The sequence below is a fragment of the Euphorbia lathyris genome, chromosome 7 (assembly GCF_963576675.1).
Source record: "Euphorbia lathyris chromosome 7, ddEupLath1.1, whole genome shotgun sequence".
NCBI lineage: Eukaryota > Viridiplantae > Streptophyta > Magnoliopsida > Malpighiales > Euphorbiaceae > Euphorbia > Euphorbia lathyris.
In genome coordinates this window covers 28153237-28224630 of record NC_088916.1, presented here as the reverse complement: position 1 = coordinate 28224630, position 71394 = coordinate 28153237, and the positions used below count along the sequence as shown (strand labels likewise).

Sequence of the window (71394 nt, the reverse complement as noted above, 5' to 3'; positions counted from 1 at the left end):
TCTTCACATAACGCCTTAAATTCTGATGGGCATTAATCTCATTCCTTTCGATGCCTTTTCAACATGATCTCGGTTTAACCTTTTGGCTAGTAGATGTGCAATATTATTATTTGATCTAACAAAATCAACAAAAATAACACTTGTTAATATCAATTGTCTAACAGAGTTATATCGATGACAAATATGTCGATGTTTACCGTTATATATTGCACTCTGTGCTCTTTTAATCGTTGCTTGATTATTACAATGTATACAATTTATGCGCACAAGCTTTGGCCATATTTCTAAGAAGTTCAGTAGCCACTCAGCTTCGTCTCCGGATTTATCCAAGGCTACAAACTCAAACTGTGGAGTAACAGCAATAAGTATTATGAGTATTAGAGCAACTGCAATTCTAATGAAAATTCAGGATTCTCCAATAAGTATTATGAGTATTAGAGCAACTTCAATGATGTAATAATGATTTTGACAATCCTAGAGGTGTGCTATCTATTAAAATAATAGCTGAGCGATTGAAAATTTCAACAATATTATCACTTTTTAACATCAATTTTGACCTTTTTTAATATAAAAATAATTTAAAAAGATAAAATTAAAATAAATTATATATAAAATGATGATTTGTGTAACTATTATGACAAGTTTTGGAGTTGCTTATCACGAGAGCATGTTTTTAACAAAAGTTAGAGGACTTTTCATCTTTTGTTTGCCTTTCATTTCAAAATAGAGTTTCAAGTGTTTGGTTAGGACTTCCTATTTACTTTTATACATGAAAAGTAACTTTTTAAAAAGTAGAGAATCCTTACTTTTTGAAAAAACAACATTTTCCAACCGTAAACAGCAAAATGTAGAGTAACAACAAACAACACGTAAACCAAACGAACCCTATATATATATTAAGAGACGGTATGAGCCAAACAGACTCTTAAGTCCTAGGCAACTTTTAGAACACTCTATTTGAGTTGCCCACAGCTCGATTCACATACTTCAAAAACAAATATTGAACTATGCGTCGTATCAATTAGAAATTACCAAATGGTACTATTATCCAGCATTTCTCTTACAAAATCTTACACGATGCCATTTACTATTTATTTACACATCCAAGAAGAAGCTAATAAATCCTTTACTTCAAGAACCTGTTGTAAGGGACTCAATAGCCTCAACAAGTTTCCTCTTGAGATTTTCTGATGACATGATCATCTCATAAACCTCTGTCTCTTCCATTTCGAGCAGCATTGCACTCACTTTTCCGTCATTATCACGCTCCAGACGATTCACAGTATCACTTTTTCCTACCATCTTTGAAACAATTAAGTAAACCAATTCAATAACAGCAACACCAGTTTTCAAGTAGTACACACAAATTTCTGAGAGAAAGACAGAAGAAAGCAGCAGAGAGTAAATGTAACATTACACCATAGTGAAAATCCTGTATACCTTGGTCAATGTGGAAGTGGTTATAACAGTCTGCAGTCTTTGGTTATTTGCTGTTGTAAAATTCTTTAATGGGGTTATGATTTTGTTGATTTCAACAGCAAATCCATGTTCAAGCATCACATCCGCATCATCCAATACCTATCATTATGTATTTTCCAGTTACTTTCAAAGAATAAATACTCCATACAGGAAACTCGGCAACTTCACTTTCAAACACTAACACACATACAGCAAAACAACCTTTATCTCATCAAGAGAAGAGGTCAAGATTTTAAAAGTGACTGACAAAATAATCCAAATTTATGATGAGATTTAAGGAGCTATAGTAAAACAACAGACTAAAGGACAAATTGTCCCTGAACTTGTAAGAAAAAATCCCATTTACCTCAAAAAATTAATCTTAGGGTCAATTGAGCTTCATGGAAAAGTTCAAGGAGCCAAATTTATCTTTAATCTATAAAACAAATTACATTCTTACCAAGTATTTGACATTATCGAGTACGATACTGCCTTCCTCCATCTGCTGGACAACTTCATCAGGCGTTCCTATTAGCATACCAATTGGGGAATTTAAGATATCCTCTGGAGACAAATGGTTAGAACCACTTTCTGTTGCACATTTCAATCGTGCAAAGTCACTGATCAACTTAGCTACACGATATCCCTTCACAGATCAATTCGAAATCAATGGTTAAATTATAATGCTCAAAATAACATTACAAAACAAAATACAGCAAAAGATGTATAATGACAGTAACCTCATCAGAGCTTTCCGTTGTAGAGCACAAGACAATAGCCTTGGGGTGCTTAGGCTTCATTCTGGACAGTGCTTCATCTTGTCGCAATAGCTGTAAAAAACAATCACCAAATGAGAAATCTTTACTCCTGTTCAACCACATTGTGGGCATATTAGTAGAACAGGTATTGCATTTTATGCCTGACACATCTAAGGAAACTTGGAACTATTCATTTAAGTTAATTTGTTTTGAAACTGTCGACACTAAACACAAACATGGCATATGAAATTTCAGCAATTGAATTTCATTTGCTGCTTGAGAGGAAAGATCAGAACAAAACGGGTCTAAAAAAGAATAGCAAGTCAATTTTAGAAGAAAATTCTCGCTGTGGAAACATCAGTCAGAACATGAGAAAACAAAAATAAGTGATGTAATATTCAGATAGACATATTATCAAACATTTGATATGCAAAACTTATTGCAAGCACAAGAGAGACAATTTCCACATCCAGAGGCACTTTTCTACATTATTTAGCTGCGAAAAATGAGAATGCAAGCAATTGAACCGAAAAAAATAAGGCATTTGAAAAAACAAAACCTGGAGAAGAGGCAGTAAGTAAGCCAGAGTTCTACCGGACCCATAATCAGAACTCAGAAGAACACATTTCCTTTCTAAAATTACAGGAATCGCAACAGACTGAATTTCAGTTGGAACCCATACATCCATATCTCCGGCAGCCATTACCATCTCCTCTTTCAACCCCAACTCTTCGAAACAAGACACCACCTTTTCCCCATCCTCGACACTACCATGGTTTTTGCTTACTACTTGAGCAGCAGCGGTAGAGTTTTTCGTTTCCTGGTGTTGGGTATTTGTTTTTAAAGAGCCCTGAAGCTTCCTTTGCCTAAATTTTTCAAGAATAAGCGAGTCTTTGTCGGATTTCGTTTCCAACTGGTCGATTGCGTTGGTTTTTGTGGCTGTGGATAGAGACCTTGATAATGAAAGATGTGTGATGGATGATGATGGATTGGTAGGTGTACGGAATCTGTGAGAAAGATAGCGACTCAGATAATATGATTTCATTATTCCTTTCATGCTTTCTCTCTGTTCTGGCTGTTCAACTGAGTCGTGTCTCAACTTAGAAGAAAATAACCTCTCTCAATATACAGAGGGTAATTAATTTATTAGTCCCTATATTTTGACAAAACATACTGTTTAGTTCTTATATTTTCAAAAACACACGATAAGATCCCTAATTTTTTTCTCGACGAACTGTTTAGTCCCTAACTTTTTTCTCGGTGAACTGTTTAGTCTCTGTCGTTAGACTCCCATGAAGATTCTGTTAGTCAATTTGGATTTGAGTCAAATTAAACTCACCATTGAGAGTAAGCATGAGTGATTCGATTATGGGTTAGAGATTCAAACCTAACAGGAAGAGTAAGCGAGAGATATTTGAGTCAATTTCTACCTTGATTCGATTATGGGTTAGGGATTCAATCATTTCTCTATTTTTTTGTGAGTGCAAGTTGTGAGAGAAAGACATAATTGCCAGTTCACTAAGAAAAAGATTAGAGATCTTATCGTGTGTTTTAGAAAATACAGAGACTAAACAATATATTTTATCAAAATATAGGGACTAATAAATTAATTATCCATATATATATATATATATATATAGCTTTTTCTTATTACTCAGAATTTTCAAAAATTATACTCCCTCCATTCTTTTTTATATGTCGTTTAAGGTTTTTCATCAAGACCAATGCAATATTAATGAGACTATTAAAATGACTAATGTACCCTTAATACTTTTCTCCTGGATCTCTACTTTCTATGCAAAATTTCTCTCTCTTATTAATTTTTATAACTTAATTAAGATAATTTGCATTAATAACTATATCTCTCTCCTACAATAAATAGGGGCAAATTAGAGAAAGTATTGTAAAAAGTGCATTGGTAATACAAAACGACATATAAAAATGAACAAATTCAAAAGTCCAAAACGTCATATAATAAAAAACGGAGGGAGTACATAGAAAAAGAAGGATTCCTCTCAAGATTTGTTTCTCTAATCTTAGTCCTTTGTTATAAGAGAGAATTATTAAACTATGGCACTGGTTAGTTTACATTTCTAATTTCTTTTAAATAAATGACCAATACTAGCACATTTCAACAAATTCTTCCACATTTGTCCTCATCATTTAAACTCCGCTCTAACACCTACGCTCTCTAACACTCCGCTCTCTAACACATTTCATTGCGCGAATCCAACGATTCATTCGACGATTTCCTCCAGCGAACGCAAAGCTCAGGAAACGCAAAGATCAAACATGGCGAGAACGTGAAGATCAGACAACGAATCAAATTCAGAAGGAAGGACGAAAAAGATGGTAAATAACTTGATTTTACTTATGAGTTATTGTATTGTATGTACATTTGCTGGGTTCTTGTATTGTATGTACATTTCATGGGTTTGAAAAGGAATCTTTCGTTATGCTTACTTCTTTTGGTGCTAGGGTTCATATGGGTTTGCAGTTGCCGATATCAATATGATATCGACAAACCCTCATTTCCTTGTTTGTTTATCTTCTATATTCGTACATATATTTATTGATATCAATCGATATCCTATCTGCAATTGGTAAGTGTTTGGTCGATATGTGTCGATATCTATGTGATATCGACAATTAGGTTGTCAATATCTATGTGATATCGACAATTAGGTTCTTGATATCTATGTGATATCGACAACCTAATTGTCGATATCTCTCTTATTTTAGCCTATGTTAGCTCATTTTAGCTTAACTTATTTATTAGCTTACTTGCAGGGGCGGAACCAGGGGGGTTGGCCGGGGCTCCAGCCCCGGCCGGCCGCCCGAGAATTGAGAAATTTTTTTTTTTAGTAATGGTGTCTCGTAATATTTTGGAGAGAATTATATTGACTCTATGTAGTATTATATCAATGTTTAAAGGTAGATTAGATGGTTAAGAATCTTTGCTTTTATTTGAGAGGTCCTGTGTTCGATTCCCTTCAACCTCATTTTATTTTTAAATGAACTCTTTCTTTTTATTTTCGTAACACTTTTGAATTCATTTTTAATATATCTTTACCATTAAAAAAATAAACATATTTAATATTCAATTAGTTCAATGCTAGTTTCTAAAAAAAATGATAACATTTTTACAGTTTTAATGCGTTGGAGGCTAAAAAATTTTTGCCCAGCTCTAACGGGCTGGACTTTGAAAATTTACCGTCAACCGCACAGTTAATTCCGATATTTTTTTAATGTTTTGATTTTTTTTTATTGATGTGTTTTGAGCCCCGGGTCATTCGAGCTCCTGGTTCCGCCACTGCTTACTTGTATGTTAGCTTATGATATATCTACAATAAATTTCAGCATGATCATGGACAAAAGAGGAAGAGAGATGAACATGTCTCTGTTGAAACACCTTTCCACATAATTTTGATTTGACAAAATTGTTTAAGTATAATATATATACATATTCTAAACACACTAAGTTTAAATGCTTTGATTTAATTCTACTAATGTGTTTGTTCAATGTTGAGTTAAAATACTATAAGACATAAGAATCGAAAGGCCCAAGCCCAATACGGAAGCCAAGGCCCAAGTCAAACAACTCAGTACACTCGGCCCGCGTATGTCAAGACGTTGCCGTTTTTGAATGAAAACACAACTCAGCAAACGGAAGGATCTAGAAGACCTTCGGGAACAACTTCACAATGAAGCTGCCGAGTCGTCTCGACAAAGCGTACAAGACAGCAGCTGGCAAAGAAAAACTTCTAGACAAAGTGTTTCCTCTTTTGGCAAAGTTCAGACGATACAGTATACTGTCCAGTTGACTTTACCATAAAAGGAGAGACCATCTGCTGAGCTGACCGAGGACAGAAGATACACGATTGTGATTGGCCGAGAGCTCTGTACAAGTTAGGATGACAACGACACATAGCCGTTTCCCTCCAACGGTTATTTCGAAATTCGAAATGACCGATGACCCAGACGTCTCTATAAATAGTGCCATCACAAGCTTCACAAGATACAGAACTTGATCAAGCCATTACGCTGACCAAATCTCTACAAGTTCTGCAAGCAAGAAGCAAAACAAAATTCTTACACTACATTTCTCATATCTGTGTAAAAGTCTAGAGTGATTGTAAATCGTCTAAAGTGTCTTAGCACATCTTTGTATTAGGACAAAACACTTATCATTTCTAGAGATAGAAAGGAGAGGCTGAGTACTCGGTTTTAAGTACTCAGCAGAGAGATTAGGATTGGGTAGAAGTATAAAGGAAGGTACTCTTATCATACTCAATTGCTGATATTGTAAAAGATTTGAGGCTCTACCTTTAAAGAGCTTAGTAGAGTATTTGAAATCTCGGAACGTGTTCCGGGGACAGGACGTAGGCTTAGAAGAAGCCGAACCTGGATAAATCTGCTGAGTGAAGTATTTCTTACCTTAACTCCTTATTTATATTGCTTGCTTTAAATAATCAAAACTGACCAAGTAAAGAGGTCAAGTTGAGTTGTGCGCGTTGAACGTCTGAGCTCAGGAATAGACTCTAAGTGCTATCTCCTGACTCAAGCTAAGAAACTGACCTAGTCACCTGTTGACTAAGCCAGTACCTTACTGTTTACTCAGCGCCGCTGTTCAAACTTTTTTGAAAAAGAAGTCTGCCTAAATTGCAAAAAGTTTAAATAGTTCCTAACCCCCCCCCTTGGAACTATACTTGCAACTAAACAAGGGACCAACAAGTGGTATTAGAGCTTAAAAGCTCACTTTAAAAGGTCTAACAACCTTGAGCTGATCCCTACCATGGGCGAAAACAGCACTCGGTTTCTCCCTGGAAACCAAACAACTCAAATACTGCCTGAGGGGCTGTCCATTACTAGGCCTCCCCTATTCTTCGGGTCAAACTATACCTTCTGGAAGAATAGGATGAAGAACTTCATTCAGGCTACAAACATGAGTGCCTGGCTATCTATAGTCCAAGGCCCATTTGTACCTGTCGAGGTTGTGGCTGGCCAAACAGTTATAAAAGCTGAGGCCAAATGGACAGAGGATGATCTTAAGAAGCTTCAAAACCATGCTTCGGCTATCAATATGCTTCACTGTGCGCTCGATGCTGCAGAATATAACAAAATCTCAGGTTGCGAGTCGGCACAAGAGATCTGGAAAAAGCTGGAAGTCACCTACGAGGGAACAAATAAAGTGAAAGAATCCAAGGTGAATCAGCAGATGAGACTGTACGAGCTGTTCGAGATGAACAACGATGAGGGCATTTCAGACATGTACGCAAGGTTCACCAACATCATAAATGAGCTCAAGAGACTTGGGAAAATCTTCACTGAGGAAGAACAAGTCAAAAAGATACTCAGGAGTCTTCCGAAGGACTGGCAAGCAAAGAAGACAGCAGTTGAGGAAGCTCAGGATTTAACCACCTACAAATATGACGAACTCATCGGTTCATTGCTGACCCATGAGATATCCATGAAAAACTTTGAGGTGAAGGAAAAATCTGAAGACAAGAAGCAGAAGTCACTTGTCATGAAAGCTGACTCCACTGACGGGCGTTCAACTGATGATGAGGAGATGGCTATGTTCATAAGGAAGATGAAAAGGCTATTCAAGAAGAGTGACAAATACTCTAAAAAGCCTTACAGAAAGTTTGATAAGTATAAGGCTGACTCAAGTGACAGCAAATACAGAAAGGACAGCTCAAAGCCCATTACATGCTTTGAGTGCCATCAAACTGGCCACATTAAGTCAAACTGCCCCACGCTGAGGAAAGACAAGAAAAGTGGGAAGAAAGCAATGGTGGCTACTTGGAGCGACAGCGATGAGTCTTCATCCATAGAAACTGAGGCCACCGAGTCAGCGAATATATGCTTCATGGCTGACGAACTTGTTGAGCCATGCGTCTCTGAGCATGTTGACCCATCCATCGCATCAGATGATGAGGAACAATCAAATGAGGTAATTTCTCTTCCCCAGCTCAGAAACGATATGGTTAATGCCCTGAGTGATCTCTATACACTTGTCAAGAAGTGTAATAAGAAAGTTAGAGCACTCAGCAGGCGCTGTGACGAAGTGGAAGAGGTCAAACTGAGTGACCTCAGATACCTTCTTCAGGACAATTCGACTCTGCATGATAACATGAAGATCATGAATGAGTATGTCTCTGAAGTCCAGATAGTTTCAAAGAAACTGAGGAAGGACGTCACAACCATCCAGAACCAACTAAAGGTTCGAAATAAAAATAACATTCCTCTGAGAACTCAGTACCAAGGTACTCGGCAGAGATGGAATCCCCAGCGAAAAGTCCAGTGTAACTTTTGTGGGAAGTTAGGACACACCACTAAGGTGTGCTGGCACGCTCAACACTGGGGTGCTGATAAGTCAGTAAAAAATCCTAAACAGAAGGTCAGTTGTGACTTCTGTGGAAAGAATGGCCATACTGTCCATGTATGCCGCCATAAAATAAAGTATGATGCTATACCTGTTGCACCTAACAAGTCAGGACCCAAAAAGAATTGGGTACCTAAAAGTAACTAGTTACATTGCAGGTAATCCTGAGATGTGCCGAGAAGTCAAAGATGTGGTATATTGACAGCGCATGCTCAAGGCATATGACGGGTGATGAAACTCAGTTCATCACGTTTGAACGTAAACGAGGAGGGAGCGTAAGTTTTGGAGACAACAAGAAGGGTAAGATAGTAGGCTCAGGAACCATCGGAGGTAATCCTACTATTGAATCTGTCTCCCTAGTCAGCGGACTCAAATATAACTTACTCAGCGTAGCTCAGCTATGTGACAATGGGAGAAAAGTTATATTTGATGCTACTGGATGTAAAATATACGAGGGTAAAACAAATGAGTTAATTTTAACTGCCCCTCGGATAGATAATGTCTTTATGCTAGACTTAGAGAAAAAGTTTTCAAAAACTGTGTGCTTAGTAACAAAGGAAGAAAATTCCTGGCTATGGCACAGGAGACTTGGTCATGTAAGCATGGATCTCCTGGCCAAACTAGCAAGAAAGCAATTGGTTGAGGGACTGCCCGAACTTAAATTTCAAAAAGATCAATTATGCCACGCTTGCCAAGCTGGAAAACAAACCAAACAATCCTTTCACAGTAAAAACATTGTCTCAACTAAACGTCCGTTAGAGTTGCTACACTTGGATCTCTTTGGTCCAGTCCAGCCGCTGAGTCTGGGTGGAAGAAGATTTTCCTTGGTCATTGTAGATGACTTCTCTCGGTATACGTGGGTCATCTTGCTGACCAGCAAGGATGAGACTTTTGAGACATTTTCAAATTTGGTTAGAAAAATTGAAAATGAAAAAGACCTAAAATTAGCTCATATCCGTAGTGATAACGGTGGAGAGTTCAAAAACCAAAAGTTTGTTGAATTCTGTGAAGCCAGCGGCATTGACCACAATTTTTCTGCTCCTAGAACACCTCAGCAAAATGGGGTTGTAGAAAGGAAGAACAGAACTCTGGTTGAAATAGCCAGGACAATGCTGGATGAGCATAGGCTTCCAAAGTATTTTTGGGGAGAGGCTGTTAACACAGCATGCTACATTCTTAATAGGGCTCTAGTTAGACCTATACTCAAGAAAACCCCCTATGAACTTTGGAAAGGACGAAAGCCCAATATTGGATACTTTCGTGCCTTTGGCTGTAGATGTTTTATTTTAAATACCAAAGATAGCTTAGCAAAGTTTGATTCAAAAGCTGATGAGGCTATCTTTTTGGGCTACTCAACAAACAGCAAAGCATACAGAGTTTTTAATAAGCGAACTCAAGTCTTAGAAGAGTCAATACATGTAGAGTTCGATGAAACTGACCCTGCAGGTAGATACCAGCCGCTGACCGAAGATGATCCAAACTCAGTAACCATCGCTGACCTAGAACCAGCTAGTGAGTCATTCACGAAAAGGCTGACCAAGAGTAAGAGTGAACCTAAGATTACTTTTACTGACCCATCTACTTCTGCAGAGATTGTTGAAACAGGAACAGCACAAGACATAAATCTACCCAAAGAAATAAGGATTCCAAGAGGGCACTCCGAAAGTGCAATCCTTGATTCTGCTGGGAATACCCTGATGACGAGGAATCAACTCAGGAAGTATCTCAGCAATGTTGCTTTCGTCTCAGTACAAGAACCGAAGAATTTCGCTGAAGCTGAGTACGATGAATTCTGGATGAACGCAATGCAAGAGGAGCTCGATCAATTTCGAAGAAATGATGTATGGGAGTTAGTGCCTCATCCAAAGAGTCAAAAGACCATCGAAACAAGATGGGTCTTCAGGAACAAGATGGACGAACAAGGAAACGTAGTCAGGAACAAAGCAAGGCTTGTAGCTCAGGGCTACAGTCAGCAAGAAGGTATAAACTACGGTGAGACCTTTGCCCCAGTGGCGAGGCTAGAGGCAATTAGAATATTATGTGCATATGCATCTTACATGAATTTTAAATTATTCCAAATGGATGTCAAAAGTGCATTTCTTAATGGAGTTATAAGCGAGGAGGTTTATGTAAATCAACCTCCAGGTTTTGAGGACCATAAGTTCCCAAACCATGTTTACAAACTCAAAAAGGCTCTGTACGGCCTCAAACAAGCACCACGTGCTTGGTATGAGAGGCTGACCAGTTTCCTGCTGACTAGAAATTACGTCAGGGGTAAAGCTGATACAACCTTATTCATTAAGAAAAAGGGTAAAGATACCCTGCTGGCCCAAATTTATGTTGATGATATAATATTTGGTGCAACTAACGAATCAATGTGCAAGGAGTTTAGCAAACAAATGCAGACTGAGTTTGAAATGTCTATGTTGGGAGAACTCAACTTCTTCCTTGGTCTTCAAATTAAACAAGGAAAGAATGGCATCTTCATCAGTCAAGCCAAATATGCCAAGGAGATCTTAAAGAAATATGACTTGGAAAATTGCAAGCCAATATCCACTCCTATGGGCACTGACACTGTCCTCTGTGCTGATGAGAATGGTAAGTCAGTAGACAGCAAGTTATATCGAGGTATGATAGGCTCTCTACTTTACTTAACAGCCAGCAGACCGGACATTCAGTTTTCAGTATGCTACTGTGCTAGATATCAATCTAACCCTAAGGAATCTCATTACATTGTTGTAAAAAGAATCCTTAGATATTTGCAAAGCTCAGTGAACGCAGGTTTGTGGTATCCAAATACTCATGATTTTACACTCATCGGATACACTGACGCTGACTATGGACGAGATAAGCTGGAACGAAAAAGCACCTCTGGAGGATGCCACTTCTTAGGAAGCTGTCTTGTATCCTGGTTCAGCAAAAAGCAGGCGTCAGTAGCCTTGTCCACCACTGAAGCTGAGTACATTGCTGCTGGTCATTGTGTTGCTCAAGTCCTATGGATCAAGCAACAACTTGAAGATTATGGTGTTAAAACGAAGACAATTGAAGTCAAATGTGACAACAAAAGTGCAATTGATCTTTCCAAGAACCCAATTCAACACAGCAGAATGAAGCATGTCAGCATCAGACATCACTTCATTAGAGACCATGTACTCAAGGGTGAGATCAAGCTAACCTTTGTCCCAACGGACGAACAGCTTGCGGATATCTTCACGAAGCCACTGGCCCGTGAGCAGTTCAGCATACTGAGAGAAGCAAGTGGCATGTTTAATCCTCTTCAGTAAATTCCTGTGCTAAATGAATATGAATGCTGAGTGAATTACATGCTGAATGATTTATTGTTTGCTGAGTACCTCATTGAAACTGACTGAATATACAATACTGAGTAAACTTGCACACTGAGTAAATTAGTTTAGAACTTGAACTTAAAATCATCCTTAAATACTGCACTGACCACTCAGAATATCAAACGCTTGACATTCTAAATACTGAGTGATTAATCCGTTAGCATAAATGCAAAGCACACGTATAGCCTAGAATGACGTATTCGCCGTAATGTGTCATAAATGCCAGGATCATTGTCGGTACATGATCCCAAGGCAAAACTGACACATGGATTCGATTAAGATCCACACCGTTCATTTCGTCTATAAATTATGGGTATTTCCCCATCTTTTACTCTTTACGCTTAATCAATTCTTAAGGCAAAGAAATTACTTAGAACTTCTTTTCTCTCAAATTCCTCTAATTCCTCCATCTTCGAAGAATGACTAAGTTATCTTTCAACGTCTCCGGTGCCGGCCACCAAAAGTCCAGCTCCGATGAACCTTCACAAAACCCCTCTACACCGAGCAAGGGTAAAACTGGCCAAACTTCTGGAAAAGGGAAAGCTGTTAAGATCATGACCTACTCCAAGGTCTTCGAAAATGTCCGCAAATGGAAGGTTGAGCCCTCCAGATGGGTCTCTGAGCATTTCGTACAACATGAACAACCATTTGCCGAATGGATCTCCAAGAACGAATGGACTGGGCTGTTCTCGGTCAGAGATGAGACATATCCTGACCTGGTAAGAGAGTTTTACCACAACCTCAAGGTTGCCAGTGACTCTGCCGACTACCTAAGCACTGAAGTAAGAGGAAAAACTATCTTCATCAACCCTCTGTACATAGGAAATCTCCTCCAGCTCAAAACTGAGGGAGTAAGGCTGAGGAAGTCAGGAGATCAGGACAAAACCAACTACGTCCATACCTTCTGCAAACCTGAGGGTCACTCAGGAGAGATCTCAGCATCTTTAATGGGACAGCACCAGAAGATGGCTCACTACCTGCTGAGCTATTTTATTTACCCAAAGATCAACTGCACTACATCAGCAACAAACTTTGAATAGTGCTTCATATGGCACATGCTGATGTACACCCCCATCAACATGCCAGTCTTCTTAGTTGCTGGGTTCCTACGCAGCACGGGTACGCTGAGGCTTGGGTCACTCATAACTCGAATTCTTCTTGACCACAAGATTGATCTCGAAGGCGAGGAATCCTTCAAAGGAACCGAGATCACAACAGCCTCGCTGAGGGTACTGAAATTTGGGCAGCCCTTGAAGAAAGGAAAAGCTGCTGCTGCTGCTGTTGGCCAAGCTGGCCAAACTGAGGAAACTGTTGCTAAGCCTAAGAAAGGGAGAAGAACTAAGGCTCCAGCTTCTCGCAAGAGAAAATCTACTGAGTCACCAAATGTTGAGTCTCCTGCAAAAAGGCAGAGGTCAGCTGGAAAGTCAGCTGAAAAGAGAACCAGGCAAGATGAGCCTGGAACTGAGGAAGCTGCTGAACTACCTCAGAAGAAGCAAAAGACTTCAACACTTGCACCTCTGGACGTTATACCGACCGACTTCATTGTACCGGGTGATTCTCATTTCACTCAATGCCAAGGTACTGATGCTACGAAAACTGAGGTCCAGTTAGATGACCACTTCATCTCCCAAGTTGAGGAAGAACTTGACGGAGACAGTTCTGAGGAGGAAGAGGAAGAAGAAGAAACCAGCGGTCAAGATGACGCTGAGGATTCAGAAGAAACTGCCAGCGAAATTGAAGCTGAGGATGCTAACACTGAGTTAGCTGCTGGAGTTGAGCAAGTTGAGCAAGTTGAGCAAGTTGATCAAGCTGACCAGACCCATACTGAGGAAAAGGAACCTACTCCTACTCACTCAGAAGAACCTGCTCATCATATCACTCCACCACGTAGAAGGCGAAAGCTGGTTAAGGCCAGTGAAGTGATGGTCAGTGAACTTCCTGTGCAATCACCATCTATTCCTGAACTTGTCCTCTCTAAGACAACAAAGGACCCTTCTACTGTTCAACTAAAGTTCTTCAAACGGCCATCAACTTCCTCTACTACAACGCCGTTGGAAAAACAAGCCTCTGTTTCTTCTCAACAGGAACATGCCGACCATACCACTTCAACCACTTCAACAAGTCACGTTGAACCAACCACTATCCATGCTGTCTCCTCAAGCATGGTGCTGACTCCCCATCTTTCTGCTGTCAGCACAGACAGTGTTCGGATTATGTCTTCCATCAACAACCTCTCTGCTAATCAATCAACAATTCCTTCAACTCAAGTGCAGATTGAGCCAACTCATCCAGTCACTGACCAGGGTACTCCTTTCACTCCACTTTCTTCTGGTCATACTGATGTACATCGGGATGCCACTGAGTCCGGAAAAAAGCTCATTGACTCAGTGCAAGCACTCATCCACGATCTTCAACATTCCGCTTCACCTGCTGCTGGATCTTCAATTCCTGAGACAACTCAGCTCTCCCAGGTCACTCTACTTCTGAACGAAGTCAAAGGACTCAAGGATCTGTTGAATGTCGTCTTGTCATTCCAAGCCCAGCAAGCTAAGCAGGATTCACTTGCCAAGTTGGCAGAGATACAGCTGTCAACAATTCAACATCTGAACTCTCTCCATCAGCAAGTTCAGAAGTTATCTGCTGTGAACACTGACTACGCCACTTCCTCAAAACTCAAGATTCTTTTTGCTCAGCTTCATACTGAGCAACTTAAGACAAATGAGCACATGGTGTCCTATAGTCAGTGCTCAGTCGAGCAAATCGGTGAGGCCATCAGACTACTTAACCTCAACAAACAAGAGATGGATACTGACGCGTTGAAATGATGCTGCTAAAGTGTATAGCGATAAACAGGAGAAGTGAATCCTATCTCAACAAGTAGTACAGTGCTTAAGCACGAGATCGAACCACAAGGACTAGTTGTCACAATTAATTATTCAGCTAACAAAGACTAGCAATTGTTCAGGATGTTGTGTAAATGTCTGAGAATTAATGAACAAACTGTTTTAAAACTTAACATAAAAGAAACTTACTGTGAGAGGAAATAGTATAATTGATGAAGCAATCCGGGATGAGGGTTCCCCTTGATTGGCTCCCTAGTATGGCTTACGGGATTCAGGTTTATATCCTAATGATAATTGACGGTAATCACAGAATTTACCACTTCAAGTCTGTCAATCTTAAGTGGTCCTTTCGCTTAACCTTGGTTATTGCAAATCCTAGGTCATGCAAAAGGTAAGGTTCAATAGTGATCAAGGCTAGAGCCGTAGCCCAGCCACAAATCCGCACTCCTAGTGGTCTCTAGCGAGGTCAGATCATTCCGGTTCCGGATAAGCGATTCCTTGGTCAGGGATCACCTATCCACCATCCTAAACTTGTCAACTTCGAAGAGCTTGTTGTTCTTAATTTAAGGTTAGTTGATTATCATCGATTCTTATTCTAACATCCACTCCTAAGTCTGACAAATTTGAGGCATTAAGCTCGAATAATCTGATCAATTGAGAATAACTCCCATAAACCCAAATCTCTACCATTCTAGGTCACACAATCAATTCCATCCCCATCCCAGATTGGATGGGGGTTAGTTCATGGTCAAACTAAACAACTTGCAGAAACATAAATCATCAATATGAAGCATATTGACTTAAGAAGCGAAAAGTAAAAGACAGAGTTATGAGTTTAGAAATCTAAAACCCGATTTGTCTGATTCTGATTACAAATATCGAGAGAACTCTCCTTCCCAATCTTCAAATTAACAACTACGATCTTTAAAACTCTCCATTCCTCTCAAAGCAAGAAAGAAGAAGAAGAAAAATTTAACAATGCCGCTAGAGAAAAATAAAAAGAAGAAGTAACCCTCACAAAGGAGGCATCATGTTCTATTTATAGCAGCAGGTGCTTCGGGGGTATTTTGGGCATTATTTTGGCCAAAATTCGCGCCCTAGAGGTGAGAAGGCGCTGGGAAAATGATCCTAGCGTCTCGTCTCGTCGAGACCTGACGTGTCTCGGCGAGACAAGTTGGTGTCTCGACGAGACACTGGTCATCTCGTCGAGACACCACGCGATGGCCTCTTCTGGAAACCGCCGGGCCGCCTCGTCTCGTCGAGACTAATAGTGTCTCGGCGAGTCGCGGGCCTGTCTCATCGAGACAGGCACTGTCTCGACGAGACAAGTGCTGGAAAGTCCACGAACCCCTCTTGGACGCATCTGTTTCGGTCCTTGCTTCCAGTAGTTGATCTGGTGGCCCTTGAAATGTCCTGAAATGCTCAAAACATCCTAAAAAGCACCTGAAAATACAGAGAATGTCGTAAGTAACGGAAATCATTACTTCTAGCTAAAAGATAACAGATTGGTATGTGGTTAAGCAGAAATAAGGCAAAAACGACCCCAAATGATCCTAAAATCGTCATATACATGGGAGCTATCAACCCCCCCACACTTGAGTCTTGCTTGGCCTCAAGCAAGAAGGAGTCAAAGGCAGCGAAATTTCAACGATCAGCTCCCATACATAAACAAGGTTCTATTGTGCATTAATAATCCATACGGTTTCAGACTACTCTAGTTGCAATGTAAGAACAGAGTGAACCTCATATAAATTCCCCGAAAATGATCAATTAGTTTTATCGACTAACACTTTGCGAAGGTGAAAGGCGAGGACTAAGGTTGCTAGCTCACAGGTGGCCGCTCTTACACTCAAGTGTTTGGGTGTCATAAGAATTTGGTGAGCTCTCTACAGTGGTATTGCACAAAATGGTCAAGTTGGAATTGCATCATCCATCTGGTTAAAATTACGCATCACAAGTAAATAAGATCCGAGGTCTTTACAGGGTTGTACAGTAGGTTAAGGTTTGGGGGTAGTAAGGAGGTAATTTAGGCAAAGAGTTAGTGACTCAACTCAAATATTGGCACTGTTTCCGCCATGTGCTGGTTAGAAGCTCAAGGTTGTTTTATGTTAGTTCTGGAAGCAATTGGAGTATGCCTTTTGTTCTTTCCTCTACATCTTCTTTGGTTCAATTTTTTTTTTTTTTCTTTGGAACCAGGAGTCAATATGAATAGGCTACTGCTTCACTTTTAGGATTACAACCTTTAGTGATAGCCGGGTGATGGCTAATGGAAATTGAAGGATATGTGCATAATGATTCAAGTTAAGTCACTTACTCGGGAAAAGAAAGGTATTTAGGAAGGCTAAGGGCTTGTAACGAGGTGATCAAAGGAAATGGGACACTGAAGCTCAAAGGGGCTTATCTAATGGAGTTTGGTAAGGGATTTTGGTCTGAGCAAAGACTGGGCTATATTCACAAATGGCTAATCCTAGGTGCCTCATCATTTCAAGTTCACTTATAACACAACATTCAATCAGTATTGGATGCAATTCCCATGAGCATAATGACAATAACTATAATCCCACACCTAAGAGGTCGATAGATCCTACAAATGAGTCTAACATGACGACCTTCGGCTCTAGCTCACAATTTCATGGTTATTGACAACAATCCTAGCCTCGCCTAACGCCACGTTCCATGTCAATCTTAGCTAAATACCCTCTTAGGGGACTCACATGTTGTTCACAAGTTTTATACATGCAACGATTTCACTGAACTTTTAGACTTTCAAGCACACTTTCACTTGTAATGTTAGGAATACTAGACGCCTCAAAAATCAACCGCCTGAGATTCCCCCCTTTTAGACAAACACAAAGCATAAATGTACAAAAACAAAGCAGAGCAAAAACAAACACAAAGCAGAGCAAAAACAAACACAAAGCATGCAAATGATAAATGTACAAAATACCTATCCTATTTTGTCTCCCCCCCACACTAAATTATGCATAAATGTTCCAAAATATGCATATGAGAAAGCAAGGTAAAAGCAAGGAGAGATATAGGATAGTAGAAACTCCCTTAGTGGGCGTCCGTGTAACGCAATGTCTCCACTGCGCCCAAGTCATCTTCGTAGATTTTAAGCCGCTGCCCATTGACCTTAAACGGGGGACTGTTCCCGTTTGTGATTTCCACTGCTCCTGAGGCGAATAACTGGGTGACCTCGAATGGCCCATACCACCTTGATTTCAACTTACCCGGAAATAATCGTTGTCTAGTGTTGTACAGCAACACCTTATCCCCTACCTCAAAGTGACGTTTGATTATTCTCTTGTCGTGCCATCTTTTTGTTTTCTCCTTGTAGATCCGGGAACTCTCATAGGCACCAAGCCTAAACTCTTCCAAAGCATCCAACTGTAGTAAATGGTTTTGTCCTGCAACTCTTGCATCAAAATTTAGAAAATGTGTAGCCCAGTAGGCTCTATTTTCGAGTTCGATAGGGAGATGACATGCTTTACCATACACTAGCCTAAATGGGGACATCCCAATTGGTGTTTTAAATTCGGTTCTGTATGCCCATAGTGCATCATCCAATTTGAGAGACCAATTATTTCTAGAGGAATTCACAGTTTTTTCAAGGATGGCTTTGATTTCTCTATTAGAAACTTCTACTTGCCCACTGGTCTGAGGGTGATACGGGGTTGCCACTTTATGAGTGACCCCGTATTTATGCAAGACATGTCTAAAAGCCTGGTTGCAAAAATGTGATCTGCCATCACTGATAATGGTGCGGGGGGTGCCGAACCGTGTCAAAATGTTCTTTTGCAAGAACCGGATGATAGCCCGCGCATCATTATTAGGTAAGGCTATAGCCTCCACCCATTTAGAGACGTAGTCTACGGCTACAAGGATGTACTCGTTATTGAATGACTTTGGGAAAGGACCCATAAAGTCTATTCCCCAAACATCAAAAATTTCACAAACTAAAATGGGTTTCATAGGCATGGCATGTCGTTGTGAAATGTTCCCAGTACGTTGGCATTTATCACAATTTTTTAACAAAATCAAAAGCGTCACGAAAAATGGTGGGCCAATATAGCCCACTCTGAAGTACCTTAGCTGCAGTCCTATCTGCCCCGTGGTGTCCACCTACCTCTTTGGAGTGGCAGAATGCAAGGACAGAGGCAGTCTCCGCTTCTGGTATGCATCGGCGAATAATATTGTCACCACAGACTTTGAACAAATAGGGGTCATCCCAAAAATATTGTTTCACATCATGTAGGAATTTTTTCCGCTGTTGGTAGGAAAACTCGGGTGGGACCACCTTTCCTACCAGGAAGTTAGCAAAATCAGCGAACTAAGGTACTTGTTGTATTGCCAGCAGGTGTTCATCGGGGAACTTTTCCTGGATGTCTGCAGTCGTTTCCTCATTCTCTTCCTCCTTTTCCACTCGGGAGAGATGATCAGCAACCACGTTCTCCACTCCCTTCTTATCTCGTATCTCCAAGTCAAACTCCTGCAGCAACAAGATCCACCTAAGGAGCCTCGGTTTCGCATCCTGCTTAGAAAACAAATACCTCAATCCGGCATGATCAGTGTAAACAATGACTTTGGACAGCACTAAATATGAACGAAATTTCTCGAAGGCAAAAATCACAGCTAATAATTCCCTCTCCGTGGTTGTATAATTTACTTGGGCATCATTAAGGGTTTTACTAGCATAAGAAATTGGTTGGAAAATTTTGTCCACTCTCTGCCCTAAGCATGCCCCTACGGCTGTGTCGCTGGCATCACACATTAATTCGAAGGGTAAGTCCCAATTGGGGCTAACCATAATGGGAGCTTTGGTTAATTTACTCTTCAATGTATTGAAAGACTCTAGGCATTCGGGTGTGAAAACGAAATTGGCATCCTTCATTAGTAATTGGGTCATAGGCTTGGAAATTTTCGAAAAATCTTTTATGAAACGTCTGTAAAAACCAGCGTGGCCTAAAAAACTCCTTACTGCTTTGACGTTAGAGGGAGGGGGCAGTTTTTCAATGACCTCAATTTTAGCAGGGTCTACCTCAATACCTTTTCGCGACACCTTATGGCCTAAAACAATACATTCGGTGACCATAAACTGTCATTTTTCCCAGTTTAGAACTAGATCAGTCTCTTCACATCTTTGCAGCATTAAATCTAGGTTATGCAAACAACTATCAAAGGTTGTTCCAAAAATAGAAAAATCATCCATAAAAACCTCCATGAAATTTTCTATCATGTCAGAAAATATAGCTGTCATGCACCTCTGAAACGTAGCAGGTGCATTGCATAGCCCAAAGGGCATCCGTCTATATGCAAAAGTCCCAAAAGGGCATGTGAAAGTGGTCTTTTCCTGATCATCAGGATCCACCGAGATTTGCATGTAGCCCGAATACCCATCCACACAACAGAAAAAGAAATTACCTACCATGCGTTCAAGCATTTGATCGATGAACGGAAGGGGGAAATGGTCCTTTCGGGTAGCATCGTTCAATTTCCTGAAATCAACGCACATTCGCCACCCTGTCGTTTTCCGCACCGGGATCAACTCATTTTTTTCGTTCAGCGTCACTGTTGTGCCTCCCTTCTTTGGCACCATATGCACGGGACTCACCCACTGGCTGTCGGAGATTGGAAAGATCATCCCTGCATCAAGCAGCTTAATCACCTCAGCCTTAACCACCTCCTTCATTTTTGGGTTAAGCCTCCTCTGCGGTTGAGCAGTCGGCTTCACTCTATCTTCCATATAGATCCGATGTTCGCAAAGTGACGGGCTGATCCCTTTTATGTCAGACATTTGCCACCCAAAGGCCTCCTTATGCTTCCTCAGCACCTCCACCAAACGATCTTCCTCATGACCTGTCAGTTTTGCAGAAATAATTACGGGTAAGTGTACAGGTGGTGCTAAGAATACATATTTCAAATGTGCAGGCAAAGGTTTTAGATCGAGTGTTGGTGGTTCTTCGATTGAAGTTTTAGGCCTTGTTTTGGTTTCCCTCTCTAAGAGTTCATCGTGTCGGGCCCAATTACATTCTTCTTTACTGCTGTCCCCAACCTCTTCATCTGACAGTTCTTCCTTCTCTAGTTCGATGCTCAGATTCTTTACCTCGTTCTCCTAAAAAGTGCTCTCAACCAAAGTGTCAGTAAGGCTCAAGAAATTACAACATTCGTCATCGATGGGAAATTTCATAGATTTCAGAATGTTGAATTCCACTTCTTCGTTCTGTAAACGAAGAATTAATTTTCCTCCTTCGACGTCAATCAGAGTCCGTCCTGTCGCGAGAAAAGGTCTCCCTAATAAGATCGGCACCTGATCGTCCTCCTCTATGTCCATTATCACGAAGTCAGCTGGAAAAATGAACTGGTCTACCTTCACCAAAAGGTCTTCTACCACTCCCACTGGTCGTCTTATCGATTTGTCCGCCAGCTGTATGGTGACTGATGTTGGTTTTGGATCTCCCATTCCCAAATTCCTGTAAACAGATAAAGGCATTAAGTTAATGCTTGCCCCTAGATCACACAAGGCACGTTTAAAATGCACTTTTCCTATTGTACAAGGTATGCTGAAACTACCAGGGTCCTTAGATTTTTTGGGGAGTGGGTTTGTGAGCATCGCAGAGCATTCCTGGCTCAGCATTATGGTTTCATGATCTCCTATTCTTTTCTTTTTAGAGATTAATTCTTTCAAAAACTTTCCATACACAGGCATATTCTCAATAAGTTCTAGGAACGGGAGATTAGTCTCTATTTTCTTAAACACATCAAGCATCTTTGAATAATCCTTATCTAATTTAGCTCTTCTAGCAGTAGGGTAAGGTAATGTTACCTGTGTCGGTTGTTCAGAAGTGTCAATTATCGGAACCTGATCAAAAATACTTACTTGGGACGGAGATGGGTCCGATGAGACATTACCAGTGACTGGGTCTAACCCTTCGTCATGTGGAGGCACGAACGTTGGTCCTTTGACCTGTGTTCCACTCCTGAGCGTGATTTCCCGTGCTTCCTCTTCTGCCATCTTACTCACTTGCTTCTGAAGTCTTTGATAGAATGCTTCATTGTTTGCCAATCTTCTCTCTACTGTGCTCACACTTTCTCTTAGGGCGTCCATGTCTCTCTCCAGGTTGAATGTAGAACTAGACCTCCTCTGCTCATCCTGCCTTGAATAGATGATCTGTTCGAGCATCTCTGGACATGCCACACTATTGTGCCCTCCGCTGCAAACCTCACACTTCGCTACTGCCCCTGGTGAGCTCAAAAGACTTCCCAGCAGAGCTACCTTTTCTGCGAGTGCTGTTATCTGAGGGTTGGATTTTTGCCACACCCCACTGCACTCCTCTGATGTAGTGGCCCTGCTCTGAGGCGGCTTTGCATCTTGCCAACATGCACTCCATTCGGCCAATTCTTTCACCAGATTATAAGCCTGTAGTGCGGTTTTATTGAACAGATTCCCTCCTACCGCTGTATCTAGAAAAGCGCGGTTGACAGGAGATATTCCCGAGTAGAACATATCAACAAGCTGGTACCACTGGTAATCATGGTGGGGGCACCTTCTCAACAATCTCTGGAATCTCTCCCAAGCTAGATTCAGGTTCTCACTCTCGGACTGCTTAAACGATGCAATTTCGCTTCTGAACTGGGCAGTCTTTGATGGGGGGAAATACTTTGCTAGGAAAGCTGATACTGTATTATCCCAGCCGGTGAGAGAGCCTGGCTCCACTGAATGTAACCATTCTGCAGCTTCTTCTTTTAAAGAAAATCTAAATAACTTCTGGTAGATTTGCTCAGATGTCACTCCCTCGCACTTGAAAGTGCTGCAATATTCTACGAATTTGTCAAGGTGTGAATTGGGATCTTCGTAGTAACCCCCCTTGAACTGCCCCGAGCTCTGGATCATCTAGATCATCGCTGGTCTGGTTTCGAATGATGCTGCTGTTATTGACGGCTCTAGGATACCGGAGGTGCTTGTTGACCGTCTCGCCTTAAGCAGCTCCATCACGAACATATCTTCGGCCATTGTTTTCTCAACTCAGCACCTGCAAGAACAGTTTTAGCTTATAAAATCAGATAAGAGTACGACTGATTATCAGTCCTCGGTTGGAAAAATCCCAAACAATTGTTTAAGCTTCGAGATGAATGAAGTAATTGTAAACAAAATTAGTCCCCGGCAACGGCGCCAAAAACTTGATGCTGCTAAAGTGTATAGCGATAAACAGGAGAAGTGAATCCTATCTCAACAAGTAGTACAATGCTTAAACACGAGATCGAACCACAAGGACTAGTTGTCACAATTAATTATTCAGCTAACAAAGACTAGCAATTGTTCAGGATGTTGTGTAAATGTCTGAGAATTAATGAACAAACTGTTTTAAAACTTAACATAAAAGAAACTTACTGTGAGAGGAAATAGTATAATTGATGAAGCAATCCGGGATGAGGGTTCCCCTTGATTGGCTCCCTAGTATGGCTTACGGGATTCAGGTTTATATCCTAATGATAATTGACGGTAATCACAGAATTTACCACTTCAAGTCTGTCAATCTTAAGTGGTCCTTTCGCTCAACCTTGGTTATTGCAAATCCTAGGTCATGCAAAAGGTAAGGTTCAATAGTGATCAAGGCTAGAGCCGTGGCCCAGCCACAAATCCGCACTCCTAGTGGTCTCTAGCGAGGTCAGATCATTCCGGTTCCGGATAAGCGATTCCTTGGTCAGGGATCACCTATCCACCATCCTAAACTTGTCAACTTCGAAGAGCTTGTTGTTCTTAATTTCAGGTTAGTTGATTATCATCGATTCTCATTCTAACATCCACTCCTAAGTCTGACAAATTTGAGGCATTAAGCTCGAATAATCTGATCAATCGGGAATAACTCCCATAAACCCAAATCTCTACCATTCTAGGTCACACAATCAATTCCATCCCCATCCCAGATTGGATGGGGGTTAGTTCATGGTCAAACTAAACAACTTGCAGAAACATAAATCATCAATATGAAGCATATTGACTTAAGAAGCAAAAAGTAAAAGACAGAGTTATGAGTTTAGAAATCTAAAACCCGATTTGTCTGATTCTGATTACAAATATCGAGAGAACTCTCCTTCCCAATCTTCAAATTAACAACTACGATCTTTAAAACTCTCCATTCCTCTCAAAGCAAGAAAGAAGAAGAAGAAAAATTTAACAATGCCGCTAGAGAAAAATAAAAAGAAGAAGTAACCCTCACAAAGGAGGCATCATGTTCTATTTATAGCAGCAGGTGCTTCGGGGGTATTTTGGGCATTATTTTGGCCAAAATTCACGCCCTAGAGGTGAGAAGGCACTGGGAAAATGATCCTAGAGTCTCGTCTCGTCGAGACCTGACGTGTCTCGGCGAGACAAGTTGGTGTCTCGACGAGACACTGGTCATCTCGTCGAGACACCACGCGATGGCCTCTTCTGGAAACCGTCGGGCCGCCTCGTCTCGTCGAGACTAACAGTGTCTCGGCGAGTCGCGGGCCTGTCTCGTCGAGACAGGCACTGTCTCGACGAGACAGGTGCTGGAAAGTCCACGAACCCCTCTTGGACGCATCTGTTTCGGTCCTTGCTTCCAGCAGTTGATCTGGTGGCCCTTGAAATGTCCTGAAATGCTCAAAACGTCCTAAAAAGCACCTGAAAATACAGAGAATGCCGTAAGTAACGGAAATCATTACTTCTAGCTAAAAGATAACAGATTGGTATGTGGTTAAGCAGAAATAAGGCAAAAACGACCCCAAATGATCCTAAAATCCTCATATACATGGGAGCTATCATGAAGCAGAATGAGTTGCTATCTCTCGCACAGCAATCCTTTAATCACATCCGTCATAATAATATCCAGCGTCATCATTATGACTCAGCTCTCTTGAAAACTTTCCACCAAGTCTTTGCTGGCCTCTCTGAAGCTCTCATCTGGCAAGCCAAAGCTCAAGCTTTCAATGTAAATATGCTCAGTGCTGCTGATCTTCATATACCAGTCGAAGTATCAGCTGATGGAGTTGCCATTTTTGATGGCGTAAATGAAAGTGCTGACAAACTAAAAGAGCTTTCACAAGAACTTTCTCGTGCTGTCTTAACCGATGCGTTCAAGCTCCCTGAAGTTGACAAAACGGGGGAGAAAGCGCAAGCTGCCAGAGCTCAGCATGAGCGACGTCAGTACGAGCGAAGTCAGTCACATGGTAAGAAAAAGAAATAGATAGGCTAGGTCTTAACATTTGTAATCTATGTGCTATGTTTATTTCTTTTGCTGTGTAACTGCTGACTTCTCTCAATATATATCATACTTACTTTTCTTATTCAAATACTGAGTTATGATATATGCTATTAAGTACTGAGTTATTATGTATCTTCATTCATATCAGCTATGTTTAACACTTATAATATTTATTGACTAAATGATATGCTGATAACATGTTTGACATTAACCTATGTACTTATGAAACATTCTGATAAGAACTCATTGAACAACAAATTACTCAGCGCGCTCTATATGTCTAAAACTTCCGCTTAACACTGAGTAAATAGAATATGTGATATAGCTGACCTATACCTAAAAACTGACCTTAGACTTACTCATTTAAATCCTTAAATGTTTTAAGTAAAACTAAGTCAGTAGCTCAACCCTTACGGGGGAGTTTGCTAAAGTATATTAGGTCAACTATCATGGGGAGCTCATATTGAGTTCCTTGCTGAATAGTTTTGCCAACATCAAAATGGGGGAGTTTGTTGAAACACCTTTCCACATAATTTTGATTTGACAAAATTGTTTAAGTATAATATATATACATATTCTAAACACACTAAGTTTAAATTCTTTGATTTAATTCTACTAATGTGTTTGTTCAATGTTGAGTTAAAATACTATAAGACATAAGAATCGAAAGGCCCAAGCCCAATACGGAAGCCAAGGCCCAAGTCAAACAACTCAGTACACTCGGCCCGCGTATGTCAAGACGTTGCCGTTTTTGAACGAAAACACAACTCAGCAAACGGAAGGATCTAGAAGACCTTCGGGAACAACTTCACAATGAAGCTGCTGAGTCGTCTCGACAAAGCGTATAAGACAGCAGCTGGCAAAGGAAAACTTCCAGACAAAGTGTTTCCTCTTTTGGCAAAGTTCAGACGACACAGTATACTGTCCAGTTGACTTTACCATAAAAGGAGAGACCATCTGCTGAGCTGACCGAGGACAGAAGATACACGATTGTGATTGGCCGAAAGCTCTGTACAAGTCAGGATGACAACGACACATAGCCGTTTCCCTCCAACGGTTATTTCGAAATTCGAAATGACCGATGACCCAAACGTCTCTATAAATAGTGCCATCACAAGCTTCACAAGATACAGAACTTGATCAAGCCATTACGCTGACCAAATCTCTACAAGTTCTGCAAGCAAGAAGCAAAGCAAAATTCTTACACTACATTTCTCATATCTGTGTAAAAGTCTAGAGTGATTGTAAATCGTCTAAAGTGTCTTAGCACATCTTTGTATTAGGACAAAACACTTATCATTTCTAGAGATAGAAAGGAGAGGCTGAGTACTCGGTTTTAAGTACTCAGCGGAGAGATTAGGATTGAGTAGAAGTATAGAGGAAGGTACTCTTGTCATACTCAATTGCTGATATTGTAAAAGGTTTGAGGCTCTACCTTTAAAGAGCTCAGTAGAGTATTTGAAATCTCGGAACGTGTTCCGGGGACAGGACGTAGGCTTAGAAGAAGCCGAACCTGGATAAATCTGCTGAGTGAAGTATTTCTTACCTTAACTCCTTATTTATATTGCTTGCTTTAAATAATCAAAACTGACCAAGTAAAGAGGTCAAGTTGAGTTATGCGCGTTGAATGTCTGAGCTCAGGAATAGACTCTAAGTGTTATCTCCTGACTCAAGCTAAGAAACTGACCTAGTCACCTGTTGACTAAGCCAGTACCTTACTGTTTACTCAGCGCCGCTGTTCAAACTTTTTTAAAAAAGAAGTCTGCCTAAATTGCAAAAAGTTTAAATAGTTCCTAACCCCCCCCCCTTGGAACTATACTTGCAACTAAACAAGGGACCAACAGTCTCTTCTTCCAAGAAAGTCAAGGAGGGTTCAGAATATAAATATAAAAAAACATTTGGAACGAAAAACGTCATCACAGTTAGGTGTAATGGAGATGCAACAAAAAATATAATGACCAATTTAACACCAACCCCAGAGAAAGTTATTTAAGTAGAGTTACTTCGGGCAGTATTGTGAGATGGAACTTACACAATTTGCAGGAGTCCTCTGCATACCCTTTTGACAATGGAGATCAAATGTGAAGACCTCAACCCTATGGAGCTTTGCTTCAAAGTTAGAGGTGTTGAGTTGAGATGTGGAGATTGGGAGTTTAGACTCCTAAGTGGGTTACGGTTTGGAGATCTGAAAGCATTTAGGACAAAGTTTAGTGCACTAAAGAAGCCGAAAAGATTTAGAAAGAAGTTTTTTGCCCACTACCCTACACCAACTATCAGAGACGTGGACACAATAATGAAGCAAACTGAATGGGCTAATGAAGATGATCAGGATGCAGTTTCATTTGCCATGTTGTACTTTGTACTTGGTAGTGTGTTGGATAACACTGCCACGAAACAAGCTCTTTCTTGGGTTTTGGAACTTGCAGAATTTCCAACACTGTTTAATGAGTTCCCGTGGGGTGTGGTGGCCTGGGATGCGACCTATAGGTCCCTTGTTAATAGTGTGGTTGGTGGCAAAGACCGACTTGATCAATTATGTGCTTATAGGGATGGAAAAAGGAAATCCCGTGTCTCATATAACCTATATAGTTTTGCACACGTATTTCAGGTATGATGTGTGTATATTCTATATACTAGAAATATTAGTAATAGGCATAAATAATGAATTGGAACTTTGTTGCAGGCTTGGTTGTTTGAAGTATGGGATGCCACTCACGAATGCTTTGTGAAGTCATCCAATTGCATCCCACGATGGCTTCGATGGAAAAAGACCAGTACCCCTATATTGGCCAGAGTTAAAGCCATGTTTGACATAAGTTGACTAAACATTATGCCGATATCGACAACTCAAAATGTCGATATCGACAATATTATGCTGATATCGACAATATTGTGCCGATATCGACAATATGATGCCGATATCGATAATATTATGCCAGACATCTGATCGACTTGTTTTAATTATACATGTATATTTTAGTCAGGTAAAGCCCCAAATGCTACTAAACTTGTAACTGAAGATAGGGAGAAAAAAAGCTTCTGGTACCAACATCTTATAGACCATGTCGAGGGTCGACCGTCTAATTATGACCTTTTATTTGATGACTTGGAAGAGGGGGGAGAGGAGGAAGGGGAGAAAGAGGAGGGAAATGAGGGAAAGGAAGCAGCGGTTAGAGATGAAGGAGGAAGGGAGGATGAAGATGATGACAGCGAATCTGAAACTAATAATGAAGAAAAAGAAGAAGATGACACTGATACTGAAAATGATGAAAATGCCTTCATTGTCTCTCCTAGAGTACCTCTCCAGAAGAAGAAACCATCTGATTTAGAACGACTGATGAGGAGGTTGTTTGTTGAGCAAGAGAGGAAAATAAATGAACAGTTTAGTGAGCAAGAGAGGAAAATAAATGAACAGTTTATTGAATAAAAAGAAGAAAATAAATGAACAGTTTAGTGAATAAAGAGAAAAAAATAAATGAACAGTTTGCTACCTTTGGAAAAAGATTGTCCGTAGTAGAGTGTGATGCGCAACAACTTATAAAGGCACAACAAGAAGTAGATGATGTGGAGACCACGGTAGGAGTAGTTGACGTGGTTCATGGGATAGATGATGAGGTGGTGGATAGGGAGAGGGAGGAGAAAGAGAAGGAGGAGAGGGAGAGGGAGGAGAGAGAACAAAGATAAGGAGGATATGAAGAGGGAGAGGGAGCAGAAAGAGAAGGCGGAGCGGGAGAAGAAAGATAAGGAGGAGAAGGAGAGGATCAATTTGCCCATTCTACCTGTCCAAAAAGCTTGATTGACCCCAGAACTTTCAAAGTGTCCTGATAGTTCCCTGAACTTGCATAAAATGTTCAACTAGCCCCCTAAACTTGCGCAGAATGTAATCAATTGATCACTCGGTTGCTAAAAAGTAAGTTAAATGCGAAATATATATTGCATGTGTCTTAAAAAAGACAAGTTTTATAGTTGAATAAATTTTTTAATTATGTAATAACATTCTAAGATGCGTGAAATATATCTTTCATATTTAACTTATTTTTTTTTTTTGCAACCGAGTGATCAATTGATTACATTTTATGCAAATTCAGAAAGCTAACTGAACATTTTATGCAAGTTGAAGGGGCTATCGTGACACTTTGAAAGTTCAAGGGGTCAATCAAGCTTTTTAGACAAATTCAAGGTGCAAATGATGTATTAAGCCTTTATTTTATGACCGAATTTTAAAATTCACTTCAATAAATTTTTTCTGGACTTTCATTGTAGCTTAGGGACGTTGCCAGTGGTATAAATGAGTCTAGAGCTTTTGAAGTGACAATATTCTTAGAACCGGATTCATCTTTAATTAACACATGTCAAAAAACAATTAAGAAAATAAATCCATAATTCAGAAGATTATAATCTGTGAAACAAAACAATAATTAACAAGAAAAAATATCGTTTATATTTTTTTACACTGTCCAATATTGCTAAAGTTAATTTTCCAATAAAAAAGTATGAAATTATATTTTGTTTGTCAGGACAATTCATCAAAATATTCCTATAAGCCTCTTGAAAAAAATAAATGGATCTGGGGTGGGAGAAGATTCGTACAGTATCTTTTGAGTTACAAAATATGGCCAAAATCTTCGTTCAAACTCTTCTCTATGGTTTCAGCACTTTCCATGAACTTCCTTTTACAAAGATCAGTATAAAAAAATGATATTAGATCAAAGTATCTCACCTTTTCTTTATTTCTTACATTCGTTATCATCGAAGCAGAAAAACAGAAACAATAAGAACGTATAAAAAGTAGAACAATTTCAAAGAGAATTTAGTGTTCATCATTCTGTATAAAAATACAACTCGAATGGACATGTTTGTTCACGAAAGAATACGACTGTTCACGAACAGATACAACTATTCATAAAGGGAGGTGTTTGTTGATATTTAAATTAATTTCAAAAATTTATTCATTTAGCCAACATTAACATATACATTGAATATGGTGTTCGCTATGGTTACTTTGTTTCAATTAATTTGATAAAGCTAAAAATAACAAATTGAATAAAAAAAAAAAGTTTCATTTCAAACAAAAAATGAAGTATGGTTAATTCGTAATTTGGCACCATGAAACAAATTGCAATGTTGTGGTAATTAATTTAAAAGATAAATAATTTGTATCTGGAATTATTACTTGTAGTAGCAGTAGTTGGGATGATTAAGCAAATCACTTGTAATACTGAGGCTTCAAGATTCCCACATACGGCAGATTCCTATATAGTTCTGCAAAGTCCATTCCATAACCCACAACAAACTCATCTGGACACTGCATAAATCATATAACAACATTATTAGAGACCAGTCAATTTCCAAACAAAAGCACGGTAAATGCAGATCGAGTAAAAAGAACGTTGAACAAACATCACTCCAAATTAAGTTCTGACCAATGCTGTCTGTAACAGAAAATAAAACTGTCATGTAAAACATTACAATGAGCATTATGTGAAGGACTAAAACATCCTGAGTCCTGAATTTTGTTGTTTTTACACATTAAACTCAAATCAAGACCTTGATTGTATGTAACCTGTTGACCATTTACTAATCTAAAACTCGAAATTGACACACGCATATAGGGAGACATACCTGATAGCCAGTGTAGTACTTGCCATCACCTAGAAGTTGAAAATGGAGTTTCCTCCTAGCTGGCTTATCAAGGAAACTGCAAACTGATACAGAGGATGCTCCCTTTCTTTCCAAGTGATCAATAACACTCGATAAGGTGCTTCCTGTGTCAACAATGTCCTCAACCTACAACTTCATACTTTCACAATTTGCACACAAAATATAAAACATTCATTCTACTACATAAAGTCCAATGAGTTCCCTAACCTTCTAACATCACCATTTGGGTCTTCAACCTATACTTTCAAACTTAATTAAGTCCTTAAGCTTTAGGTCCCCAATGTATGATAAAACCCTTAATTGGATCCCTCCTATGATTGGAATAAAATTTGATTCGACAATTTCATATTTTCAGTTCAGTTTTTGAAAAGTATTTTATAATATTTTAAGTTTCAATTATAGGTAGCTTTTAGTATAAAAAATCCGTTTAAACCGAACCAAAGTTAATATATTATACCAAAATATTTTTCTTTTTACAAGTCTTAAACTTTCATGATTTTAAAGATCGAATCCCTGATCATTTATATTTTCAAATGACATCCCTGAACTTTGATTTTTATACTAGTTGAGCCCCTAACTAACAGTTATGTTAGCTAAATCATTAGTGAAAAAACTTTTTATTTTTAATTTTAATTTCTTTAATTGTTTGACATATATATATTCAAAATTTAGAACAAATTGAAAATACATCAATCCAAAAAATAAATGATGAAAGTTCAAAGACTTAATCCCAAAAATAAATGATGAAAGTTCAATTCTTAAATACCCAATTCCTAAATCAAAACTTGGTTCCATGGCAAAACCCAATTGTTCTTAGGGCACTGTTACAGTTGAAAGGAGACCGCAATATAAATAAGATAGGAGAGAAGGGAAGAGTAGCTGTACCAGAATAACGTGTTTGCCTTGAACATCGAGCTTCATGTCCATGGAAATAGTAGGGGCACCGCTCGACTCGGTGCCGGAACCATAAGATTCGGCGCGAATAAAATCAACGGAAACAGGCAATTTTATTTGCCTAACCAAGTCAGCTAAGAACAAGAATGCGCCGGTAGCCACGCCCACAATGACAGGAGGAGGAGAAACTGAAGCAAAATCGTTATTGATTTCCAAAGCAAGTTCGGTTACTCGTTTTGAAATTTGGAACTTGGTCCATAGCACCTTCTCTATGTGAGAGTCCAGCGACATAGCTACGGGTCAATAGAAGAATCTAAATTTCAGAAACAATAATGACCAATTATACGGGTCTCTCTTTTAATGGCCGAACAGGCTACAAGCCCATTAGTACTGGGCTATGGCCTATTTTTATCAATTCAAACTTTGAAACTTTGGCGCCAAACAAAGAACCCCCAAAATTCAATCCTCAAAAACCAAATTTGAGAACTAACAAGCAGTGAAGTGCTGAAAAATGTCGTCTACCCTCTTCATCGCCGTTCAATGCTTCCAGTGCTCCACTATGCAGGTCTTTTTAACCTCTCATTTTGCGAATTCACGTTTAAATTCCATTAGAATGATCAAAACGATTTGATATTTTCATGTAACAATTCAGGTGAAGCAGAAGAAGAAAAGCAGCAACTGGACATGCGTGGTTTGCAATCAGAAGCAGTCTGTGAGGAAAGTCTTCGCCCAGGGTTACATGGCTAAAGACATCCGTAAGGTAGTCCAAACCTTCAACATGTCTCGCAAGTTGGCCGATGAGGAGAGCGAACAGAACGAATCCCTAATCGGAGTTACTTCACTGTCTGATTCTGTCGTTTTAGAGGATCAACAGAGGAAGAAACGCCCTGATTGGAATGAGTACCTTGATCCAACAGAGCACGGGAATAAGGAGAATGCGATAGAAGAAGGTATAAATTTATGAATTCTCATCGATTCTGCAAATGAGTTATTTTAATTTTGGTGTTATGATGAACATGTTTAGGATCTGTTTGTCAATGCAAAATTATTGTGCAGGAGATGAGTTTGGACCAAAGATTGTGACGGAGTTGCCCAAGGAGCTGTTTAAGAAACCCAAACTGAACAAGAATGTTTCTGGTTTTGATGGTGAAAAGATTGATGAAAGCTCCTACAAACCAGTTTTCTCAAAGAGGAATGCCATTCCCAATCATGTCTTTTCGCAAGGTAATCAATTTGCCTGTCTACTGTAAATGTCAATCAATTTTTAAATCATTACATTCCATTAATCTTGATTCTTATCAAATGAAATTGAATGCATATACTTGATGTATAAAGTATTGTCGATGAAATTATAGGTAAAGAGGGAAAGAAACATCAAGCTGGTAAGGTCATAAGCCCTCGTGTGTGGAGTGACTTGATGACAAGAGACTCTAAGGAGCCAAAAACAAGTCAAGGTCAGCTAAAAATGGGAATGAAGGGTTCCAAATGGGATACTTACATGAGCAATGATGAAAATAATTTCAAAGTGAGAAATTCTGCAGATGATATGGATCAATGTACCCAAGATATGTGGGAGAAAATGGTGGATGATCAAAAGGTAGAAGATGATGTTCATCCAGATTTCATGTGAACATCTCTCACAGTTTTAGTTTCCATCTTTATGTAAACGTCTAACAGAAGAAAAGAAAATTTTGGAACTTGATCTGCTTCTTATATTCACACCTTGATAGAAGATGATGTATTCAACATAGACATCTTTCTCTCGGAATCATTCTCCTATTGTGAAACAAATTTTCACATTATAGATTAAACTCATATGACTTATTACCATAATGTTATGGAAAACAAACCAAATTTCTATTACCATTGTCAAATAATAGCACAATATTCTAAAGCAACATGAAAGAGAAAAAAATTCTAAAAAAATCTTTAAACTGTCTAAATCCCAGATCAGAAGCCTAAAAGTTTCAGCAACAAAGACTACAAAATACCTTTTCCATAAAAATCTAAAAAACCATAAATACTTCCCCCAAAAAGAATATCTGCTCATCAAGCCCTGTAAAAGATGGACTCTTAGAAGTAAAGGCACAGCGCTTCATTCACTCAATCCCAAAGAACCAAGCTGATCACCAACATTTGAAGCAGTTGCTTCTCTAAGTACGTGCATTGCTTCAGCTACCTTCGTTTTCAGTGCATCTGGAGACTCAATGAGATGAAGCACCTCCGTTTGATCCATCTCCAGCAGCATCCCAGTTACCTTTGCCACATGATTGGGCTGAAGACGCTCCACTAGCGGATATAGATGGTCACCTAGCATCTGAATATAACAAACCAGAAAGTAAAATTTTATATATGCTTCACTAATCTGCATGATATTTATCACACCAGCAAAGAGATAGGAGAAATTGACATACCTCATTTCGTTTTTCTAGGGAAGCAGAAGCCAAGGCAGATGCAAGAATGGAGATGCTTACTGGTTGATGAGCATCAATTTGACTCCCTGCAACCTCAAAGGTCAGTGGCATCATTGGAGCCACTAGACCTTGCGGCACAATAGATGAGTCTAAGCCATTTCTGGCATTACCCATGTATCTCATGCCTTGATTGTTGTTATGGTGCATAAGCTGTAAGTGTCACACAAGAAAGAATTTCAGGATCACACAAATTAATAATAAAAAAAGGCTGAAACTACCAAATTATTATGACATCATAAAGAATAAGGGGATGTAAAAGAGAGAATTGTGTAACAGGAAAAGAAATAGTAAGCAAATTAATGCACCTGCTGCTGCATCTGCTGGGCATTTCCCCCGCGTCGCATTCCCATCCGCTGTCCAGGTTGCCCCTGTCTTTGAAGCTGATATGGCATGATATAATTTGGAGGAACACCAGGGCGCACTCCAGGCATGAGCTGCTGCTGGAAGCCATAACCAGCATGCTGAGGGGGCATCATACCAGGAGTCCCTTGACCAAAGTAAAGCTGCTGTGGTGCAAGCCTTGGTGCCCCAGGATATCCAGGAATCCCTGAAGCCAAAGGTGAAAGTGCAGTAGGGGCTCGAATTTGAGCAAACTGTGCCTGCACATGAACAGGATATCAAGGTAAATACCAGATTTTAGGGGGGCATGCTACCCAGAATAGAAAAGTAAAAAACAAGAACTGAAAATTTTAACATAATTTTGTGGAGTTGAATATGATAGCAACTTTAACTTTCATCAAGTAAGTCCATATTCCAGAAAGCAATGAACAAAAACTCTACATCAGTAAGCCATCTCAAACTAGTTTTACAAAACCTACAAGCATTAATTCAGTCCTCATTCCTCAGAGTTTTGCAGATGTGTTTTTACTCAGAAGCAAAAGGTACTTTTACCTCAAAGCAAGCCTCCAAGTATAAAAAAAAGGGCGGCCCGGTCGCATTACGCGTCCCCGCTGAGCGAGGGTCCGGGGAGGGGTCCCACCACAAGGGTGTATTGGGGGCAAGCCTTCCCTTGCCAATTTAATTGGCAAGAGGCCGCTCCTAAGACTCGAACCCGTGACCTCTGGTCACACGGCAACAACGTTTTACCGTTGCGCCAAGGCTCGCCCTCCAGCAAGCCTCCAAGTATATTACAAAAAAAATAAAATAAAGGCAGAAAGGTATTTGCTGAGCAGATAAATACCTAGTCTATATTATTGGGTATATAATAGATCCTTAAGTGGCAAACTCCAATTTTCCAAAATGATAGGAGTGGGAGAGAAGAGATAGATGGAGACATGATTTTCCACATAACCATAAAAATATGCAATGACAAAATACTACCTGTAATCGAGCCTTCCTTTCTTCTTTGCGCTGGGCAACAGCAACATAAAGGGGCTTCCTTCCTATCATCTTCCCGTTCATTTCATTCAACTGAAAACAAATTGGTAACACCTAATTATTTCAAAACAATGGGATTGTAATTCTTTTTACAAGATAAAAAGAAAATGGTGAGATGAGCATTGCTTTAGATTTTTGCCAAAACAATAAAGAAAAATAGTTAGAACTCACAGCCTTAGAAGCTTCCTCAGGTGTACCGAAGGCAACAAAACCAGAGCCTTTGCTTAGCCCTTGGCTGTCAACCATTACCTGGAACAATAATTTGGGCATATGAAACAGAAAAAACAAAATTTTTTCCACTGCATATTGAAAATAAATACCGCATCATGATTTCACATAGTACAAAACATACCTTGCATGATGTTACAGTACCAAACTCAGAAAATAAGTCTTTCAGTTTTTCATCATTAACGCTTTCATCAAGATTTTTCAAATATAAATTTGCAGCCTTCAATTTTTCATATTTACTAATTCTTTCCAACTCAAACTTGGCTCTCAACTCTGCCTCCCTCTCAGGTTTCCTTTGGGCCCTTCCAACATACCATGCTTTGTCATCAAAAGTGGCCCCATTCAATTTCTCAGTAGCAGTAGCAGCACATTCCGGGTTTTCATAGTTCACAAACCCAAAACATCTGGATTTTCCATTTTCATCCTTCATAATAATTGCACTGGTGATGGTACCATAACTGCTAAAGACTTTCTTGAGGTCCTCATCAGTTGTTGTCTCAGACAAATTTTTAACATAAATATTAGTGAACTTTGGTGATCCATTTGCCCGGATCCTTTCCTGGCGTCGAACAAACAGTCCAACATAGACTTGTTTATCATTAAGCAACATACCATTCAACCGTTTGATTGCATTTACTGCAGCTTCCTCATTATCAAACTGTACAAAACCATAGCCTCTTGATTGACCATTGCTATCAACAGCAACCTTGCAAGAAAGGACTATTCCAAAAGCAGCAAATGTGTCATGCAACGCCTTATTATCAATTGATGTATCCAGGTTCTTAATAAAAACATTAGCATATCCACTTTTTCTGATACTAGGATCTCGATAAGAAAACATTATCCTGATAGGTTTCCCATTCAAAGGTGTGAAATTCAGAGCCTCCATAGCATTTGCAGCTGCATTCACAAATCAAAACATCAATCAACACTGTTCTTCAACAAAAAAAGTTCTTCCACCCCCTTAGCAAGGGAAGGGGATCAGTTTTTCAGTCTACTATGCAAAAATGGTTCCATGAACAAGAATAAGTGTCTGCATAAAACAAGTGCGTGGGTACCAAAAACGAAAAATTACCAATCAAATAAAACAAGGTCATTTAGACATTCTAGTATCAGAGAGAGCAATCTTTCATCCTTCAGTTAAACTTAATAATGGAGTCAGTACTTATCTGAGATCAGACAGGGCTTAATATACCAATTCAATCATCCCGCAAAAGAGAGAGAAGAAAAAAAAAAATCTAACATATAGACGGATTCTTATCAGATGATAAAAACATGTAAACGAAAATAAATAAATATGCCCAATTTCCGATAGAACCAGATTCAATTTAAATAATTGATTTACTAAGGAGATGCAATAACTAAATAAAAATAATCGCATATCAGACAGCACTATAAACAGAAAAAGTAAAAAATTATCGGAAGTAACACACTGACACTCTGATCTTACGAGTAAAACACTGAATCAGGCACCGATCGATCGATCACAACTAAATCAGTTAAATTTCATGAATTGACGAAGCAACTCCTAAAAATTGGACTCAAACAACAAAAATCACTTTAATGGCTACACCATGCACACAAATTAAGAGGCTAATTCGGTGGTTAGATTAATCATGCAATGATCAAAGAAACACTTAAATAAAATGATTCAATAATTTAACACCTTAGAATGAAAATCAAATATCGAAAATCACAGCAATCATTACACATGCACAGAGATTAAAGGGCTAAAACTAAAAGGACAGATTGAAATAAATAAATAAATTATAAAGAATACCGTCTTGTGGATTGCTAAAATTAACATAAGCATAACCAAGAGAGGATCGCCTAGTCAGATCCCGGCAAACCCTAACAGAAACGACTTGAGCAATCTGGCTAAACAAATCATACAATTGCCCTTCATTAACATTTTGCTCCAGATCGCCGACGTAAAGGGAAGGACTGGTAAAAGGCCCTGCCGCACCAACGGGAAGAGTTGGAGTAGCAGTCACTGAAGTGACAATCGCCGGAGCCACTGCCGCCATCACTCACTCAGGAAAAAAAAAAATAGGACAAAAAGAAACAACTCCAAAAAATGTCGACGGAATTAAACAAGGATATCAAGCGAAAGATAAGAAGAATGAATGCAGAAAGACATATATTATATATAAATAAAAAAGAATTTAGGGTTTGAAATCCAATCTAGAAAAGGAAAGGATTTCAATTTTAATGGTTTTGCCAAGTTTTCTCTGTGGAAGTAGGAGAGAGATGGAAGAGAAATTAAGGGAAAAAACGGAAAGGTTTGAGTATATATATGTGAGGGACAGAGAAGGACAGGAAGCGGTTCGCAAAAACCCGCACGTGTGTTTCTTTTATTCATTTTTAATTAATTATAGTTTATGACGTGGCATCTTATGGTTTGATTAGAGTAGTATTTATTTATTTAGAATTTGGGGTTTGGCATTTTAGTCTGTTGTAGGCGTCGCGCTGTCGTTTTGTTTCGCTCACTTTGTTCTTTTTTTTATTTTTTTTATTTATTTTTGATAGATGTTCGCTCACTTGTTCTATTGTTCAGTTGATCTGTGGAATGCCTGTGAAATTTTATTATATTTTTAGAAAATAATAAATAAATATTAAATAAATGTTATAATTTGATTAGATAACCGTATTCAGCAATACAGTAGTGCTCACATGGACCCTGAATGACTAAATGAATTTGATCATTTACCATTAGATGACTTATTAAATTTAAGTCTTAAGATGATTTGAATCTCCACCACATGATCCTAATAAATTTAGATCTAACGCTGAATGATCAAATTCATTTGGTCATTCGGGGTCCAGGTGAGCACTACCGCACAAAACAATATATTTAACACTTTTATATTTATTATATTTTTAGATAATAAATTTTTTAATTTTTTTAGAAAAATTTTAAACTTTTTAATTATACCAATTAAATATATTTTTTAAAATTTTTATATTTAACATAATTGGATATTTTTTAAGAAATCGATAATATATTTAATTATATTGTTACATATTTAATTTTTATATAATATAATTATTAATATTATTAAATTAATATTTTAATTATATGAGTAAAATTTTCATGACAAATTTTATAATCTAATTTCGAAAAAAGTATTTTTGAATCCATTATTATTTAAAGAACGGAATAATAATTTTATTAGATTGAAGAACATAAATAATAAAATTACAATAAATTCGATATAATAAACTTTTGGGTGGATAGAAGAAAAAGATTTTGAAGCATGTTGAGATCAATCTACTTAATATAGATTTTGCAACAATCTATAGTAATCTCATAGGATATAACAGAAACGTGAATCAAACTCTAAATATGTATGTCAAATTATTACCAAAAACTAAGAAATATGATGAATGAATAGAAATAGAAGTTTTAGAAGCTGAACAAAATTTGGAATAGAGAAATTTGTTCACATAAACTGTCTACATGTTACGAATGAGTAAAAAATCACTCTTATAGTCATATTGTTTTTTTCCTTTTGAAAAGAAACTTATAGTCAAATTATTGAAATGCTTTTTTCTCAATTAATTCATCAATTGAATAATTAATTTTATTAAATTAATTCACATTAATAATAATTAAAAACCATGTAACCATTAAAATGTTTTATAAATTAATAATGAACATTAATTAGAATTTATTTCATTATATTATTAATAGATTACCAAGGAGAAACATTGATTTTTAAGTTTTTGGCTAAACTCACAATGAGGCGTTTGAACTTTTTCGATTTTAAGGATCGAGCTCTGAATCTATTTTTTCTAGATTAAACTCATGAACTTTAATAGTTTTAAGGATTAATACTCCGATCTTTAATTTTTACACACATTAAGTTCCTCACTAACGCCTTCATTAACTAAATTGTTAGTCAATGACTCAATGTATGTGAAAATTAAAGTTCAGAGGCTTAATACTTAAAATCTTAAAAGTTCAGGAGTTTAATTATGATTTTACCTTTAATAACAAAGATGAACATTAATTAAGGAAAATTTACAAAACTGACCCAATGGAAAGGTGCATTTACATTTTTAGACTTTTTTAGACATGCTACCAAATTGGACTCTTCTAATACATGTTTTCCAAAGATGCCCTTAGTATATACATAACAAACAACATAACACAAATACTCTTAGTTACTTTCATTCAACATAGGTGATTGGTTTAAAGGTGCATGATATATTCTTAAACAAACGAGAATTGCAAGATGCACTTGAGAGACATACAATTCAAGAGAAATATGAATGGAAAAGATCTACAAATCTAACAAGTCTTTGCTTGAAGTTAAATGTACACATGATGTATATAATTGGCGGGCTAGAGCTATTATGATACAAAATTCTGAGATGTTCAGGCTTCGAAGAATAGATAGGATGGATCAACACACTTGCCCATAGATTAGAAATTACCACATCACAGGCAAGCGCAGAAACTTGTTGCAGGCACACTACTAGCAAATAAGTTTGATCAAGATGATAGAGTGTATCGGCCAAAGGACATTATTTTCAATTTTAGGAAAGATCACACATTTAACCTCTTTTACGCGCAAGCTTGGAGAGCAAGAAGTAGAGTGTTATAAGCGCAACGTGGTACACCGGAAGAGTCATATATGTTGTTACTGGACTACCGTGTTGAAGAATACTAATCCAGGTACGGTTACCCATATTAAAATCGATGATGATGATCACGTCAAGTACTTCTTCATAGCTATGGGTCCTTCACTTAGAGCTTTTAAAGAATATATTCGACCAGATATATGTTCACGAAAGAGCAAGAAGTGGAGTGTTAGAAGCTCAATGTTGTACACCAAAATAGTCATACATGTTGTACCATATAATTATGAGATTTTCAGGCTTCGAAGAATGGATATGATGGATCAACACACTTGCCCATAGATCAAATATTACCACATAACATGCAAGGGGAGAAACTTGTTGTAGACATACTACTAGCAAATAAGTTTGATCAAGATGATAGAATGTATCGACCAAAGGACATTATTTTCAATTTTAGGAAAGACCACACAGTTAAACTCTCTTACACGCAAGCTTGGAGAGCAAGAAGTGGAGTGTTATAAGCTCAATGTGGTACAATAGAAGAATCACATATGTTGTTACTGGACTACCGTGTTGAAGAATACTAATCCAGATACGGTTACCGATATTAAAATCGATGATGATGATCACTTCAAACACTTCTTCATAGGTTTGGGCCCTTCACTTAGAGCTTTTAAAGAACATATTCAACCAGATATATGTTCACGAGAGAGAAAGAAATGGAGTGTTAGAAGCTCAATGTGGTACACCAGAAGAGTCAAACATATTTTACCGGACTACTATAAGATATTGAAGAATACTAATACGGTTTCCCATATTAAAATCAATGATGATGATCACTTGAAGTACTTATTCATAGCTATGGATCCTTCACTTAGAGCTTTTAAAGAACATATACAACCAGATATATGTTGACGATGCTTTTTTAAAAGGTAAATTTCTCAGTAAATTCTACATTGTGGTTTGCAAAGATGGTAATAATTAAATTTATCCTATTGTTTTTGGGATTGGACCAAATGAAAGTAACAAAGAATAGATTTGGTTTATGACCAAGTTAAGAGAATGTATTGATGATGTTGATAATTTTTCCATAATATCAGATAGACACAAGAGCATTGATTATGCCGAGAATTTGGTGTTTTTAAAAGCGATATATTGATGTTCTTGTCAACATCTGAAAATGAATATGAAGACCAAATATTGGTCTATTTAGAAGATAACAAAGCAATATTAGCGAGCTGCTAAAGCTTATCACATCTCTGATTTTGAAGAGGCATTCTCGAAACTTCATAAAATACATGCCCCATGCGCTGCATATTCAGAGGAAGCTGGAATAAAATATGCTCACGTGCACACTTTTCTACTTGCTAGTACAACATCATGACCACAAATATAGTTAAATCATTCAATGCAATCATGGTTGATGGTAGACGTTTACCTATCACAATGTTTGAGGAGTACATAAGCTAATCTGTTCAAAAATGGTTTTATGAGAGATGCAACGCATCAGGTTATAAATCTAACCCTGTATGTAAGATTTGTTCAATTTAACCCCAAGTTTTAACATAATGTATTTGGTTTTTAAGAGAACCTACATCGCATTTTACAGAATGGGCTGAAGTAAAGATGATAAGGCATGTATACAAAGTGATTACTTATTCGTTTTAGGGAATCAACAATCACACTTTTAAGATTTGTGATCAGAATAAGGGGGGAATTGTCGATTTAGAATCAAGAACATGCGTGTGCAGGAAATGGAAGCTATCTGAAATTCCATGTAGACACGTATGTAGAATTACTTTTGAGTTCTGGTTAACTAATGCATATCAGTGGATAGATAGTTACTAAAAAAATGAAACACTTAATTTGGCTTACGTTGAGTCTATATATCTAGTTGGCCACTAGTCCGAATGGAAGACCTATGATAACCTTATGAAAGTTTTCCCCTTGTAATTAGAAAACCATCTACTAGTCGACCGAGAAGTCAAAATAAAAGACCATCTCAATGTGAAGATGTAATTCCCAGAAGATGCAACATGTGAGGGCTTACTGAGCATAATCGGTTGAATTGTCATCACCCGATACCGAATACATCACGACCTCCAAGTAAAATCCTAAGTTCTTCAAACTTTAGAGCGTCAAGTCGTGGATTAAATGTATAAGTAATATGGATTAAATGTAATATGGTTAAATTCATTCAGTTTCAATCAATTTCATTCAGTTTCAATTCAACATCATTCAATTTCATTCAATTTCATTTAGTTTTAATTCAATTTCATTATGGTTTAGTGCTTCACCATTTCTAAAATGCTGATTGTCTTTGCCAATATGCAAAGGTTGTTTCACATTTTATATAAATTGTGAACCACTATATAAAATGTGATTCGTAATACCTCAATTGCGAACTCAATTTGTCAAAATGCGAAGCTTATTTCACAATTTTTGTAAATTACGAACTAGTATATAAAATTGTGATTCGCAGTTTCTTAAAATGCGAACTATCTCTGCCAAAATGCGAAGATTGTGTGGAGTTTCAGCTAGTTTCACTCAAGTTCACTAAATTTCATAATATAAAGCACTCTATTTTCACTTAATGTCATAACATAAAGCACTCTAATTTCATTCAATTGCATAATGTAATATATGGATTAAATGCATAAAACATAATGTGAAGTCATAATATTATATACCTCATAAGAACTAAAATTGTACATATAATGTCAATAATCCAAAAAGGTTCAATGAAACAACTTAGTAGCTATACAAGACCTAAAATAAATATCATCGACTCCGATGAAGTCAAACTTACGACCTACAGACAAATACTATGAGAAAATACATGTAAAGACTCCACAATCATTAGATAACGACTCCTATTGTGGAACCCTAGATACCACACGCCATTGTAAGCTCAGAATACTTTGTGCACTTGAGTCATCAAAGTACTCATCTTGTTTTATAATCCTCAGAATGGAAAATAAAAAGGGCGCCAAGAATGTTATTAGCTTCTCATCAGGATAATATGTGTAGAGGCTATCATATATGCATAGATGCCCCTCCACCAAATTTAGTTCCCACATACACAATGCTCATTATTGATGTTGAATGGCATGAATACCCTCCTAATCTCCTTCTAGGGTCTCAAATAAGCATCCAACCATGATCCATTGACTAAATCAACATACGTTTAATCATATTTGTATCCTGAAGCCATACACTCATCCCGATGGGATGTTAACCTTTGGCAAAACCATCCGGTCAACCCTACATCAATCATCATCCAATCTGAGTGAACGTCTTTTGAACCATGTTGACAATGTTTCAATAACCAAGAAAAGGCATCGATGTGCTGATACAACTAAACAAAAAATATAAAGAATATTCAAATTATAGACATATTAATTAACTAAAGTTGAAAGTGAAAAAATACCTCTCCCTCGAGGCATTTAGGTCTAGTATCTAGGATAGTGAACCATGTAACATCCGGCTGATATAAAGTTCCTTTCACAAACCTAGTACTTTTGGCATCAGTTATCGCTTTCCACTCCCCCATAATCTTCCTTACGCCTTTAATCAATTAGATTACCTGGCCCTAATGTAGTAGCAACCCTATCCATTGTCTTTATCTCTTTTTTAATCTTCATAGCATCATAAAAAGTGTAAAGGGACCTCAATTGTGGGCTTCGTTTCCTTATCTGACGTTGTTAATCATCGATGATAGTCATGTCGGGGCTATATGATAAGAGTAATAGTTGTCCATCTCATTGTCCGTCTTCGTCATCTATTTTAACTTATCAACAAGGTTCAACCATATATTATTATAGTTCAAATCAGTCAATATAAATGACAATATATGTACCTCAACACCATCCGCTCTCGAACCTTGTAAGGTGCGCACCTTATCCTCTAATATCTCAACATGAGGCCCTAGATTGGCATCATATAAGGCAAGGGTGCATATGACCGGTTAACCATTTGATCTGTTTTTTTTAAAAACACTAACCATACATTAGTCCACTAAATTTGGTTAACCACTAACCGGTTAAACAACTATTTCGATCGATTAACCTTTTATTTTGATTTCTAACCATTAGTAAATAAAAATAAAGATAATAAAATAATTCTAATTTTTATTGTGAGTGGGATGGGTCAACGACGAGTTGAAGAGATTAACAACGGAGAGAAAGATGTGCATTTGTCTGTGTGGACTATGGACTAGAGAGTGAATGAGATGAAAAATGGGGTGGGAGAAACCGGAAAGGATGAACTAACTAAAAATATGATTCAAAACGAAGAAATGAAAAAATAATATGCGGATGGATTATGCAAATAAAAAGTATTTATTTTTATTTATCAGGACAATAATTGATATTTAAGTTATATTTTAATTGGTATAAACAAAATTTAGCACAAACTAAATATTTTTTCTATTTAGTCAACGAATATTCTGTCTCTTCAAAGCCAAGAGTGAGAAGAAAAACAAAATTCTTTCTCCTTTGCAGTAAGACTTTTTGTTTTATATACAAAGCAAAAGACATATGAGGTATTGTCTATATGTTATTTGAAAATGATAATCAATATATATTTAGATATATGAGGCTAGGAGATCGGCGGGTATTTCTCCGCGGGTTAAACGGTTCAGTACCGACCGTATCCGTGAAAGGTCGAGGGAACGGGTTTCTGTTCCGGAGGAAGGCGTTGCTGGGGCGGGGCTTGGTGGCTCGGAGTGTGGCCAGATTACGGCCGCGGCTTCGGGGGCACTGGGACTGGTTGATGGTGTAGGCGGGAGCGCTGGCTCCGTTTCTCTGCCGGCTATAGGAGAGGGAGAGCATGAGCGGGGGGCGGGATCCTTGGCCTGCATTGCAGATTTATTGCCCCGGTTGGGGAGGGCAGTAGGCCTTCACCTGGCGCTCCTACGAGTGTAGGCAGCGACACGGGGTTGCCGACACTAAAGGTGGATGCCCAAGGCGAGGCCCCGAAGGATGGCACGAAGTTTAGGGATGTTGGGGATTTTGTGGCTCCCCCGTTGAGCGGGGCTTTGGCCCAGGGGGCTGCTTGCCTAAAAATCTCAGTTCCTAGGTCTAATCCCGGTATTCATGGTAACCCTGGATTAGGGCTGGGGAATTTATCCTAGAAAGACAAGGTAATGGGGGTGGTAGAGGAAGAACCCATGATTGAGGATGACATTATCGAGGAGGTTTCTGAGGGAGATGTTTCTGACTCAGATATTGAGGATGGTGAGCAAGAGGACCCTTTGTGTCCTGTTATCCGGCTTTCATCGGAAGACAAGCGGGTTCTTAGATCCAAATGGAAACTCTCCTTAATTATCACTGTTCTTAGGAAAAGGATAAGCTTCAATTACTTTGCCTAGAGGATCCAGGCCCAATAGGCAAAGAAAGGGAAGGTTACCATCACGGATCTGGAGAATGACTATTATGTCATAAAATTTACAAGGGCAGAAGATTACAATTCAGTGATTAATGGTGGACCTTATATCATATCCAATCATGTTTTAGCGCTGAGGCCTTGGGTACTGTTATCGTCGTAATTTATACATTTTTAGTATTTAATTACTAGTTATTTTGTACCATTTTAATAAATTTTAATAATGGTTTTTGTATATTTTCTTCATTTTATGTATCTAAGCCAATTTGTGTGTTTTCTAGGCACTTTCGCAAGGTTTTCAGCACAAATAACCAAGTCGGGGCTTAAGACGACAACTCGGGAGTAAAAGGGACCAGAAAAAAGGAATTTTAGCGACACCCAGCGTGCACTTCGTCGCGGATGTGTGCTGTAAGATAAAAAGTCCAATTGTTCACACTAGGACAGATTTGACACATTTTCGTATTTTCAATGTATCTCCCTCATACGGACTTGGATTAAGGCGATTCAAAATGCGTTGGAAAGCTAAGAGAAAGATGAACAAGTGACTAATAATGGCCTCTCCAAATTCGAAGTGTATCAAGCCCAGAAAATTCCCAAAGTTGATGAACATGTTGAAGCCTATGATTCCTTTCCCACCTTTACACATTTCAACTCCTAAATTGTCAAAGTCTTCCACCATCCTCTCTTAAATGCAAAATTCAGAAGATTAGGGAGTGGGAGGCCATAAGGAGACTTGGTCTTTGGAATTATGTGTGTCATTTTACTATAAAAGGAGACCTTGGGTGCCATTTGAAGACACACCAAGCTTATGCTTAATTCTTCCCTCTATAATGTTATTTTGTTGATTCTTATCCTTAAGAATCAGTTGTTTGTGTTGTTCTTATTGTTGTTAGAGTGTTGTTTGTGCAAAAGTTCATCTAATAAAAGTAAGTTTCAAGTTACCGAAGAAGTTCGTTCGGTAATCGTCACTACGGTTTCTTCTAAACTTTAATCTCTTTTATTAATATGAACTCTATTATCTATCTTTCTAAAATGTGTTTTAATCTAATGATGGGCTAAACCCCTCTTAACTAAGGCTAAAAGTGGATCTTAACCTTAATTATGTGGTAATTACGTTTAACCTATTTAAGTTATCTTTATCTTTTTGGAGAACTAACTTATGATTCTTAATGCTTGTAGGAGATGGGCCAACTCTCTACTTGGATATGATTAATCGTTTATATTGACCGTGATTAAATTGATTAATCGAAATTCATAAGTTGGACCTAATGACCATTTAGTGTGGCTTATTGGTTTTCCAAGGTTTTTCATGAATCTTATTACAAATCTTTAATTTATTACTTGAGCCGGACCAAGGGAAAGTAATAAACCGAAGGTTTGGAAATAAGAAAACTTAATGCTTCTTTGGATTAATTACTTGAGCCGGACCAAGGGAAAGTAACTAATCGAAAGTTTAGAACTAATTACTCGAGCGGTTTTTCTTGAATCTTAAGTAATCACTTTAGCCGGACCAAGGTAAAGTAGGTTAAAAAGGTTTAGATTTAATCTTGTTACAAATCTTAGATTTATTACTTGAGCCGGACCAAGGGAAACTAATAAATCGAAGGTTTGGAAATAAGAAAACTTAATGCTTCTCTTGATTAATTACTTGAGCCGGACCAAGGGAAAGTAATTAGTCGAGAGTTTAGAACCGATCTCGAGAACTATTAGTTAATAAGAAAAATCGCCATCTTAAAAAGGATAAACAACTTAAAAGGGGTTAAGTGTTTTACCAAGCAAAGAGGTTAAGTGAAGCTAGAAGCCTTAGTTTCTTTTATTATAAGTAATCTCTCACTTAATTTGTGTAATTTTTATTTCACTTCTTGCTTAAGTCTTAGCTTGGTTGTCCAACAAACTCTACATTTCGGTTGTTTAAATAATAGATAGTAAGCAAAGAGATTAGTACTTATAATCACCATCCTCGTGGGAACGATACTCTACTTTCACTTTATTACTTGATACACGACTAAGGTACACTTGCCTTCACATGCACGTATACGTAAAACGCCCATCAGGTACCAAATTTTAATCCGCATGATTGCTCTGTTAATAGGATCCTTACTTGGGTTAGATTCCCAGGTCTACCCATTGAATACTATAATGAAAGATTTCTGAATAAGATTGGTGGCCTGGTTGGGAAAGTTCACCACGTTGACAAGACTACCGTGGGGGCAGAAAGAGGCAAGTTTGCCAGGGTTTGTATTGACATTGATCTTGCTAAGCCTCTTCTGTCTAAATTCTCCATTCAGAATAAGGTCTTTTATATTGAATACGAAGGTATTCACAATATCTGCTATGAATGCGGTATATTGGGCCATACCTATGATGGCTGCCCCAGAAGAAGGAAAGTGGTCGAGGAGGTGGTGGTGCCTATCATAGGCAGAGATGAAGGTAGCAAAGGTGAGGAGAAGAATTTTGGGCCATGGATGTTGGCCAAAAGGTCAGCCCGAAGGAAGCCACGTGCTTATGCTTCTCGGAAGCAAGTTCCAGACATCAGCAAGGAGATGACCTCTCTCCAAATTGCTCCTGAGATCAAGGCTAGGCCTCCTGATACTAAGAGTGGTGTTGGTAGGGACTCAGCTTCCGGTTCAGGATCTAGATTCGGAGCCCTGTCTATTGTGGATGGTCAGGATTCGGAGTTACCAGCTGAACATATGGAGTTAAGTATGCCAAGCCTGGAATCTGCTGAGCCAGCTACCATCCTTGGTGACTCTATTAATCCTCTCTTCGATCCCAAAGCTTATGCTAAGGGGAAATCCCAGATCATTGGCTCGACAGGGAAAGCAAAGCTTAATGAGGTTAGTGTCCTGAATCCCCTTGTAGACCCCCTAATTGGGAAGTCTATAGGAGTTAATAAGTGTCTTTTGAAGAAACCTAAGGCTAACCTTAAAAAGAACCTTGGTTCTTTGGATTCTTGGGATAAAAGAGGGCCGGCTGGCACCTCTTCTAGGCTCTCAGGAGCCCCGAATAAATACCTGCTCTAGGGTGTGTGCCTGTGATCAGTTGTCTTCCTTCTGATGGACTTCTTTGTTTCGAATGTTAGAGGTGCGGCTAGCAAGGCAACCCGCATCCATGTTAATGATCTTATTAAGCAATTTAACCCTTCTTATTTTGCTCTTCTTGAAACCAAGGTTAGTGGTTCTAAAGCAGATGAGGTGGTTAAAAAGTTTAAGAATTGGAAGTGTGTCAGGTCGGAGGCGACTGGTCGAGCAGGGGGGATCTGGCTTTTTTAGAAGCCAGGTCGTGTAAGTATTGATATTATTACTATTGATAACCAATTCATTCATAGCAAGGTGTGTTATCCTGGCAACAAACCTTTCTTTGTGTCCTTTGTCTATGCCGATCCGATCCTGACTAACCGGAAGAGGCTTTGGGAGATCCTGTTCTCTATTAGTACGAATATGATGGATCCTTGGTTGGTCGCTGGTGACTTTAATGATATTGCCCGAATGAGTGATCAGAAAGGGGGGGGGGGCAATCATTATATCAACCGATGCCTTAACCATAAGCAGAATATGGATCTTTGCGGGCTATCGGACCTTGGTGCGGCTGGCCACAAGTTCACCTGGAAAAGGAACAACGTGTTTGTTCGGTTGGATAAAGTGTATGCGGATGTAGCGGCGATCTATAGATTTCCTGAGGTAAACATGTTGAACCTCCTTTTTCGCCACTCGGACCATAGTCCTATCCTCGTTAAGCTGGTTAAAGGTCATCGGCCCAAAGGGAATAGACCGTTTAGGTACCTTGTTGCTTGGGACACCCATCCTGAGTTCAGGAACTTTGTTAAGGATAATTGGCAACCCCATTCTAATGTTCTCCTTGATGCTGAGGAGTTTAGAAGAAATGTGGTGGGATGGAATAAAAACATCTTTGGCCATATTATCCGAAGGAAAAATAAACTCTTAAGGAGGATGGAAGGCATTCAACGCTGTTTGGAGATCCGTTTTGACCACAGTATGAATTGTCATCTTAGATCTCTCCAGAACGAGCTGCAAGCGGTCCTTAGACAGGAAGAGCTCCTTTGGTTCCAGAAATCTAGGAAGGCTTGGATTAAGGATGGTGACCGGAACACCAGATTCTTCCACCTTTCTACTATTATTAGAAGGCAAAGGAACCAGATCGATGCTATTAAAGATTCTAATGGTGACTGGATTTATGAGGAAGAATATATTCGTTGCCTTGCTCTTGAGTTCTATAAAAACCTCTTTAAAGAGGAAGTTGTGGATCTGGACAAAGCCCACTCTGGGGTCACCTTTCCTAGGCTGGAGGAGGAGGTAATTGTTGATGCCTTTTATCCTATCGACCGGAAAGAAATTGATATTGCCTTCACCAGTATTGGAGCTACTAAAGCTCCAGGGATCGATGGTATCCCTGCTAGTTTCTACCATAAACACTGGGACTCGGTGAAGGAAGGTGTCTATAATTTTATCTTTGGAATCTTCCGCGGTTCCAACGAGATTAGCCTGGTGAATAAAACCCTCATGGTTCTGATCCCTAAGGTTGAAAAGCCCTCCTCCTTTTTACAAATGAGGCCGATCAGCCTATGTAATGTTTTATACAAAGCTATCACTAAGATTGTGGCGAATAGGATCCGGCGGATCCTTCCTGAGATTATTAGCCAAAATCAAGGTAGCTTTGTTCCTGGTAGGCAAATGATGGACATTGTGGTAATTGCCCAGGAGATGGTCCATTCCATGAAAATGAGGAAGGGTAAGAAAGGGATCGTGGCTCTCAAGCTTGATCTGGAGAAAGCTTATGATCGTTTAAACTGGAGCTTTCTTTTGGATAGCTTAAGTAAAGCTGGTATTCCTGAGAACTGGAGGAGTTTGATTGAAGGTTGCGTGTCTTCTCCTGTTTTCCAGGTTCTGATCAATGGAGATATGTCTGATGAGTTTTCTCCTTCTAGGGGTATCCGTCAAGGAGATCCTATGAGCCCTTTCCTTTTTGTGATAGCAATGGAAAGGCTGGCTCACCTAATTCAAGAAGCTGTGAATAAGGGGAGTCTCCATCCTGTGTCCATTAACAGATTTTGCCCTCCTATTTCCCACTTGTTCTTCACTGACGATGTGATGATCTTTGTGGAAGGGAATGAGGAGCAAATTGGTGTGGTCATGAATATCCTGGAGTGCTTTTGCGTTGCTTCTGGCCAGAAGATCAATGTCCACAAGTCCCGGATGCTTTGCTCTAAGAACATGGATAGAAGCCTCTGTAATAAGCTTAGCGATCTTTCGGGTATCCCTCTTACCCAATCCTTGGGAAAGTATCTTGGGATCCCCCTTCATAGTGACAGAGTTTCCAAAGCCTCCTTTAAGGAGACTCTGGACAAAACTAATGGGTTGTGTGCTAGTTGGAAGGCCAATTCTCTTTCCTTGGCTGGCCGTCTAACCTTAATTCAGTCTGTCAACTGCGCAGCTCCCAATCATATCATGCAAGCATGTAAGGTGCCTGATCCGGTTCTCAATGAGCTTGATAAAATCAACCGGCGTTTTCTTTGGGGTGAGTCTAGAGAGGGTAGGAAGATTCACCTAGTCCCTTGGAAGGAGGTCTGTCAGCCTAAAAGCAGGGGGGGTCTTGGCATCAGACAAGCTAAAGATAATAATAAGGTCTTGTTGATGAAGCTCCTCTGGAGACTGTGGCAGAACCCTTCTTCTCTTTGGGTTCGATTGCTTTGTGGCAAGCATCGAAAGGACAAAATCTTTGGGGGCCCTAAAGAGAGGATTGGCAATTGTTCTTTCCTTTGGAAAGGGCTCAGTGTTGTGTTTGCTGAGTTCTGCACGGGGGTTGGCCTGGAGGTGGGTAATGGTAAGTCCATAAGCTTCTGGTATGACACCTGGATCGGAGATAAACCTCTTATAGAGGTTTGCTGCTCTCCCCCGCCTAGCAATTTCCGCAACTGGAGGATTGTCGATGTGGTGGACTCTGATGGGGACTGGATTTGGTCTATGTTTGATTCCTTATTGAGCCTTGATTCTCTCCTCAGAATCAGGGGAGTGAAGATTAGTAACCTTAAGGAGGACAAAGATAGGCATTGCTGGGCCCTGACAAAAAATGGAGCTTACTCTTGCAAGTCTGCCTTTGAAGCTTTTACTCTTGACAGATCCGACCCTCTTTCGGACACTTGGAAATCCATTTGGGCTCTGAAAATCCCTTACCGAATGAGGAGCTTCATGTGGCTTGGAGTCAAGGACAGGCTGCTGACTAATTCGGATAGACATAGACGTCACTTGGCGGATTCAGGTGCTTGCAGTAGATGCAGAGGCCAAGTTGAATCTTTGTGCCATGCCCTTAGGGACTGCCCTAAGAGTAAGGAGGTTTGGCAGAAAGTTCTTCCGCACCACATTCTCCCCTCCTTCTTTGCCTACCCTGAGAATGACTGGTTCTCCAATGGGGTTAAAGGTAGGTTAATGGCTAGCATGGAGCAGGGAGACATTTTATTTGCTATTATCTGCCACCACCTTTGGAAGTGGAGAAACGAGGAGATCTTTGGTGAGAAGACTGTTTTTATTCAGAACTTACCCGAGTTCTTCTCTAAAAAGCTCCTTACCATTACGGGGAGCTTCAAAGGGGACCCCCTTGCCAATTCTACCCAGAATAAAGAGGTTCACCTTATTGGTTGGTGTAGGCCGAAGGATGGGGTGGTTAAGTTGAACACGGATGGCTCCTGTCTCAACAATGGAAAGATCGCGGCTGGAGGCGTGCTTAGGGACGCGGGAGGTGCCTGGTTGTCTGGATTCACCCATAACCTGGGTTTGGGCTCATCCTTTTCAGCGGAACTTTGGGGTATTCTTTCTGGAGTCAAGCTTGCCAGAAATCTGGGTATTAAAAGGCTTACTGTGGAGTCTGATAATATGGAGGCTATTAGTATGATCTCTAATAATCATGCTTTTTGTCTTAGTAGCCAAAACCTTATCAAAGCAATAAGAAGTCTTGGCTCCTCCTTTGAGTCCTTAGAGTTCAGCCACATCTACAGAGAACAAAATCGAATTGCGGATCGCTTGGCGGCGGCTGGGCATGAGGGGATGTTAGGTGTTTCCACCCTTTCTGATCCTCCTATCTATCTTTCTTCTCTCCTTTTAGAGGACAGAGTTGGGGTTAGCTTTCCTAGGCTGATCCCAGGTTAGCTTTTGTCTCGGTGTTGGTTTGTTTTCTTTCCTGTTTCTACCAAAAAAAAAGATAACTACTTAATTAGGTAAGTGTAACTATGTAGATAACTAATTACTGATTAGTATAGTTGGATAATATATAATTATATATATATATATATATATATATATATATGTATTTTTTATAATTTTTAATATTTAATTAACAGTCGAACGGTTTCGGTTAATTGCGGTTTTTAGAATACTGAAACCGTAATCGTAACCATTAACCACTATTTTAAAAATTAAAAACCGTACACTAGTCCATCGGTTTTGGTTAACCTTATTTTTGGTTCAGTTTTGTTTTGGTTTTTGGGTTTTCAGTTTTCCGGATTTTTTTGTGCAACCCTAATGTAAGGTGCACTAATCTCTCTCATTTGGAAACCCGAGCACCTAATTTGTCAAACTGAGTAGACAATTTGGTATCCATCTCTAACAATTTGGTATGCATCACCATAAATTTCCCTTTACACCACTCTTAGTGCTCAAGTAACAACCTTTTAAACTCATAAATCACATCAAGGGATGCCCAAGATGCCCGATGAGTATCATCACAATCATCGGGGACATTATCCCCATCATCGTGCTCTTTTCTCTTATCATCCCTGTTATCTTGCTCCTCAGCCTTATCACTCCCGCCATCTAACTCCTTTCTCTCATCATCCCCGTTATCTTCCTCTTTGGTGGCCTCATCATCTCAGACAATAACAAATCCCCCAAATAAATTGTCATAATCAAATTCATGACTCTCGATGTGGCCAGGGACCACTTATACCAACCAGTATTCGTTTCAGCATCTTCCGCAACAAGTTTAGCTTATGGAGGAGCAACATCCTACAAGTCACAAATGGATAGATAATAATTAATATGATTTCAAAGTCGATTATAACAATTCAATGTATATTTTCTCACCTTAATCATATCGTGCACTTTAAGAAATGTCAGGACTTTCATCTAAGCACACGTGGCAGGAGACAATTTGTTTTCTTCACGTAGTATGTCTCCATTGCCTTCCAAAGCTCAAATATCCAAACATGTACAAAGGAGACAACTGATAGGGGTCAAAAACCCCTATCTTTGGGTACAGTTTTAGGACGGTTTTTAGCGTAGTTTTTACGAATAAGCGAGCAATTCTCGCATTTATATGCTTTTGTGTGAGTTAGTTAGAAATTGTATATGTTCTATTTACTTTTCGTTGTTTAGGCTCGTTTTCTGATTATTTTAGGCAAATATGGCCAAATTAGCATATACGTTAAATTTCAATTATCTTTTATGGCTAATTGATTCGCCAAAAGTCGCACTAAATGGAGTATTCACTCAAAACAAGCGATTGGCGGGTCAATTTAGCCTCGGAACTAATGTTATTTGGAGTTTACGTGCCTGTGCAGGTTAAAACATGAACGAGTTCAGGCGAAAATAGCGTTTCGGGACATCCGGCAGTCGCACAAAGCGTTCTGGGCACTCCCTCTCATCGAAACTAGCCTTTTTGGGCCAGATCGGCGAGCTGGCACTGCCAGCCCGGCGAGCAGGCCCCTAAGGGGCCAGCTCAGGGGCCTGCTCGAGCGAGCTGGCCATGCCAGCTCGCGTCAAAAGACTGGTTCCCGGCCCTACGATGCCACGATAGACCCCATGTTTCCCACCTGCAAAAGGAAACGAATTAGGTCAGAATGAGGGCCCGAACCGCGACTATAAATAGGATTTTCATTATGTACTTTAGATATCTTTTATCTTTGTAAAAACCCTAGCTTCCACCTTGAGAAATCCTCTCCATCTCCTTCAACCTCTATTGAAGACACCTCCGAAGCTCCGTTCATCAAGGATTGCTCAAGTTTCATCCTTAAGTCCTAGGAAGACACCTGCATTGATAGACAGGTTCCCTGAAAGTGATTTTTCTTCTCTTTTTATATTCTGTCTAGCCTCTGATCCATGTTATGAATCCTAGGCTCATTGTATCTTCGTGACAATACTCTTCATCTTTAATATATATTATAGTTTTGTTTTGTTCAATTGTTTTATTGCTTAAATCTTTGTCTTACGCTTTGTCTGATTGGTTTAACTCATTTGATAATCCCAATATTAAGTTGGCATATATTGCGAGCTGAATCTGACCTAGTCAGTGCCTATAGAATTGACGACCCTATAGATGATTAACCAAATTGCCGAGCCTTAGAGCTAGTTTCGGCCTTACAAGGGAATCACAAATTAGGTACCTCAGGAGGATAGGTAGGGTTAATCGCCTCGGACACAAGTGACTTAGATTAAGTTTTAAATCCGTTGTCTAAATAATCTATTTTCATTATTATCATATCACGTCATGTCCCTTCGGGTAATTACATTGGTAAAAGATCACTTAGGAGTAGAATAATTTAGATAGGAGTAGAAGTAACTTAACTAGGAGTAGGTTAATTTAAACAAACCAAATTCAAACCCCCTATAGCCTAGATAACACCTGAGACCCAGTAGTTCGGTACTTGCAGGAATAAATCCTGTGGATTCGATACCTGGACTTGTCCAGATTTTATTACTTGATAACGACGGGGTACACTTATCCCTTAGTGAGCCTTCTGTACGGGAGGCACACCAAGTTTTTGGTGCCATTGCCGGGGATTTATTTCTTCTGCAATATCGAACCAAAGGTCAATTTGTTAGTTTAGGCATTCCATTGTGAATATCTTTGTTAATATCATCTATACTTGTCTATCTATACCTGTTGATATATATTCGTTGTACTTGTTTATATGTTGAATAAATTAGGTTATACCTTTTTGATTTCTGTATATATGTCATACGAATGTGGCATGTTGTCTTGTAAGAATTTATATTACTTGTTTCGCCAAAAACGAATTAAAGTATGCATGTAGGATTATGTAATATTGTATGATGAAATTGTATACTAGATAGTTATACTTTCCTTCTCTAAGGAAAACGTTTTTATTTTATTTATTCTTTCTTTTCAGCATATGCATACTCGATCAGCGGAAATACCGTGTGTCCCTCTTAACCTTGAACTTGAACGTACTCTTCGCAGGAGCAAGCAAATCGGGATTATCAAGCCAGACGAGATCCTAGAACCAATCAAGATGACTGAACCTGAGACCAACAATAATAACAAAAATAACAGGAACAGGAGCAATAAGAACGCTGAAACGGGAGTTGACACTCGCTCGATGAGTGAAATCCTAGCACCACGCCGACACCAGCACCTGTTTGGGATCGCTGCCCCAAACATTTCAGCTAATACCTATGAAATCAAGTCTGGCATAATTCACTTGATCCACCAAACGGGACTGTTTGGAGGAGAAGCATATGAAAGCCCGAATGATCATTTGGATCGCTTTCTGATGTGCGCAGACACTGTGAGAACAAATAGGGTTCCCCAAGACACTGCCAGGCTGAAGCTATTCCCATTTTCACTGACTGGGCAAACTCTAGAATGGCTGAGAACACTAAAGCCCGGGTCAATCACCACATGGGCAGGATTGGAGAAGGAGTTCTTATCCTACTACTTTCCTCCCTCAAAGACAGTGATGCTGAGGGGTGAAATCACTTCATTCCACCAACCCGAGCACGAAGGGATCCACACATCTTGGACCCGATTTAGAAAAATGATGCGCATGTGCCCTCATCATGACATACCTAAACACCAGTTGGTGAGCGTCTTCTATCACGACTTGACGCCCACTAACCGAGCTACTGTGGACTCCACCGCGGGTGGAGATTTGTTTAGGAAGACTGCAATAGAAGCGTATGATATGATCAATGAGCTGGCAAGGAAGAGTGTGCAATGGTAAGAGGAGAAGCTCGCTGGCCCCTCAAGGCAGCGGGTATTTGCTGTGGAAGATCAGGAACAGAGCCCAGTTGTTGCGGAGCTGAGCAAAAAAATGGACGTCCTGTTGGCTAAATTCAGCCAACCTCCCACCTGTGTGCATTGTGGCTGTGACCACCATGGAAAGGACTGTCAAGCAGGTAGCCCTTTCGCTGGAGATGGGATGGAGATGGTCAATTACGTTAGGGGACAACAGAGGTACAACCAAAACTATAACAACTACAACCCCAACAACAACTACAACTACAACTCCTACAACAATAACAACTACAGGAGGCCTCAGCACCCGAACTTATCTTACGGGAACTCGAACCATAATATGCTAAGGCCTCCCAACGGCTTTGTCCAGGAGCATAAAGAGCAGGGGCTTGGCATGTCCCTATATCAGGAGCAGAAACAAGGGCCCGTGCCATCTTCCAAAGAACTTGATGAGGTGGTGACTCTCTTGAAAGAGATTTCGGCCAGGCTTGCTAACAACGAAGCCTTCTGCAAGGATCTGAGCAATCAGGTAGCTCAGATCAACAGGGATAGACAGGAAAGGCCGCAGGGTTCTCTCCCAAGCACAATGGAGAAGAATCCAAAGATCCTGAGAAAGGATTGAGTAAGGGGGAAAAATTGGATTTTCCCCGGTTTTAATTCAAAAATTGAACAATCGTTTATGCTTTCGGTTTTTATTTTATTTTATTTATTTTATGAATTTTGTTGATTATTTTCTCTTATACTTTTATTTCTTTTCGGTTGTCAATTTTTGAACCCCCGTATATGCTTTCGTTTTTTTTCTTCCCTGTTAAAAAAAACCTTGAAAATCCGCCCTGAGAGGCCCAGCTCGCCGAGCTGCTCGGCCGAGACGGGCGGAGTTCGGGATTTTTTTTTATCCCGAACTAATATATATATATATATATATAAGGGGGATGAACATTCATCCCCCTTCTTCATCTTCTTCCTTCTCTTCTTTCTTTTCTCTTTTCTCTTTCTTTCAAATCCCTAACCCCCAAATCTTCAATACTAACCCGAAATCAACAAACAAGGTATGGATTCTTACCTATTTTCGATTTCATGCATGATTCTAAGGTTAGATTTTAGTTTAGAACATTGATTTTTGATTAATAGGTAAACCTAGGTTTTAGGATTTTACCTCTTTTTCAAATTTTCACTTGTTTGCTTGTTTCTTTTGGTTCTCTTGCAAATTTATGACTTCTTGATGATCAATAATTGCTTTGGGTATGATTTGAGCTCCTAATTTGTGATTTTTGGAGAAATTGCCCAAATTGGGTAAATTCTCCATTTTAGCTCGGAAATTCAACTATGCAGTTTATAGTTGAAAACTTATCAATAGAACCCCTTTTCACTTCCTTAGCGTATTAAGAGTTACGGGTTAATTACTCTATTTTAGGGACCAAAACCTTAAATTTTGGTCCATAAGTTTCTCAACTTGGATTTAATCATGTTTATGAGTTGGTTATTTGGGTGGTTTTGGTTGAGTTATGTATGTGAGCATGTTCTAACTAGTCCGTTTTGGTCTCCCTTCTTATTCTCAGGAACTATGGGCAGAAAGGGCAAAGCTAAGGTCGTTGTAGAAAACGAGGTCGAATCCAACATCGAATTCAATGATGCCTTGCAAGATAAGTATAGTTCTCCTTTTGGTTTAGCTAGTGAGGAAGAGGGGGAGAAGTATGAACGTTTTGCCAGGCAAGACCATGCCCCCTGAATTATCATTGACCAAAACTACTTAGCATCTCTAGGGCTGGACAAGGATTTCAAGCAAATCCTAAGGTCCCAAGGCTGGCTTCACCTAGCCACAAAAAAGAATGTCACTTACGACAACTACACTCTAGAGTTCCTATGCACCTTAAGGAAAGAACCACCTGAGAGTAGTGACTTATACTCCTTCCGACTAAACAGGAAATCTTATCGCCTCCGTGAGGCACATATAGCGGCTTGTATGGGAGTTTATAGCCCAAAAGATGCAGTCTTGGGTTTTGAAAAACCCATGACTATAGCAGAAGCCTGGTACAAAATGACTGGGAAGTCAGGGTACAGTTCCAGCACTGCTAGCCCAGATCTCTACGAGATCCGCTTTTAAATCTTGCCCACAAATTTGTGGCACATAACCTATTGGGCAAGAATGAGAGGTCACTCAGGGCATTAACCATTTCATTTCTGAGCAATGGTAGTGATATTACCTCAGTTGAATGTTCCTCATCGTCAGATGCAATGGAAGGGTCAGCATGCTCAGAAACACATGGCTCAGCAAGTTCGTCAGCCATGAAACAAATCTTCGCTGACTCAGTGGCATAAGCTTCAGATGATGATGAATCATCACTATCACTCCAGGTTGCCACCATTGCCTTCTTGCCGTTCTTTCTTTCTTTCCTCGGTGAGGGACAACTTGACTTGATATGGCCAGTTTGATGACATTCAAAGCATGTAATGGTCTTTGAGCTGTCCTTCTTGTACTTGCTGTCGCTGGAGTCAGCTTTGTACTTATCAAACTTTTTATAAGGCTTCTTAGAATATTTGTCATTCTTTTTGAATAGCCTTTTCATCTTTCTGGTGAACATAGCCATCTCTTCATCGTCTGTTGAGCTTCCATCAGTGGAGTCGGCTTTCATGACAAGAGACTTTTGCTTCTTGTCTTCAGACTTTTCCTTCACCTCGAAATTCTTCATCGAGATCTCATGGGTCAGCAGTGAGCCGATGAGTTCATCATACTTATAGGTGGTTAAGTCTTGAGCTTCCTCAACAACGGTCTTCTTTGCTTGCCAGTTTTTAGGAAGACTCCTAAGAATCTTTTTGACTTGTTCTTCCTCAGTGAAGATCTTCCCAAGTCTCTTGAGCTCGTTGATGATGTTTGTAAACCTTGCATTCATGTCAGAGATTCCTTCATCATCGTTCATTTCGAACAGCTCGTACATTCTCATTTGCTGGTTCACTTTGGATTCCTTCACTTTGTTGGTTCCTTCGTAGGTGACATCCAGCTTCTTCCATATCTCTTACGCCGACTCACAACCTGAAATCTTGTTATATTCTGCAGCATCAAGCGCACAATGAAGCATGTTTATAGCCGAAGCGTGATTTTGTAGCTTCTTGAGATCATCTTCTGTCCATTTGGCCTCAGCTTTGACAACTGTTTGGCCAGCCACAACTTCAACAGGAACAAATGGGCCTTGGACTATTGAAAGCCATGCACTCATATTTGTTGCCTGAATAAAGTTTTTCATCCTATTCTTCTAGAAGGTGTAGTTAGACCCGAAGAATAGGGGAGGCCGAGTAATGGACAGCCCCTCAGGTAAGATTTGAGTTGTCTGGTTTCTTGGGAGAAACCGAGTACTGTTTTCAGCCATAGTGGGGATCAGCTCAAGGTGGTTAAACCTTTCACAGTGAGCTTTTAAGCTCTGATACCACTTGTTGGTCCCTTATAACATAACAAGTTAGTTCCAAGGGGGGGATAGGAACTATTTAAAATTTTAGTAGGTTAAGGCTGACTTCTTTTTCTTTGAAAAAGGATTACACAGCGCGCTGAGTAAATTAAGACACTAGCTTAGTCAATTGGTGACTAAGTCAGCTTCTTTCTTTGAGTCAGGAGATAACACTTGAGTCTATTCCTGAACTCAGATACTCAATACACACAACTCAGCGTGACCCCTTTACTTGGTCAGTTTTGTTTAAGTAAGCAATATATATATTAAGGAGTTTAAGGTTAGAAAGATGTTACTCAGCAGATTTATCCAGGTTTGGCCTCTAAGCCTACGTCCTGTCCCCGGAACACGTTCCGAGCTTTCGAATTCTCTACTGAGCTCTTTAACGGTAGAGCATCAAACCTTTTACAACTTAGAAGCTGAGTATAACAAGAGTACCTTCCTCTATACCTCTACTCACTCCTAATCTCTCGCTGAGTACTATAACCGAGTACTCAGCCTCTCCTTTCTAATCTCTAGAAATGATAAAGATTTGTCCTAAACAACAATTGATAAGACACCTTAGATGATTGAATAATCACTCTAGACTTTTACACGAAAGATATAGAATTTGGTGTAAGTATTTGCTTTGCTTTTTCTCACAGAACTTCGAGTAGAATTTTGGTCAGCGTAATGGCTTGGTGAAGATCTGCATCGAATGAAGCAACTGAAAGGCCCTATTTATAGAGACGTTTGAGGTATTAGTCATTTCGAATTTCGAAATAACCGTTGGAGGGAAACGGCTTCCTGTCTTTGTCACTCAGTCCTGCTCAGTGCTCTTGGCCAATCAGATTCAAGTATCTTCTGTCTTCGGTCAGTACTGAGCAGCTTTTAGTCAGTCCGGCAGAATGTCTCTCCATTTATGGTAAGGTCAACTAGACAGCTTTCTGTGTCTTCTGAACTTTACCCAAAGTAGAAATACTTTGTCTGGAAGTTGTTCTTGCTCAGCTGCTGTCTTGTACTCTTTGTCGATACAACTCAGCAGCTTCGTTCCGAAGTTGTTCAACGAAGGTCTTCTCGATCCTTCTTTCGCTGAGTTGCGTTTTATACACAACGACAGCGTTTTGCACACGCAGGCCGAGTGGTCTTGATCTGCTTGACTTGGGCTTTGACTTCCATATTGGGCTTTAAGCCTTTTAATCTTTATGTCTTATAAACAATTTAACTCAACATTGAACAAACACATTAGTGTAATAAATCAAAGCATTTAAACTTAGTGTGTTTAGAATATATTTAATTTTACTTAAATAATTTTGTCAAATCAAAATCATGTGGAAAGGTGTTTCAACAAACTCCCCCATTTTGATGTTGGCAAAACTATTCATCGAAGAACTCAGTGTTGAGCTCCCCCATGATAGTTGTCCTAATATTACTTAGCAGACTCCCCCGTCAGGGTTGAGCTACTGACTTAGTTTTACTCTAAACATTTTAAGGTTTAATCGAGTAAGTCTAAGGTCATTTTTCAGATATAGGTCAGCTCATGGAACATATTCTATTTTACTCAGTGTAAAGCGGAAGATTTAACATTCAGAGAGCGCTGAGTATTTTATTGTTCAATGGGTCTTATGAGACAATGTTTAATAAACATACAAGATAATGTCAAACATTTTATCAGCATAGCATACAATCAACAAGTATTATAAACAGTAAACACAGTTGATGTATTTGAAGATACATAATAACATAATACTTAGCATCATATAAAATAACTCAAGTTTTGATAAAAGATGCAAGTATTGTATTGAAATAAAGTAGTCAGCATATATAGTAAAAAGATAAGCAAAAAGAGACATAGAAACTACAAAGTAATAAACAAGACTGAGTTAGCCTATTTCTATTTCTTCTTCTTATACTTAGACGGACTACTTCTAGCAGCCTCCTGCTAGTTTTAGCTTGTTCTTTCTCCCCCGTTTTGTCAGCATCTGGAGGAGGAGGAATTTTAAAGGAGTCGGTTAAGGCCGCGTTGGTCAGTAAGGCGGACAACTCCTTAAGCTTGTCGGCACTTTCATTGATGCCGTCGAAGACAACAACGCCATCATCCAAGACCTCTTGAGGTATACTGAGTTCAGCTGCGCTGAGCATGCTCAGTATGTAGGCTTGAGACTTACCCACCCAAGTAAGGGTATCTGTCAGTGCAGCAAAAACTTGATGAAATGTCTTCAGCAAGGCTGAGTCATAATATTGACGCTGGATATTGTAGTGACGCACATGAGTGAAAGTCTTTTGGGTAGTGACCAGTATCTCATTCTGCTTCATTTGGTCAGTGTCCATCTCTTGCTTATTCAAGTTCAGCAAACGAATGGCTTCGCTAATTTGCTCCACCGAGCATTGAGAGTAGGAAGCCAGCTGATGGTTGGTCTTGGTTTGCTTAGTGTGAAGCTGGGCAAAGAGCATCTTAACTTCAGCAGAAGTTTCATATTGAGTGTTCGCAGCTGACAAGGTCTGGAATTGTCCCTGAAGAGTGTTGAGATGTTGAACCGTTGTCAGTTGGAGCTCAGCCAGCTTCGTTATTGAGTCCTGCTTGGGCTGTTGTGATTGAGTTGAGATCATAACACTTAGCAGATCCTTCAATCCTTTAACTTCATTTAAAAGCTGAGTGACTTGGGACAGCTGAGTTGACTCATTATTGGTAGACCCAGCAGTAGGTTCAGATTTTTGATGAAGATTGCACCGAGTTGAAGATTTGTCTACCAGACTCGGTGGCATGCAGATAGCTGAGTGATCCTTCATCAGGTTGCCTAGTTTCCTCAGTGTGACCAATTGATGGAGGAGTCAAATTTTTCTCCGTGACGACATGGTTAGTGACTGGAAGGGGGTTTTCAATCTGCACTTGGTTCTCTTGTAGAGATGATTGATCGGCAGGAATGATTGTTAGTGCAGAAGTAGGCTGAATGGGTTCAGTGCTGACAGGGGCAGGAATTTCCTGAGTCAGCACAGTGCTTGGAGCAGCAACATCAGTGAGAACTTGCTCGGTTTGGCTTGTAGGGTTGGCAGAAGCATTCAAGTCGGCTTGTTCCTGTAGTGAAGAAATAGAGGCTTGCTTTTTAAGAGAAGCTGTCAGAGAAGAAGAAGGTTGTTTGCTGAAATTTTTTAGCTTAAGTGTAGAAGGGTCTTTGGTCGGCTTTTGGACAGGAAGGTTAATGACAGTTGTCTGACTTGCCTTTACTAGTCTTCTTCTTCGTGGAGGTGTAATGTTAGCTGGGATAGACTCTACTGAGTGAGGAGGAGAAATTTCTTCTTGATCAGCATTGAGCTGGTCAGTTTGTTCTTGTTCTTCATCTGCAGCCAACTCAGTATTAGTTGGGTCAGCAGTTTCCTCTTCACTGGCAGTCTCCTCAGTGTCATCCTGACCACTTTCTTCTTCCTCCTGTTGATCATTCCCTTCGTTTTCTTCTAGCTCTTCTTCAAGCTGTGTGATGAACTGATCATCCAGTTGCACATCGTCTTCTTGATGCTCAGCTACAGTTCCCTGTGATTGTGTGAAGTGAGAATCACCAGGAACAATGAAGTAAGTGGGGGATAGCATCAATAGGGGTCAGCTCTGAAGACTTCTTCTTCTTCAGAGGTTGCTCATCAGCATCCATTCTTTCTTCTGTATCAGGCTCATCTTGCCTGCTTCTCTTCTCAGCTGACTTAGGTCTCTCCTGACCTTTTTGAGCAACTGACTTTAGCTTCTTGGCTGGAGACTCAGCATCTTTTGAAGGAGTCCCAACAGCTTTCATTTTGCGGGCAGATGGAGCCTTTGTTCTTTTGCCCTTATTTGGGACAGTCTCCTCAGTAGGCTGATCAGCACCTTTGGCTTTCTTAATCGGTTGGTCAAACTTCAAGGCACGTAGCGCAGTAGCTGTGATCTCAGAGCCTTGGGCCTCAGTTTCCTCGGATAGGTCAATCTGATGGTCTATGAGGATTCTGGTAATGAGTGAGCCCAGCCTTAGAGTTCCAGTGCTCCTTTGGAAGCCGGCAATTAAGAATACTGGCATGTTGATGGGCTTGTAGGTCAGCATATGCCATATGAAGCATTGCTCAAAGTTTGTTGCTGAGCTGGTGCAATTTATCTTTGGGAAGATATAATTGGTCAGCAGGTAGTGTGCCATCTTTTGGTGCTGGCCCATTGAGGAACTGGAGATTTCTCCAGAATGGCCAGCGGGCTTGCAGAAGGTGGCAGAGTACCCAGTTCCTTCATGATCACCAGTCCTCCTCAGTTTTGTTCCTTCATTCTTCAGTTTCAGCAAGTTGGCAAGGTAGGTAGGGTTGACAAAAATTGTTTTCTCTTTTACCACAATTACTAGGTGGTCCTGGTTATCGTCAGCAACCCGCAGATTATGGTAGAATTCCCTTACTAAGTCAGGGTAAGTTGGATCTCTGATTGAGAACAGCTCGGTCCAGCCATTCTTCGATATCCATTCACAGAATGGTTACTCGGTTTCTACGAAAGCCTCAGAGAACCACCTTGAGTGGTCAATCTTCCACTCTCTAACGTTTTCGAAAAGACCTTAGTATAGGTTCTGACTTTAGTCGGCTTTCCTTTAGAGGAGGTGACTTGGCTAGCTTTGCCTTTGCTCGGTGTAGTGGCCTCAGTCGTTCCAGGCGGAGTAGGATGCCTGGAAGGTTCATCGGAACTGGTCTTAGAGTGACCGGCACCGGAGATGTTCAAGGAAATCTTAGTCATAGTTTCAGAGAGGGGTTTGGAAGTTTTGAGAGTTTTTAGAGAGAAAGTATTTATGCCAAAGAATTCGGTAAGTGTAAAGAGATAAAAAAATGGGGATTTGCCCATTATTTATAGCTGTGAGAGGTGGATCTTATCGAATCCATGTGTCAGTTTTGCCTTGGGATTGTCAACCGACAAGGATCCTGGCTTTTATGACACATTCAGTGCATACGTCATCCTAGGTGGCTATTCGCGTGCTTTAGCATTAAATGCAACGGATCTTATACTCAGCATTTAGAATTCTAAACGTTTTATATTCTGAGTAGTCAGTTTTACACAAACAGATGATTTAAGTAATTGATTTCTCAGTTTGAGATAACTACTCGGTGCCAATATTTGCTCAGTATGTGATATTCATTCATTTAGCATTAAATACTCAGCATACATCTATCCACTCAGCAAGTAATAGCATAAGTCATTCAGCATGGTAATTCACTCAGCATGAATATAAATTAAGAGCTGGAATTTACTGAAGAGGATTAAACATACCAATGGCTTCTCTCAGTATGCTGAACTGCTCACGAGCCAGTGGCTTCGTGAAAATATCCGCAAGCTGCTCATCCGTTGGGACATAGGTCAGCTTGATCTCACCTTTGAGTACATGGTCTCTAATGAAGTGATGTCTGATGCTGACATGCTTCATCCTGCTGTGCTGAATTGGGCTCTTTGATAGATCAATTGCACTTTTGTTGTCACATTTGACCTCAATTGTCTTTGTTTGAACACCATAGTCTTCAAGATGTTGCTTAATCCATAGGACTTGAGCAACACAGTGTCCAGCAACAATGTACTCAGCTTCAGTGGTAGACAAGGCTACTGACGCTTGCTTCTTGCTAAACCAGGATACAAGACAGCTTCCTAGGAAATGGCATCCTCCAGAGGTGCTTTTTCGTTCAAGCTTGTCTCGTCCATAGTCAGCGTCAGTGTATCCAACAAGTGTAAAATCATGAGTGTTAGGATACCATAAACCTGCGTTCACTGAGCTTTGCAAATATCTAAGGATTATTTTTACAGCTATGTAATTAGATTCCTTAGGGTTAGATTGATATCTAGCACAGTAGCATACTGAGAACTGAATATCCGGTCTACTCGCTGTTAAGTAAAGTAGAGAGCCTATCATACCTCGATACAATTTGCTATCTACCGACTTACCATTCTCGTCAGCACAAAGGACAGTGTCAGTGCCCATAGGAGTGGATATTGGCTTGCAATTTTCAAGATCATATTTCTTCAATATCTCCTTGGCATATTTAGCTTGACTGATGAAGATGCCATTTTTCCCTTGTTTGATTTGAAGTCCAAGGAAGAAGTTGAGTTCTCCCATCATTGACATTTCAAACCCAGTCTGCATTTGCTTGCTAAATTCCTTGCACATTGACTCATTAGTAGCACCGAAAATAATATCATCAACATATATTTGAGCCAGCAGGGTGTCTTTACCCTTTCTCTTAATGAATAAGGTTGTATCAGCTTTGCCTCTGACATAATTTCTAGTCAGCAGGAAACTGGTCAGCCTCTCATACCAAGCACGTGGTGCTTGCTTGAGGCCGTACAAAGCCTTTTTGAGTTTATAAACGTGGTTTGGGAATTTAGGATCCTCAAACCCTGGAGGCTGATTAACATAAACTTCCTCGTTTATAACTCCATTAAGGAATGCACTCTTAACATCCATTTGAAACAGTTTAAAGTTCATATAACTTGCATAAGCGCATAAAATTCTAATAGCCTCTAGCCTTGCCACTGGGGAAAAGGTCTCACCGTAGTCAATACCTTCTTGCTGACTGTAGCCCTGAGCTACAAGTCTTGCTTTGTTCCTGACTACATTTCCTTGTTCATCCAGCTTGTTTCGGAAGACCCATCTTGTTCCAATGGTCTTCTGACTCCTTGGATGTGGCACTAACTCCCATACATCGTTTCTTCTGAATTGATCAAGTTCCTCTTGCATTGCACTCATCCAGAATTCATCGTGCTCAGCATCAGCGAAGTTCTTTGGTTCCTGAACTGAGATGAAGGCTACGTTGCTGAGGTATCTTCTGAGTTGATTTCTTGTCATCAGGGTATTCTCAGCGGCATCAAGAATAGCACTCTCTGAGTGTCCTCTTGGTATCCTTATCTCCTTTGGTAGATTGATGTCTTGTGCTGTCTGTGTTTCAACAGTCTCTGCAGGTGTAGATTGGTCAGTGAAAACAATTCGAGGTTCACTTTTACCTTTGGTCAGCCCTTGAGGGAATGACTCAGCGGCTGTATGTTGATCAGCGGGTACTGAGTGTGGATCATCCTCGGTCAGCGGCTGATATCTTCCTGCAGGGTTAGTTTCGTCGAACTCAACATGTACTGAATCTTCTAAAACTTGAGTTCATTTATTGAAAACTCTGTATGCTTTGCTGTTTGTTGAGTAGCCTAAAAAGATAGCCTCATCAGCTTTTGAGTCAAACTTAGCTAAGCTATCTTTGGTGTTTAAAATAAAACATTTACAGCCAAAGGCTCGAAAGTATCCAATGTTGGGCTTTCGTCCTTTCCAAAGTTCGTAGGGGGTTTTCTTTAGTATAGGTCTAACAAGAGCCCTATTAAGAATATAGCACGCTGTGTTAACAGCTTCTGCCCAAAAGTACTTTGGAAGCCTATGCTCACTCAGCATTGTCCTGGCTATTTCAACCAAGGTTCTGTTCTTCCTTTCAACAACCCCATTTTGTTGAGGCGTCCTAGGAGCAGAAAAATTATGGTCAATGCCGCTGGCTTCACAGAATTCAACAAACTGTTGGTTTTTGAATTCTCCACCATTATCACTTCGGATGTGAGCCAATTTTAGGTCTTTATCATTTTCAAGTTTTCTAACCAAATTTGAAAATGTCTCAAAGGTCTCATCCTTGCTACTCAGCAAGATGATCCAACTGTACCGAGAAAAGTCATCTACAATGACCAAGGAAAATCTTCTTCCACCCAGACTCAGCGGCTGGACTGGACCAAAGAGATCCAAGTGTAGTAACTCTAATGGACTCTTAGTTGAGACAATGTTTTTGCTATGAAAAGATTGTTTGGTTTGTTTTCCAGCTTGGCAAGCGTGGCATGATTGATCTTTTTCAAATTTAAGTTCTGGCAGTCCCTCAACCAATTGCTTTCTTGCTAATTTGGCCAGGAGGTCCATGCTTACATGACCAAGTCTCCTGTGCCATAGCCAGGAATTTTCTTCCTTTGATACTAAGCATACAGTTTTTGAAAACTTTTTCTCTAAGTTCAGCATGAAGACATTATCAATGCGAGGGGCAGTTAAAATTAACTCATTAGTTTTACCCTCGAGTATTTTACATCCAGTGTCATCAAATATAACTTTTCTCCCATTGTCACATAGCTGAGCTACGCTGAGTAAGTTATACTTGAGTCCGCTGACTAGGGAGACAGACTCAATAGTAGGATTACCTCTAATGGTTCCTGAACCTACTATCTTACCCTTTTTGTTGTCTCCAAAACTTACGCTTCCTCCTCGTTTACACTCAAATGTGATGAACTGAGTTTCATCACCAGTCATATGCCTTGAGCATGCGCTGTCAATATACCACATTTTTTACTTCTCAGCATACCTCAGGCTTACCTGCAATGTAACTAGTTGCTTTTAGGTACCCAATTCTTTTTGGGTCCTGGTTTGTTAGGTTCAACAGGTGAAGCATCATATTTGATTTTATGGTGACATACTTGGACGGTATGTCCATTCTTTCCACAGAAGTCACAGCTGACTTTCCGTTTAAGATATCTCACTGACTGGTCAGCACCCCAGTGCTGAGCATGCCAGCACACCTTTATGGTGTGTCCTTTATTCCCAGAGAAGTCACACTGGACATTCCGCTGAGGATTCCATCTCTGCTGACCAGTACTTCGGTACTGAGTATTCAGAGGAATATTTCTTTTGTTTGGAACCTTTAGTTGGTTCTGAATAGATGTGACGTCTTTTCTCAGTTTCTTAGAATCTGATTGGACCTCAGAAACAAGATTTTGCATAATTCCAATGTTACTATGAAAATCTGAGTTGTCCTGAAGAAGATATCGAAGGTCACTCAGTTTGACCTCCTCAACCTCGTCACATCGCCTGCTGAGTGCTCTAACCCTTTTATTACACTTTTTGACAAGTGTGTAGAGGTCACTCAGGGCATTAACCATTTCATTTCTGAGCAAGGGTAGTGATATTACCTCAGTTGAATGTTCCTCATCGTCAGATGCAATGGAAGGGTCAGCATGCTCAGAAACACATGGCTCAGCAAGTTCGTCAGCCATGAAACAAATCTTCGCTGACTCAGTGGCATAAGCTTCAGATGATGATGAATCATCACTATCACTCCAGGTTGCCACCATTGCCTTCTTGCCGTTCTTTCTTTCTTTCCTCAGCGAGGGACAACTTGACTTGATATGGCCAGTTTGATGACATTCAAAGCATGTAATGGTCTTTGAGCTGTCCTTCTTGTACTTGCTGTCGCTGGAGTCAGCTTTGTACTTATCAAACTTTTTATAAGGCTTCTTAGAATATTTGTCATTCTTTTTGAATAGCCTTTTCATCTTTCTGGTGAACATAGCCATCTCTTCATCGTCTGTTGAGCTTCCATCAGTGGAGTCGGCTTTTATGACAAGAGACTTTTGCTTCTTGTCTTCAGACTTTTCCTTCACCTCGAAATTCTTCATCGAGATCTCATGGGTCAGCAGTGAGCCGATGAGTTCATCATACTTATAGGTGGTTAAGTCATGAGCTTCCTCAACAGCGGTCTTCTTTGCTTGCCAGTTTTTAGGAAGACTCCTAAGAATCTTTTTGACTTGTTCTTCCTCAGTGAAGATCTTCCCAAGTCTCTTGAGCTCGTTGATGATGTTTGTAAACCTTGCATTCATGTCAGAGATTCCTTCATCATCGTTCATTTCGAACAGCTCGTACATTCTCATATGCTCGTTCACTTTGGATTCCTTCACTTTGTTGGTTCCTTCGTAGGTGACCTCCAGCTTCTTCCAGATCTCTTGCGCCGACTCACAACCTGAAATCTTGTTATATTCTGCAGCATCAAGCGCACAATGAAGCATGTTTATAGCCGAAGCGTGATTTTGTAGCTTCTTGAGATCATCTCCTGTCCATTTGGCCTCAGCTTTGACAACTGTTTGGCCAGCCACAACTTCAATAGGAACAAATGGGCCTTGGACTATTGAAAGCCATGCACTCATATTTGTTGCCTGAATAAAGTTTTTCATCCTATTCTTCCAGAAGGTGTAGTTAGACCCGAAGAATAGGGGAGGCCGAGTAATGGACAGCCCCTCAGGTAAGATCTGAGTTGTCTGGTTTCCTGGGAGAAACCGAGTACTGTTTTCAGCCATAGTGGGGATCAGCTCAAGGTGGTTAAACCTTTCACAGTGAGCTTTTAAGCTCTGATACCACTTGTTGGTCCCTTATAACATAACAAGTTAGTTCCAAGGGGGGGATAGGAACTATTTAAAATTTTAGTACATTAAGGCTGACTTCTTTTTCTTTGAAAAAGGATTACACAGCGCGCTGAGTAAATTAAGACACTAGCTTAGTCAACTGGTGACTAAGTCAGCTTCTTTCTTTGAGTCAGGAGATATCACTTGAGTCTATTCCTGAACTCAGATACTCAATACACACAACTCAGCGTGACCTCTTTACTTGGTCAATTTTGTTTAAGCAAGCAATATATATATTAAGGAGTTTAAGGTTAGAAAGATGTTACTCAGCATATTTATCCAGGTTCGGCCTCTAAGCCTACGTCCTGTCCTCGGAACACGTTCCGAGCTTTCGAATTTTCTACTGAGCTCTTTAATGGTAGAGCATCAAACCTTTTACAACTTAGAAGCTGAGTATAACAAGAGTACCTTCCTCTATACCTCTACTCACTCCTAATCTCTCGCTGAGTACTATAACCGAGTACTCAGCCTCTCCTTTATAATCTCTAGAAATGATAAAGATTTGTCCTAAACAACAATTGCTAAGACACCTTAGATGATTGAATAATCACTCTAGACTTTTACACGAAAGATATAGAATTTGGTGTAAGTATTTGCTTTGCTTTTTCTCACAGAACTTCGAGTAGAATTTTGGTCAGCGTAATGACTTGGTGAAGATCTGCATCGAATGAAGCAACTGAAAGGCCCTATTCATAGAGACGTCTGAGGTATTAGTCATTTCGAATTTCGAAATAACCGTTGGAGGGAAACGGCTTCCTGTCGTTGTCACTCAGTCCTGCTCAGTGCTCTTGGCCAATCAGATTCAAGTATCTTCTGTCTTCGGTCAGTACTAAGCAGCTTTTAGTCAGTCCGGCAGAATGTCTCTCCATTTATGGTAAGGTCAACTAGACAGCTTTCTGTGTCTTCTGAACTTTACCCAAAGTAGAAATACTTTGTCTGGAAGTTGTTCTTGCTCAGCTGCTATCTTGTACTCTTTGTCGATACAACTCAGCAGCTTCGTTCCGAAGTTGTTCAACGAAGGTCTTCTCGATCCTTCTTTCGCTGAGCTGCGTTTTGTACACAACGACAGCGTTTTGCACACGCAGGCCGAGTGGTCTTGATCTGTTTGACTTGGGCTTTGACTTCCATATTGGGCTTTAAGCCTTTT

The 71394-nt window shown here is 39.6% G+C and overlaps 4 protein-coding genes and 1 non-coding gene across 7 annotated transcripts; 2 read left to right on the top strand and 3 right to left on the bottom strand.

Moving 5' to 3' along the window:
• Positions 1 to 870: 870 nt before the first annotated feature.
• LOC136234944 (DEAD-box ATP-dependent RNA helicase 39-like) lies at positions 871 to 3303 on the bottom strand. The gene is made up of 5 exons (XM_066024434.1): positions 2776 to 3303; positions 2199 to 2288; positions 1919 to 2104; positions 1441 to 1578; positions 871 to 1302 (listed from the first exon to the last, which is right to left on the bottom strand). The coding sequence occupies exons 1-5, from the start codon at positions 3271 to 3273 to the stop codon at positions 1132 to 1134; spliced, it is 1083 nt and encodes a 360-aa protein (XP_065880506.1). The 5' UTR covers positions 3274 to 3303; the 3' UTR covers positions 871 to 1131.
• Positions 3304 to 22323: 19020 nt separating this feature from the next.
• Positions 22324 to 22430, top strand: LOC136201732 (small nucleolar RNA R71). The gene has a single exon (XR_010674074.1). It is a non-coding gene; the product is annotated as a small nucleolar RNA R71 (small nucleolar RNA).
• Positions 22431 to 29453: 7023 nt separating this feature from the next.
• On the bottom strand, positions 29454 to 31897 carry LOC136235488 (uncharacterized). 3 transcript variants are annotated; one of them, XM_066025189.1, is made up of 4 exons: positions 31567 to 31897; positions 30643 to 30807; positions 30194 to 30325; positions 29454 to 29686 (listed from the first exon to the last, which is right to left on the bottom strand). In XM_066025189.1, exons 1-3 carry the CDS (start codon positions 31864 to 31866, stop codon positions 30227 to 30229), a joined length of 564 nt encoding a protein of 187 aa, XP_065881261.1. In that variant the 5' UTR covers positions 31867 to 31897; the 3' UTR covers positions 29454 to 29686; positions 30194 to 30226. The 3 variants fall into 3 exon arrangements, with proteins under 3 accessions (XP_065881261.1, XP_065881259.1, XP_065881260.1); XM_066025187.1 differs by having other exon boundaries at positions 29455 to 29690; XM_066025188.1 differs by lacking the exon at positions 29454 to 29686 and having other exon boundaries at positions 30060 to 30325.
• Positions 31898 to 31962: 65 nt separating this feature from the next.
• LOC136235487 (uncharacterized) lies at positions 31963 to 33351 on the top strand. Its single transcript, XM_066025185.1, has 4 exons — positions 31963 to 32140; positions 32228 to 32525; positions 32632 to 32799; positions 32931 to 33351. The coding sequence occupies exons 1-4, from the start codon at positions 32087 to 32089 to the stop codon at positions 33203 to 33205; spliced, it is 795 nt and encodes a 264-aa protein (XP_065881257.1). The 5' UTR covers positions 31963 to 32086; the 3' UTR covers positions 33206 to 33351.
• Positions 33352 to 33410: 59 nt separating this feature from the next.
• On the bottom strand, positions 33411 to 37928 carry LOC136235486 (polyadenylate-binding protein 5). The gene is made up of 7 exons (XM_066025184.1): positions 37435 to 37928; positions 35779 to 36554; positions 35598 to 35675; positions 35370 to 35459; positions 34355 to 34648; positions 33990 to 34199; positions 33411 to 33892 (listed from the first exon to the last, which is right to left on the bottom strand). The coding sequence occupies exons 1-7, from the start codon at positions 37679 to 37681 to the stop codon at positions 33671 to 33673; spliced, it is 1917 nt and encodes a 638-aa protein (XP_065881256.1). The 5' UTR covers positions 37682 to 37928; the 3' UTR covers positions 33411 to 33670.
• Between the last annotated feature and the right edge of the window lie 33466 nt (positions 37929 to 71394).

Bases quoted from the DNA above. Each gene is read 5' to 3' on its own strand.
- LOC136234944 (XM_066024434.1), bottom strand. From the start codon at position 3,273: ATGAAAGGAATAATGAAATCATATTATCTGAGTCGCTATCTTTCTCAC. The intron at 2,105-2,198 runs GTTACTGTCATT...TGATCTGTGAAG, and splicing joins CAACGGAAAGCTCTGATGAG to GGATATCGTGTAGCTAAGTT. The intron at 1,579-1,918 runs GTAAGAATGTAA...ACATAATGATAG, and splicing joins TCGATAATGTCAAATACTTG to GTATTGGATGATGCGGATGT.
- LOC136235488 (XM_066025189.1), bottom strand. From the start codon at position 31,866: ATGTCGCTGGACTCTCACATAGAGAAGGTGCTATGGACCAAGTTCCAA. The intron at 30,808-31,566 runs GTACAGCTACTC...ATGAAGTTGTAG, and splicing joins AAGGCAAACACGTTATTCTG to GTTGAGGACATTGTTGACAC. The intron at 30,326-30,642 runs GTATGTCTCCCT...TGATTTATGCAG, and splicing joins AGTACTACACTGGCTATCAG to TGTCCAGATGAGTTTGTTGT.
- LOC136235487 (XM_066025185.1), top strand. From the start codon at position 32,087: ATGTCGTCTACCCTCTTCATCGCCGTTCAATGCTTCCAGTGCTCCACT. The intron at 32,141-32,227 runs GTCTTTTTAACC...GTAACAATTCAG, and splicing joins TCCAGTGCTCCACTATGCAG to GTGAAGCAGAAGAAGAAAAG. The intron at 32,526-32,631 runs GTATAAATTTAT...ATTATTGTGCAG, and splicing joins GGAGAATGCGATAGAAGAAG to GAGATGAGTTTGGACCAAAG.
- LOC136235486 (XM_066025184.1), bottom strand. From the start codon at position 37,681: ATGGCGGCAGTGGCTCCGGCGATTGTCACTTCAGTGACTGCTACTCCA. The intron at 35,676-35,778 runs GTATGTTTTGTA...TTATTGTTCCAG, and splicing joins GTACTGTAACATCATGCAAG to GTAATGGTTGACAGCCAAGG. The intron at 33,893-33,989 runs GTATGTCAATTT...TGTTATATTCAG, and splicing joins CCCTAGAAAAACGAAATGAG to ATGCTAGGTGACCATCTATA.